Consider the following 71,346-nt stretch of genomic DNA (forward strand, 5'->3'; position numbering starts at 1 on the left):
TCTTTAATCCAAATGATATAGAACAAAAAAAGCTTTAAATTAATCTATCTTTGTTAAAAAATACGCAATGTATTTGATACAATAAAAAAATCAAAATAGAAATAATTTTCTAGTTTTAAAGCGATTCAAGGTTTGTTTGAGATCCGCTTATTTTGCTGAAACTGAAATTTTTTTGCTGAAAGTATTGTAAATAAAGGTAAAAGTTAGCTAAAATAGTACAGTGAAATCTATGAATAGTATCAAAAAGTACAGTGGGGCTCATGAATAATAGCAAAAATATGCTGGTTTTTTAAGCTGAAGCCAAACGTACACTCAATTTCATTTTTTGAATGAAGTTACACAACAAATTTTTTATTATTTATAATTGTGATTATTAATTATAATATATAATATTAGTATATAGGAATATTTGCACAACAAATAAATATACAGATTTTGAGATCAATACTGTAATTAAGCAAACGTTTCTTTCGAATATTAGTTTCCAGTTCCCAATCAACAACAGGTAGATCCATAGGGCATACACGAACACATACTTCACAAGCAATGCATTTATCAAACTCGAAGTGTATTCGACCGCGGAAACGTTCTGATGTGATTAATTTTTCATAAGGATATTGAATAGTTACAGGTAAACGATTTGCATGGGATAGGGTAATCATGAAACTTTGACCAATATATCTTGCAATTCGTACTGTTTGTTGACCATAATCCATAACCCTGGTTACCATAGGGAACATATCGTAAATATCTATGAAAATATTTATGTTTGTTTCTTTCTCTTGTTTGAGGCAAGCCATAAATATATAAAATACTCCCTTACAAAGTTACATTGAATTGAGTTGGAAACAAGTTGTTAATAATAGATTGCCGGGAAAAATAGGTAAAAGAAATTTCCATTCCATATTTAATAGTTGGTCAATTCTTAGCCTAGGTAAAGTCCATCTTGTTGTGATAGGAATGAACAAGAACAAATAAGTTTTGGCTAATGTAATAAAGATACCAATTGTCGTTCCAAAGACCTCACGTGCTTTATTTATTTCAAAAAGCTCGGCAACGAATATGTATGGAATAGAGATATTCCAACCGCCCAAGTACAAAACTGTTACAAATAATGAAGAAATTAATTATTGGGAAAAATATATATAATATAAAATAAACATAATAATCATTATATATATTTTGATAGTTTCAAGACATGTTGTATTGTGATTTAGGACAATACTGTATAGAATGTTATTTAGGAATCCAGAGACCAAGACAACTCTCTTATTAGTATTAATATTGGGTGTGGAATACCTTTTCAACACTGTTTTGTTATTTTTATATGCTTTTTAGTGCTATAAATTTTCTTCACCCTATTTTTGTATGTTTATTTATATAATAGAAATTAAATCATTTTAATTTTTTTTACATTATATATTATTTTTATTGGATTTTTCTCTAAAATACCTCCTCCTACATGAAAGATTTGAAACGATCCATTACATGCCCAATGGTTGTGGATGTTCAATTTCGTAGGCATACCGCTAGTCTCCCAATCTTTATTTGTGCAATCACTCCTTGAATTCCCAAAGTTCCATGCAGTACATAACAAATTTAAGGGACCACTACAACTTTTGCTTGAAACCACAATTAGGGAAACTAGTCGCTAAGCCGTGCGATGCACGGGAAAACTATTAGAAAATAAATTTAATCCGTCTTTTTGTTCTATTAAATTTAATCTTTCTTTTATTCTTTTAAAATAAGAGTTTAGGCCTAATGATAAAAAGCAATCATCATATAACGGACGAAATAGATTAACATGTTATTGAAACTATAAAAAAAAGGGTATAACATCAATTTGAATAGTAAATCTGTAGTTTTATAACATCTTAAACTTTTTTTTTCTTAATGGCATAATGTGTTAAGATCACAAAAGAGTTTGTGTAAAATCTAATTGTGAAAAGTTGTTCTTAGAGGGTCAGAAATGCATTAATTTTGTTAAATAAAACCATAACTTTTATCATATTTTATAATAACTTTACAAATTTATAACATTATATTTTTTAGTTAAGGTTGTATTAGAGGATTGGAGTTTTTCTTAATTGGATGTGTTTACAGTTAATATTTACACACTTTTGTTTCAATGGCCAATTAACTTTTTACAAAATTGACCAAAATGACATTTTACACCGGTCAAAGTTTGCATCAAATTTTTCAACAAATAATAATAATAATAATAATAATAATAATAATAAATAATTTAAACAATTATTCTATATGAACTTTTCATTGAAGAGCCAATTTAGATTCAACTTCCACCTAAATCGCGCAACAAACCATTTCCCAATTTTCAATTTCATTATTAGTTGTCTCAACTTCATATTGCTACTATACCAAATACATGTTTAGATGCGTACTTAGAAGCATAGCATCCCATAAAAACCTCTTGCCCAACTGACATTAAGCCAAAAAAGCAAACAGCCCCAAAAACATGCAACTACTTCACACTCTTGGCTTTAGTGTTCTTGGAACCAAATGCTTACTCAACATCAGATTTTGTATATAATATTGTTGCACACTCTAAATGCTTTTATTCATCTGTTAACAATTTCCACAATTACTACAACAGGCCATTGAAAACAAATTATATAGTAATAGTAACTAATAATGCTAGGTCTCTTTATCTTAAAGCTAAGATAGTGATGTTTGAGGGAACATTTCAAATTAATGGGGTGCAAGCAAAATGCAAATCAAACTAAACTATTAGGATAAACCACTGCTATAAAAAAAAAAATGCAGGTCCTCCCATTCCTTCTTGCAAGCCAATAGTAGCTGCAAGAGTTATCAAGATTGCTCAATTCCATGAGAGTATTCCACCTGATGGTCTTGATGCAAGCATCCTCCTTCTATATCCCATCCCCTGCAAGTTAAAATTTTTAAGACTTCTATATCCCATCCCCTGCAAGTTAAAATTTTTAAGAATGAAAATTGTCAATCGGTGGTTTCAAGCAAAAGATACATTTGTACAAAATATAAGCAGCCTAACTCATTTGCTTGAGGAAAGCAAGACCAACATCTCAATTAAAAAATTTCTGACTACAGATAGGCAATTACTTCAATTTAGCCACACAAAAAAAAAAAAAAAAGAAAAAGAAAATGCAAAGTCTACATCGCTTTCCAAACCTAAAAGAAAATAAAAAGAATGAAAGAAAATGTTCATCAAGGCATCATTCACAGTAATATATATATAAGTGCCCAAAAGAACTACAAACAACCAAATCAATTAAAAAGTAACAATATACACACAAAAAAAGAGCCTCATGTGAGGATTATGCTACTCTTTAAGTTTTTTTTTTTTTTTAAACTTTAAATCTCACTTATCAAAAGGTAGAAGTTTTTTTTTTTTAATCTCTCACCATTTTGTGAGTACCATCATCAATTGGAAACAACTGGAGCTTCAGCTTCACAGGAGTATATTGTTCTCAACAAAAATTTTTTGCAAAAAGGAAGGCAAAGGAGGGCAGAACTTTGCCAACAAAATTAGAATCCTTTTGGTCTGGAATTTAGATTGGAAACAAATCATGCCATCAAAAACTTTAGACGTCTAGAATTTAAATCGTTTTAGAAATACAGAAAGAAAAAAAATAGGCACCCTCCTAGAGCACCTAGGTCATGTTCAACCTCTTTATCCATAACTACCTTCTACAATTGCTCAGTTGCATTGCAAACCAAAGAAAACCCAACAAATGCAGCTTTTTTGCATTTATTATATATATATGATGAGATGACACCAGCTAATATCCATTTTAATGACCTTCATGAAATATTAACATTGTGAATTTGTGATGCTGCAGACAGCAAGATTAAAGATGGTTAGTCACTATGGTTCTTTTATCAATCATAGTAACAAGGTGCTAAGTAAACTTCTTAGCCCATCAGGGGTGAAAAGCCCTTAAATTAAGCATCTCTTATGAATGAAAGTATATGCAGCCAATTACAACAATTTAACCCAATAGAGCAAGCTGTTAAACAATTGTTTTTGTTGAAAATAAATAATTTTCCTTTGAAACAAATAGAAGCTCATTTAGCAAATATATGTTCTTGGGAAAATAGCAAGACGTAGATGTAATGGAAGATGTAGCCCACTTTATCAATGAAGAAAAGCCAAAAGAAATTGGTGCATAGAAACGTGATTTTATAAAAAATTTCTAGTAGCCAATAGTCACAACAGCATGTGAAATTCCAAAATGTTTCTAAAAGAAATTTCACTAAACACATGGTATGAACAATAACTAAAAATAACAAACACTGAAGAGTGTATGACTACCACAATACTATTAATGCCAACTCCCCAAAATAGAACACCAAAACCTTCTCATAGCAAACTCGTAAATAATAAATTAATAATTGAGACTTTGCAAATACTAAGTGGTATTTAAAATAAAGAAAAAAAAAACCACAGATTGAAAGAAAAGGTAAAAAATATTACATTGGTTTAAAGCAAGTATAGAGTAGTCATGAAGTCCCTCTAAAGATGCTTCTTTCACAATCATGTGAAATTTGAATATGAAATCTGAAGAATTGGCTCCTTTAGGATATGGAATTCTGGAATGTGCGAGCAACTAAAAGGTGTGTGTCTAATGTTTCTTCACCAATCTGAAAGGTAGGTTTTCTCATGCTATGACAGAGGCTAAGGTTTTTGAATTTTGACTTTCTTATTAAAGATTATAAAACTGTCCCCAGTTATTTTTAAGTCATTATAGTAGAGATCAATTGTAAATCATATGTAATGTCAATAATTTTGCATCCTTGTGAAACATGTTCAGGTACTATAGATTTAACCTTAAACGGTGGGCAAAAGTGCATAAACCCCTCTGAGATTAATACCGAAACACAATCAAATTAGTAAGTAAATATATGCATGTCTACTTATAAGAAATTCATTTCCAACAACAAAATAAAAAATCGAGGCCAATGACAATGTATCCAAATCAGAGTAGTGCTTCCAGCTTTTCTACTTATCATAACAAAAATCACTTATTTTTAAGGATTACATATTTATTAAGAGGATGAATAACAGATAATCCTCATATTTTCCTGACGAATGTTATCAAACATAGTATACAACGCACATTCAGTTGAATTAAGTAGTCAATTCAAAACCTTCTCCACTAATAGATGCTTTCATGTAAGACTGTAGTATTATTCATGAAATAGTAATATCAATTCAATTCTGACAAATAAAAGAGCATCGCCAACATTAAACATGTCGATATTACAAATTAACTTCTAGTAATTTCAGAACTCTAATAACTAAAAATCATTATCATGCAGCCATTATATATGGGTTTAAAAGCATCCTATCAATCATTCAGACCCATTGCATTATCTAATAGTAGAAAAAGTTTATAAAATTTAAGCAATAATAGATCTTGATGATCCTAAAAAACCATCTAAAACGTTAGATCTTGATTAGCTTGTAATACATACCTGATACCTACAGGAGGTCTCTATCTACACTCTTCAACAACCACTCTTGTCTGATTTTGTTTTCTAAGCTTCCATAAATTTCCGTATCAAGATTAGAAGCTGTCTGCACCAAATTCATTGCTGTCTAGCTTCACTCACCCACCTTTGGTTCCGATTGTACCATAACAGCCAGGCTATATTCAGCATGAACTCCACCTCCATGACATGCCCATTTTGCTAATAACACTATACCTATGGAAACATCATGGTTAGGGGAACGGTGGAGGAAGGTGAAGGGGTCATGTTCAGCTGCAAACATGAAAAAAAGAAAAAAGAAAAATGCAAGCACCTGCAACAAAAGTGAAATAAAATAGAATACCATAGAAAAATCTTAGTAGAAATAACATAAAGTAATTCACAATTGGCAAATTAACAAACCAAAATTCACAATTCACAAAGGTATCTAAAAGGAACCTTCACAATTGATAGTGCTTCCATTTACTTTTGCTTCACTATTGTTTTTTTCCTCAACACCCAAACAGATGCTCAATTTGGTTAAGTTTGTCTAATCGTGAAAATACTTTTGAAGCTTTATATCAAGCAGATGGTGTGCGACTATGAAAAGTGAAACTATTTTGATTCTAGCAAAGTTAACTAACCTGGGTTGGAGGAGAAAGATGAAGAAGAAGAACATGATTTATCAGCTACGAAATCAGAGAAAGAAATCAAATTAAAAAAAAAAAATTAACAAATTCTTAGGTGTAAATTAATTGAAATCAACAATAATCAAACTGAAAGCAATTCAAACATTAACGAATTAGTAAAACTAAATAAAAGTTAAAACGTTTCACAGATATCTGATGCGATTCGTACTAACGGATTTAATCGTAAAGAGAGAAAAGAGTTACCTTCTTTAGAAGAGCCGTTGAACTGCGATTTGCGGGTGGGGGAACGGCAAAGCATGGTCTGCGTTTTGGAGAAGGAGAAGGAGAAGGTAGAGCGTGTTAGGGGCTTAGGGTCCGTTTGGATAGAACTTATTACTGAAAACTGAAAACTGAAAACTGAATACACTGTAGCAAAATAATTTTAAATGTGTGAATAGTGCCGTGGGACCCATTTTTAATGAAAAAATTGCTGAAAAGTGAAATTTGTGGGTCTATGAACAGTGCACGGATGCACTGTTCATGAGGAATTAGTCAACAATTACGGCTTGAAAAAAAAAAAAAAAAATTGAAAACGCTGAAACGCACAACTTGGACGTGGACGGGCTATCCAAACGCCCTCTTAGGGCTTCTCTGATTTTGCGTTTAAGTATTTTTTTGGGTTTTAGAAAAGTTTTATTTTTTTATGATTTATTTTAATATTATGCTGACGTAGAAAAATGTGGAGCAGCTTCGGTTTTATATATATATTAGTCGTTAACTTGTGCGATGCATGGAAAACTATTAACTATGAAAAAAATCAACAATGAATAAAATATAGACAAACCCATGAAGTGGATTTGAAATATTTTCAAAAAGAAAGAAAGCTTTAAGTGAAGTTTTGTGAATATGATACATTTCGTTTTGTAAAAATGAAGATCATATTTGATATATTTCATAAGCAAATAAATATCTAACCATTTAACGAATCGGGTAAAGAAGAAGTTCGAAAATTTTAAAGTCAAACCGAGATCGAATCAAAGTTGAATTGTGATGACATTATAATTAATTTAATAATTATTTAAAATATAATAAATATATTAAATTGGTAAAAATTGAAAATTTGACTAAAATAATCCACATAAATATAAATATCTATCTTTTAAATATATTTTTAAATCACAACTTTTAGGTAAATAAAAATATTAAATTATAAGTAAGCATATATATAGATATTGAAGTTTAATAGTCTAATAATATGTTAAGTTTTAAACCCATATTATCTTGTTCTCATAGGTTTTGTTTCCTTAACCAAAGAGTCTTCAGTTAAGTGGGCGGACAATCCAAAAGAAGCTATTAAAGAAAAGTAAAAAATATTAACATAAAATGAAAAGTGCTCAAGTTTCAAGAATGTGTTGGCAGCACAATATCCACGCAAAGTGCTTCAAACTTTCATAGTTGGCTTTTTTAATTTTCATTGGATAAAAAAATTTCAAACTTTCTCTTCATTTTACCTTTGAAAGTTTCAAACTGTGTATAATCAAATTATTAGCGGCTAAAATTTGACTTTCCTCCACCGTGCTTGTGAGTTTCTGTTCTTTTTTTCCATCTTACCTCCCCTGTTTTTTTTTGTCAACAATTTCTTTCATTTTCTTTATCTCATCTCGCTATCTCTTCTCTATCATTTGAACAAAAAGACCCAAATTTTACGGAGATAGACATGAAATGGAAGATCTGAGAGTTGAAAGAGAAAGAGTGCAAAGTCTGAAAGAGAGTGAGATGAAAAGAAGGAGATTTTGTGATTTGTGGGTTTGGCTTGTATTTGTGATTTATGGGTTTGGTTTATGCTGCTTGTGTACTGTGTTTGAGGAAATTTATGGGATGAAGATGAAAATGTTGAAGAGAGAGATGAGATTATTTTGGTTTTGATGATTTATGGGTTTGGTTTGTGCTAGGTGTGTACTGTGTTTAAAGAAATTTATGGGATAAGGAGAAAGATGACGAAGTCGGAGATGGGAAATTTTTATTATTATCGAGTTCTTGTTTCTTCTCAAAAAAAAAAAAAATTCTTGTTTTAGTTTTTAGAAGAAGTATCGGGTGGAGAAATAAGGATAAATAGTTTTTTTTTTTTACTGTTGAAAACATATGACAAAACGAATTTAACTTTAAATTTGTGGAGGAGAAAAAGTCAGAGAAAGAATTACCCGTCGGAGTCAAACCAAAAAGTCATAGGGAACTCTTTTTAGTCGGCTTCATATTCCTTCTTCTTTTGCTTCTTTTTCTGGAAAAATCAAAAAGGTCGTTTTACTGAAAAGTGGTTCTCTTTTTTCTTGATCGGAATGTCTGGAAACAAAGATTGAAACAGGTCTTTAAGTTTAGAATGATACGTGATCCTTCCAACTCGTAAGAATCTAGGCTTGGATTGTCTTACGGCTTGACGCAGTTGGCGAACAGATTTTTCAGATTTCTCTCTCTCTCTCTCCAGATTTCTCAGTTTTCCTCTCTTTGCAACTCTCTTTCTCTCTCCCTATGTTTCTTAGATTCTCTCAGTTCTTCAATTTAACCGAATTTTGTTTTAAACCGTGTGGGATAAACTTTAAAGTTTAAAGCCCTCATATGGTGTAAAGAAGCCTTAATAGCAAGAAAAAGCTTTTAAATGAAAATGTGCCTATTAAATAAAAATGTGTCTATTAACCGAAAAAATGTCTATTGAAAAATGAAAAGTCACAATTGTTCAGTGTTTTAAATGTAAAGTCATTCGTGTTTTTAAATTTATACGTGGCATTAATTTATGTAACCACGTAGCACAATGAGAAGTGCTCAACAAAAAGTCAAACGTTTCGGCTATTAGTTATTATATAGATATATATAGATTAAACTAGTATTGCAAATGAAGAAACTTCAAAAGTGTTAGAAATCGCCACAAATTCCTAATTTGATTTGGTTTTTTTGGCTAAAAGGACCAAAAAAACCCACAAATTCCTTTCATAAAGGTTTGATGGCTTTTGCCTAAGGATCCTCTCACATGGGGAGAGGAGAGAACTCCTAAAAGAATATGAGTAGGTTTATTTGAATAATAGCTTGGTAGATTTGGTTGAAAGTTACTCATAGTTGTGTGTTGAAAGTTTGCTTTGGGAGAGTGAGAGAGTTATTGGGTGCATTGGTGTTCTAGGATCGTGTGTTTGCATGTGTGAGGTTTGTGAATTATTTTGGTTATAAATCATATCGTAGATAGTGAATTTTGGTTGTGTTGCTCATGGACATAGGCATGGAGTTAGGCGAACGACATTAAATATTGTTGTCTTGTGTGGATTGCTTTATTTTCTTGTTTATGTGAAATGCTTCTGCTAACCCTAAATCATAACAATAAGATTGCCTTGTACCTATGGGCACCTATGTTCTTCATAAGATCTTCTATAACTTCAAATTCTTACGAGATCAATTATATAGTCAAGATTTAGTGGTGGAAAAGCAAATGTATGTCTTGGGTTAGGAAGGCACCATGATCAAGTCAGCAACATAACCCTTGCTAACTTACATCATGTCATCTTTTGAGGTACCTTCTAAAATCTGCGACAAAATGGGTGCATTATCAAGAAGGTTTTGGTGGAAGCCAAAACATGCAAATTAGAATTTCCTGGCTTGAAAATCTTATGACAGCTTGTGTCTCTCTACGAAGGAGAGAGTTCTAGGCTTTAAGAAGAATAAAATGCACAACAGAACTCTTATAGCAAAACTCTCTTGGATGGTTGCATCCAAAAATGACAGTTTATGCTTGAGATTGTTGAGGAATAAGCAGAGAGTTTAGGAGGATTAGCTTAGGAGAAATATTTCCAAATATGCTTCACCAGTATAGAGGGCAAATGAGAAGGCTAAGAAGCTGATGGTTAAGAGGGCGGGCATGTTACCTAGTTGGTGATAATGCTTCTATTATTGTTTGGCTTGACCTTTTTGTGCCTTGACTGGATGGTTACAAGTCTAATCCAGGAGGTGAATCTATTTCAATGGATCCCTTGATGGTATCAAGCTTGATAAACACATCAACACATGTATACATAGCTGGAGGCAAGATAGGCTGCTGGAGCTTTTTAATCCTTGAGTCAGTGGGCGCAATATCTGAAATCCAAACTCCTTTAAGACATGTTCAAGGTAGGTTAATTTTAACAAAGGATCACTAAGGTAAATTCACAGTTAAATATACTCATAGAATGAGTCAAGAACCCAAATATACCCATTACACCCTGCCTAATTTTGGAAGATGAAAGCTTATGAAAGGACCAAATTAAAATACTGTTATGGAGGATAGGATCAAACATATTGCCTATAAAGGACAACATGAGCTACAAAATAAGATATCTAATACAGAATGCGTTCTGTGTGATGCAGCCTTTAGAAACATGTCCTCATTTGTTTTGCAACTGTCCCATGACATCTAGTTTTGGTGATGCTGAGGATATATAACTAATGGATTGACAATCTCTAACAATGGGGAAATTGTGAAGCTAGCTGTAGAACTGATAAAGGAGGCAATGTACTACTTCTCTTTGGAACCTAAGAAATTACTGGTATTACTGGTATCAAGAGCAAAGTGCATGAGTGTATATTGATACTAGCTGATGGCAATTAAAAAAATATGCTATAATTTATTTTTTTTGCTTTACATTGTCAATTTTTTTTTATACCTCTATAGAAATAAAAGGGTTACAAACAAGACTTAAAATTATCATTGATTTACCTAAAGTTTTCCCTACTTTTATGAGTTAGTAGTAACTCCTTAGAGGAAAATTTAAAATAATTTTTAATTGAAAAATTGAAACTTATGAAATCTAAAATTTAAGTTGAAAGTATTTTGAATGAAAAATTTTCTCCAGTTATTTTCAATTATCTTATCAATAACTTTAGAATACAACATTTTTCACAATTATTCTCAAAGTCAGTGAGACAATGTATGGTGATTATTGTATAATACTAGTGGTGTTATTGACATACTATTAGACTATGAGTGATGGATAAATAAGAAAGTGATGTTCATAAGATTTGAAAACTATTGGAAGTATTTTGCAACTTAATGACACTAATTATTGGCCTGTGCTTTGCCGAAATTTTTTTATTCAACTTATTATAATTTATAAATATTACAAGTAAACATGTTATGAAAAAAAATTATTTAATTGAGAGAAAAGATGTTAGTATTATGATCATAGGGGGCAAAACTAATGGCCTGACCCAACTTGGATGAGACTGGGTTAGGGTGGAGGCCCAATACAACTAATTTGTAGAGGTAGATGATCAATGTCAAACTTTCAAGTCCTAGTAGCCATGGTTTCGTAATTAGAGAAAGGAGATTGGCAAGGATAACAATTTTAATAAAGAACTATAACAAGGAAAGATAAATTATTATTTAAGTTCTTCCTTGAGATGACCGAGGAGTAATGGTTCCTTATATATATGCTTCTCGATTTTAAAATGATCACTTTCTCCCTCTATTTCCCTATTTCTCTCTCTCTGAACTTGTTTTCGATCCCCATCAAGGAGGATATTCCCTTCTTATATATAACTATTTGGATTGCATCCCAGCCTTCCACTTGGATGGCCGTTGATCCTTTCTTAGATACTTGTCTCATCATTGCCTTGCTGGTAGCGAAAGAGTAGGCTGCAGGTTGTGGGAACATTGTTCAGAGGTCATTCTGCCATTAATGCAACTGACTAAACTGGTATGGTGCGTTAAATGTGGAGGTGACGTATGCATTATTTAGAAACTTCCTCCTTCCCTTGCTTGCATGTCACTACTACCTTCCTCGGCCTTCAACATTATGGCCTTAGTGGTTTAACTCCGGTCTCCCAAGAATTGTCTACTCTTCAGGTAAGCTGTATTCCTCGATTTCCTTGATTGGCTATTTTAATTAGATTGGGCCTGAATTGATGAATAGTTGGGCTCAGTTACTCCTTGGGTGGACTCCACTTGATGATTCCCTCTCTTTGGACTTCCCCCTCCCACAATATAGATTATTATTATTATTATTAGAAAATACAACCCATTAAGTTGTATTTCTTTTTTATGTTTACATGTGTTATATAAAAGGTCATTGAAAAAAAGTCTACAACACAAAAGGACATGTATCTATGTTTAATTCGCATGTTGGTAGTTTTTTTTTTTTTTTTTCCACGTGAAGATAAAATGATGTAAATCACTTTATTGTATTAATTATGTATTCATCTCTTTCTCCTAAAACTTAAATGACAGAGATAATGAATTAATACTCATTTAAAGAGAATGGTAATTATTTAGTTTTTTTCCTTCCTAAAACTCAAATGAAAACAATAATAAATAGGTGTGTTGACACATGCTATTTTTTGAAAAAAATAAGTAGATATAAAAATTAATCTTAACATTTCTTTCTTTGGCTGGCCCATCATTTTAGAAAGTAGTCTTTCTTTTAATTTGTATAATAATTAGATGTTTCTTCAATACATAAAACATATATAATTAGATAATTATAAAAGGTTTATTTTTTCAAAATATATTTTTAAAGATTTTATGCAACATTTATGGGGTTTTTTTTTTTTTGGATACAAGATAGAATTCTGCTCTAACCTAATCTAAGTGTATATGTGTGTGAAACTCCTTCCTGAAAACTTGAATCCTGGCCCTTACCCCTCATACCCCACAGACACTTATACTTATGGAATGACCATCGCACCAAGGGTGTGCGGTAGTATGAGGCTTCAAATGTAAGTAATTATTTTTTAAAAATAATAATTATTCTATTTATAATTACATTGTTCATTTATCAAATGATCAAATGTGAATAGTAAATAATATATAATGTATAATAAGTAAATAATGTATACATGCACCATCACCTTTAATAGTATTAAATTCAAAATATTTATAATGTACTACTATTAATTTAGGATTAAATGTTGTCACATGTCAGATGTGATATGTTATAGACAAATTGTTAATTGACATGTGGCACTATTTGTCCAATTCATTCGAAATGGATAGAAGATTAAGCCTTATCATTGTTGTATGCATTCACTAATTACAAGATCTAACTTTTATAATGTATATCATAGATTGGTTGCACCAATTTGAATTCCCCTCCCCTGCAGTTTTTTTTTTTTTTTATAGGTCTCCTGTAATTATAATTATTGAATTATTCGTTGTTTTTTTTAAGTATGATTTGAACTTTATCTAAAGAGTTAATTGGAATAGAGTACACTCTAATTATTTATTTATTTATTTAAATATTGTTGTCCCCAAAGGCTAAAATTTATTAAGAAAACCTATCCAAAAAAAAAAAAAAAAAAAGTTATTAAGAAAACAAAATAAAAATCTAGAGAGTCTGAAAGGCTGACTTCTTAAATGAGCGTCTCGAAGGAAATGGGAACCGAAGAAGACACAACTCACAAGAGAGAGAGACAGAGAGGGAAAAACATAGAACTGAGTCATGTCCACAGTCAACACTGTTGAATCTTCACTTCCAACCCAAAGGTAACCCAACAGTTTTCCTTCATCCTTTCTTGTTTGGTTTTGTTCACAGTTTCTGACTGTAGCTTTTTTTTTTTTTTTTTTGGCTTTTAACTATCAAACTGAACGTAGGTTTCTCATCTTTCAATGGTTTAAGATCTGGGTTTTTACTACCCTTTCTCTAACATGGCAAATTTGACTGAACCCGTAGCTTTAGACCTTGAGTTTGACTCAAACTAGGCTTTGTGAAGTTTATAGTTTTATTAATTTGGAAGACTGACTGAGGTGCCAGTTACAAAATAGTGACTCTCTCCCTCTCTGTTTTATTTCTAAAATTTTTCAAATGCTTGGTTTAGACCAAATTAGGACTTTCCCAAATGCTCAATTTTGTGCCTAAATCTGTACAGGTTGAAAAAAATTTATCAAGTTCCTTTATAAATATATGTACACATGTATATTCTGTTCAGTTTACCCATGTTTTACCAAGCTTCTTCTGTTTTGGTATGTGTAAGTGTTATGTTTTTATTTTTCTTATTCAAAATTTATGTTTGTTGAGGATTCATAGTTGACACAAAATTTTCAGACTAAGGATTGGCGGTAATTGTTGTTGTTGTTGTTGTATCGCTCATTACCTTCAAATGTTATACAGTTACTGCCAAATTTGCACCCAGTTGTATACAGACGTTTCCTTGGCTTCTAATCTTGGGAGATCTTTTATGACTATTCACTAAATTTATGACCAATCTTAATGGCCCATGTCTCATTAAGATTTCTTCCAGATAAGGTTTATGATAACTCACAACCAAGTTAGCACTTAGCAGATTTGTTCTTTTGGGGAAGTGTAATTTCATCTACCCATGAATTTGGTTGAGTTTGCATTACCAACCTGGGGTTTAAAATATTAAAATTTACCTACATGAGGTTTAATTGTATTTGCATTTGATATATTATTTTATTGTAGTCAGATTATAGTAAAGTTGCTATTTTGCTTCGTGGCTTTCTTTTATTTTAACGATTTGGGCTTGGCAAATCAAACTCATCCCAAATCATAGGTAGTTAAACATAATTGCTTGGACAGATGAGAAAAGTAACAAATTTGCAAGATAAACGAAAGAAGATAAGGTGAGTCTGCCTTGACCACATAATGGTCAAGGTCATTGATCATAAATCATCTAATCTTATGAAAAGGATCCTTTTAACTCCTAGCAATTGTTTCATTCATTATTTTATTACACATTAAAGAATATGAACCTGCTCCCAAGCCCCAATTCTGTAGGATGGCTCATTAACTTAGAGATATGTGTTTTCTACAATTGATGTAGGCGGGCTAAGTATCATGGATAGGAAAAGGGTTTGGTTGGCTATGTTTTAAACTGTTGATGAGGTTCAATGGTCAAAGAAATAAGAATACTTGATTGATTTTTCTTTTAGGAAGCTGTTTATAGAGGAATTGAGGATAATTTCATTAGGTTTGAATTGAATCTTACAAGGCCTATAGGTATCTCACCTAGAAAATTTTAACAAGTCTCACCTATGGCATTCCAACATCGTGGAACCTAGTGAAACTCACACAGCAATGGACCAGAAATATAATATTTTACTTTCACAGGATTTGTAGCTTTCTAAAAGACTACAGTTTTGACCAAACTTAAGCTGCCTATGCATTTCAAATCTTGATTGCCATAGCAAGACAGTGATTAAATAAAAAAAGGTTCCCACTTTTGCGGGGTTTGGGAGAGGTGAATGCTAGGCAGCCTTACCCCCAATTTTTTCTAGAGAGGTGATCATTAGCAAGACAGTATTACTACTCTAGAATTTATCTGTCAAGAAAATGGGCAGATTCAACAATGATCATGGAAATCTTAATCTTTATCTGATGACATACTCAAAATAATTGTTTTCTTGCATATTATATCAACTCAATCCTAAATATAAGTGATATACTCATCCCAGAAAGCTCATTTCTTAAGAAAAGCCAAATTTGTTTTAGAAATGAAGTCAGTAAAGTAAAATTCTGAGTCTTTAACTCAGACCAGTAGCTTCATCAGTGCTAGTTATAGTTAACTTCCTAGATACAACCCTACTACATTAGATTTCTTATATAAGATAATACCTCCACTGTGCTTTTCCCTCCTCAGATTATTGGGAAAAGTGGCATTGGTCACAGGTGGAGCCACTGGTATTGGAGAGAGCGTTGTGCGCCTATTCCATAAACATGGTGCAAAGGTTTGTATAGTTGATGTGCAGGACAAGCTTGGCCAGGATGTCAGCGATACCCTTGGTGGTGAACCAAACACTTGTTATTTCCATTGTGATGTCTCTAAAGAAGATGATGTTTGCAGTGCAGTTGACTTCACAGTCAATAAATTTGGTACACTCGACATCATGGTCAACAATGCAGGCTTGTCGGGTTCACCATGTTCTGATATCCGCAATGCAGACATTACAGAGTTTGAGAAGATATTTGATATAAATGTGAAGGGAGTCTTTCTCGGGATGAAACATGCAGCTCGTATTATGATCCCATTAAAGAAGGGCTCAATAATTTCTCTATGCAGTGTTGCAAGTGTCATCGGGGGCCTAGGCCCTCATCCCTATACAGGGTCTAAGCATGCCGTGTTAGGACTAACCAAAAATGTTGCGGCTGAGCTGGGGCTACATGGGATACGTGTCAACTGTGTTTCTCCTTATGCAGTTGCGACAGGCTTGGCTTTAGCTCACTTGCCTGAGGATGAGAGAACTGAGGACGCCATGGCAGGTTTTCGTGATTTTGTTGGGAAGAATGGTAACTTGCAGGGGGTGGAATTGACTGTTGACGATGTGGCTAATTCTGTGCTGTTCTTAGCAAGTGATGAAGCACGGTATGTAAGTGGGGCTAATCTCATGGTTGATGGTGGCTTCACTTGCACAAATCACTTACTACGCGTCTTTAGATGATGTGTAACATTCAAGAATTTGGCTGCCCTGTTTTAGTAGCTGTTGGAAGCTTATTGAAGTGCGATAATCCTGGTGGGCAGGGTCAATAATTGGTAAAAGGTTTAATTCACTGAATCCTCCATAGAAAGTTGATTTCGATATCGTCTGTTGTACACTAAATATTGCAGATGGATTGTGACAGTGCAAATTGAAATAAAAGTACATTTCATGATGGACTTCAACAATTTTTTTTTCCTTTCAAAACAAATATATTGGTTTTCATTTTATGTTTAAAAATTGGAGCTGGATAACTTCTCACAGATTTTTTTTCATTCTAAACTAAACTAGTTGTTGTGAACAAGGTGCTTGTGCCTTTGGTAGAAGTGACTGTGAATGGTGGTTGGCACAGGAACAGAAGATGGTGATGCTGAAGATATTGGTGATTCAATTTGAGTGAGTTGTGACAATTCCTATGGTTTGTAGTTGTATAGAATTATTGGCAGTTGTGTTGGTAGGAGTAGACTGGTTTTGTGGTGCTGGTGTCATGAGGTTAGTGTTGTTAGATTGCAGTTTTCTGGTGGCTGCCATTGTGGATAAAGCTTCCCAAGCTTTTGAAAATTGTATGCTAAGATGTTAGGAAAATCACTCAATTGAATTCCTGTCGTAATTTGAGGTTTTTTGGTTAAATAGCACCAAGTATGAATAATATACGAATTTATCAATAAAATTAATGTACACTTAGAAATAAAAATATAATTAAATAATACAGTATCATCTATTAATAAATTTTTCTGATACGGTAACGGAGGATGATAAGGAGAGAATTAATGCTATAATTAATTCCAAATGCTTGGTAACGGCAGAAACAAGAACGGAGCAGGTAATGAAAAGAATTAATTCTCATAATATCAAAAATCCGGATTTTTCTCTCCCTAAAAAAACGGAATTGATATTAATTGAGAATGATGTTCTATCAACATTAATTGAAATTAATGAGGGCATTAATTCTAGCTCCATATCAAGACACCCAACAGCGTCTGATTTGAAAAAGATGGCTGAACCAAAGAAATTGGCTGAAACGGTAAGGTTAATTGAAACAGAAACTAATTATTATAATAAAAGCTCAATTTTGGATTCTACTCTTCCTAAAATACCAGGATTGAGTTTAAAGGATAATAAATCTCCGTCAAATCCAGCTGGTTTGGTAACGTGCTTGAAAGGAGATAATGAGGGGAGAAGTTACGGGTCTGATACCAATTATCCCACTTACTCTGATCACGTGCAAGGTGTTAAAGGTTTTATGGGTGATCAAGTGCAGGGTCCAACGAGTTTACTGATTGAAGATGTGAAAATGTTTGCTAAAAGTTTTGTAAGATTGTTGTATTCTAGCATTAAGAGAAACGGCAATAGGGTTGTTCATAGTCTGGCTAGAAATGTATTATGCATATCAGATTTTCAAGTATGGATGGAAGATGTCCCCTTAGATATTGTTTCAATTTTACAATTGAATGTAGTTGAATTACATTAATAAAATCCATCAGTTTCCTTCTCAAAAAAAAAAAAAAAACACCCGTGACCTTATTATATTTAATGGACATTATACATTCTTTTCTTTCTTCAAAATTCTTTTCCAAGATGGTTATACAAGTCCTGAATTTTAGATGCAAAAAAATCTCTATGATCATTTTCAACCAAAAACCAAAACAAAAGTTCCTTAAAAGGATTAAGCAAACATCCTAAATTTTAGAGACTTTAAAAATTTCTATAGTCATTACCCCAAAAAAAAAAAAAAAAAAAAAAAAAAAAAAAAAAAATATATATATATATATATATATATATATATATATATATATATAAACATATGCATAAAAAGGTGTTCAACCGATAAAAGATTTATTTTATATTCTTATTAGCTCGATTAGTAAGTTTTTAGTTGTCGAATAATAATATAAAAAAAAAAAAAAAGTAAAATTGGGTTTGAAATACTATTGGATTTGTAAAAAAATTAAAATATAAAATATAAAAAACGTACACTCAAACTTATTAGTTTTTAAACGCCAACCTATAGAGAAATTATAAGGTTCACATGGTAGACAAGTGATATAGTTCACTATTCCACTAAGAGACACACCTGTTTAAATTGCTGAGTTAAAATTTTTTTTAAACAAAAACTAATTACCGACTAAGCAATTTTAAACAAATGAGAGTTTTTTTTAGTGAAATGGTAGACAAGTGACACGATCCAACAAAGAACGGTATAATTTCTCCAACCCATGGCTTCTTTTCAACCCTCTTTGGTCGCCATCTCTCCCTCAAAACCCACTTTCTTTCCCTCCACAAACCTCAACAAATCCAATTCATTCAAACCATTCAAGCTCTCATCCTCTACAAACCCATTTCACCAAATTCACTAGAAACCACTCCAGAAGCCGGTTCCAGAACCCGAACTGGCTTCTTTGAGTCGTAAAAGAAGTGACTGCAATCAAAACCGGTTTCGAAAATTGAGTAGAACCCAGTTGAGGTTTCTGGTGAGAGTACTGTAAATGCCAATGGTGAAGGTGAAGGTGAAGGTGTTGGTGGTGGTGGCACAGTGGCACTAAGGAAGTGCCATGCCAGTTTTGGTTAAGGTTGCAATGGAAAAAGGCCAAAGAGTACAAAATGAATATAGGGGTTGTGGGTGGGTGGTTGAGAGAGTGACACAATTTCATTGTATGTAGGTTTCTTTTTTATATTAGTGTTTCATAGAAATTAGAAAGGAGTAAAAAGACATGTCAGATTGAGAAAGTAATTGAAGAATGAGTCTTTTTCATAAATATCTAACATGTTACCAATCTTTAAGCCGAAAGACGAGAGCCAACCATAAAGGCTAATTTTTTTTATTAAAAAAAATCTAGAGAATGCCTGTGTATTGAAGGAAATAGGAAAAGGACACTCACAAAGAGAGAGAGAGAGAGAAAGAGACATAGAATTGAGTCATGTCCACAGCCAACTTCGGTGAGTCTTCACTTCCAAGCCAAAGGTAACCCCACAAGTCCACAACACATCAAACCTTTCGATTGTACTTCATGCTTCAAACTTTATTGTGTTGTTTTCTCTGACTGTTCTGCTTTTGTGGTCTGAACTATGTTGTACAAAATAATAAGATGCCTTTTGTTATTCTTTCTTGCTTTGTTTTGTTCAGTTTCTGACTGTAGCTTTTTCTTTTAACTATCAAACTGAACATGGGTTTGTTAGCTTTGTTATGGTTTAAGATTTGAATTTTTACTAAATCCAATGGTGGAAATACTTATCATTTCTTTAGGTTCAGTACCCTTTCTCTAACATGACAGTTTTGATTGAATCCGTAGCTTTTTGACACTTTGACTCAAACTAGGCTTTATGAAATTTATAGCTTTAAAATGGAAGACTGAGGTGCCAGTTACAATATAGTGACACACTCTCTCTCTCCGTTAATTTTGTTTTTTTTAACCAAATGCTTGATTTTGTCCAAATTAGGACTTGTCCAAATGCTCAATTTTGTGCCTGAATCTGTACATGTTGAAAAAATCAAGTTCCTTGATAACATATATGTATGTACATATGCATACTCTGTCTGATTTACCCAAGTTTTACCGGGCTTTTTTGTTTTGTATGTGTAAGTGTCATGGTTTTCTTATACTTATTCAAGATATATGTTTGTTGAGAATTCATAACTGACCTCAAAATTTTGGGACTAAGGATTGGTTGTTGTTGCTGTATTGCTCATTGCCTTCAAATTTTATACTTACCGCCAAATTTGCACCCAATTCCAATTGTATATAGCATTTTCCTTGACATCTAATCTTGAGAGATCTTTTTACCAAATTCACTAAATTTATGACCAATGTGTTTGACTGAATTTATTGAAGACAAGGGTCGGATTGGATGGAGGGAGAGGGAGAGAGAGTAGAGGGGAGTAGAGTAGAGTAAAGGTGGCCGAAAATTGATAGGTCAATTGGCCCAAATCTCGTTAAGATTTCTTCTAGATAAGGTTTAAATAACACACAACCAAGTTAGCACTTAGCAGAAAAGTTCATTGCAAGAAGTGTAACTTCAACTACCTATGAATTAGGTTGAAAATGAATTACCAACCTCATTCAAATATTGCACTATACCCACATGTGGGTAAACATAATTACTCTTGAGTTTGTTGGACAGAAGAAAACTAACACATTTGCAAGATTAAAGAATGAAGATAAGTTGATTCTGCCTCGACCATTCAAGGTCATTGATCATAAATCATTTTCTAAAAGGGAGCCTTTAAAGTACCAGCACTTGTTTCATTTATTATTTTATCAAACATGAGAGAACATGAACCTGCTCCCAAGCCCCACTTCTGCAGGATGGTCATTAAATTAGAGATTGGGGTTGGCTAATATTGATGTAGGTGAGTGATGCAGGAGCCCAACCAGAAACTGTTTCAATATTTAATTTATTTTAATTGGATTGTATCAGATTTTAGGTTTTTTATTATTTATTAAGTTGTGATAGGGATTAAATCTCATGTTCTTATATAGGGATTAATTTAGTATTTGAGTTCAGCTAGGATTAGTCATTATCTTTATCTCTTTAATTCCAGAAGCTCTATAAAGCTCCATGATTTATTTTGTATGGAGATTATTATTATCAATCATAGATTTCCTTGTGAAAATGCTTTTACGTTTGGTGGTGATTTCAAACAACACTTAGGTGGTGAAGCCTAAGGTTTACTGTGGGACTGTTGCGGTGAAGCCTAGGCTGTCCTGCATTAGTGAGCTAAGCATCATCATGGATAGTAAAGGGTTTGGTTGGCTTAATGGTCAAAGCAAAAAGGAAACTTGATTGTTTTTTCTTTTAGACAGGTGCTTTTTAGAGGATTTGAGGGTACTTACATTAGGTTTTAATTTTTGGAAATAGTAAGAAATGTTTGAATCTTATCAAGGCCCTTATCGGTGTGTCTCACCTATGGTGTATCACAAATCTTGGAACTTATGCTATGTTTGGATGTTGGAAAATGGAGGGGGAGTAGAGTAGAGGGAGCGAGAGTAATTAAATTATCTTGTTTGGATTTTTTTTTAAGGAAGGAGGAGGAGGGATTTGGAGGGGTTTGAACTGCTTCTAACCCCTCATTTTTAATTCCCTCAAATTAGAGAGATTTGGAGGGAGAGTGGAGCATAAAAATGTTGACCAAATGAATTACCAAATTTGTACTTTCTATATTAACAAAATTACAAATGAAAAGACTAATTATTCCCTTCCTCTTTACATAATTTTAAAAACATCCAAACAAGGTGAAGGATAACCATTCCCTTCTACTCTCTTCTCCACTACTCTCCTTCCCTCTACTCTCCTCTACTTTTCTCTCTCTCTCAAAACTTTCAAACATAGCATTAGTGACACTCACACAGCAATGGACCAGAAATATAATGTTGAAGTTTAACAGGATGTGTACCTTTCCAAAAGACTAGAGTTTTGAACAAACCGAAGCTGCCTATCAGTTTGAAATCATGATTGCCATAGCAAGACAATAATAATGCTCTAGAATTTAGCTGTCAAGAAAATGGGCGGATGCCACAACGATCTTAGAAAGTTAAAATCTTTATATGATAATATCTCAAAATGAGTGTTTTCTTGCATATTAAATCAACTTAATGATATCCTAAATATGAAGGATCTACTCTTGTCAGAATTTTTTTTTTTAAAAGCCAAGTTTGTACTAATGATCAAGTCAGTGAAGTATATTCTCCAGAATTGCTTCATTTTAATAGCTATGTTTTGTTTGGCTCCTTTTTGGTTTTGAGAGAATTCTGAGTCTTTAACTCAGACCAGAAACTTCATCAGTGTTATTTATAGTTAAATTCATAGATTCTAACATATTATATTAAATTTCTTATATTATGTAATATCTTCAATGTGATTTCCCCCCTCAGATTACTGGGGAAAGTGGCATTGGTCACTGGTGGAGCCACTGGTATTGGAGAGAGTGTTGTGCGCCTATTTCGTAAACATGGTGCAAAGGTTTGTATAGTTGATGTGCAGGACAAGCTTGGCCAGGATGTCAGCGATACCCTTGGTGGTGAACCAAACACTTGTTATTTCCATTGTGATGTCTCTAAAGAAGATGATGTTTGCCGTGCAGTTGACTTCACAGTCAATAAATTTGGTACACTCGACATCATGGTCAACAATGCTGGCTTGTCGGGTTCACCATGTTCTGATATCCGCAATGCAGACATTTCAGAGTTTGAGAAGATATTTGATATAAACGTGAAGGGAGTCTTTCTCGGGATGAAACATGCAGCTCGTATTATGATCCCATTAAAGAAGGGCTCAATAATTTCTCTATGCAGTGTTGCAAGTGTCATCGGGGGCCTAGGCCCTCATCCCTATACAGGGTCTAAGCATGCCGTGTTAGGACTAACCAAGAATGTTGCGGCTGAGCTGGGGCTACATGGGATACGTGTCAACTGTGTTTCTCCTTATGCAGTTGCGACAGGCTTGGCTTTAGCTCACTTGCCTGAGGATGAGAGAACTGAGGACGCCATGGCAGGTTTTCGTGATTTTGTTGGGAAGAATGGTAACTTGCAGGGGGTGGAATTGACTGTTGACGATGTGGCTAATTCTGTGCTGTTCTTAGCAAGTGATGAAGCACGGTATGTAAGTGGGGCTAATCTCATGGTTGATGGTGGCTTCACTTGCACAAATCACTTACTACGGGTCTTTAGATGATGCGTAACATTCAAGAATTTGGCTGCCTCGTTTTAGTAGCTGTTGGAAGCTTGTTTAGTGTGATAATAATGGTGGGCAGGGTCAATAAGTAGTAACAGGTTTAAATTAGTGAATCCTTCATAGGAAGTTGATTTGGATCTCATCTGTTGTATTCTAAATATGGGGGATGAATTGTGACGGTATTAATTGAAATAAAAGGATATTTTCGTTATGGACATCAACAAATTTTTGTTTTTTTTTAAAATAAATATTTTGGTTGTCTTTTAAGTTTGGAAGTTGGAGCTGGATCACTTTTCACAGATTTTGTCGTTCTAAACTAAACTAGTTTATGTGGACAAGGTCGAAATGGCTGTCTCAATGTGGTGGTTGGCAAAGCCGCACAAAAAAAAAAAAAAGAAAAAAAAAAGATTGTGATACTGAAGATATTGGTGATACCCAATTTGAGGGAGTTGTGGCAATTCCTATGGTTTGTAGTTGTTTAGAATTATTTGCAGTTGTGGTGGTAGGGGTAACAATGGTTTTGTTGTGCTATTGTCATGAGGTTAGTGCTGTTAAATTGCAGTTTTCTGGTGGCAGCTATCGTGGCTAAAGCTTCCCAATCTTTTGGAAATTGTATGATAAGGTGTTTGGAAAACCACTCAATTAAAGTTCTTGTCATAAATTATGAATAACTAGGTCTACTTCAGAATAAATAATTTTGTAATTTTAATATGATATATAATTTTTTCTCTAAGATTTGTTCTTCCTAAAATTAAACAATTTCTATTGGCTTCAATTAGGTCTACTTCAGTACATTTCGGTATCATTATGTCCAATTTGTTCCACTCGGTCCAATTTGGTCTACTCAGTCAATTTTGGTCCACTTTAGTCCATTTTGGACTAGTTAGGCCATAAATTGATTATAAGTTGCATTTTCAAACTTAGTTTAAAAAAATTTTCCCTTAATTTTTGGGTTGAAAAGTATGGAATTTTTATATATTAAAACTCTTTAGTTTTGAGTTAAAAAATACAAACAAATTAGACATTCGAAATATGAGCTCTAAAAACAAACAATTCCACTTTGGTTCTATTTGGTCCATTCGGTTCACATTGGTTCTATTTTGTCCGCATTAGTTCTATTCAGTCCATATTGGTCCTATTTGGTTTATTCTGTCCACTTTGGTCCACTTCAATTATATTTGGGTCATTTGGTCTACTTTGGTCCTATTTAGTTCACTTTATCCACTTTGGTTCTGTTCGATCCACATTGATCTTATTCAGTACATTCTATCCACTTCGGTCGTATTTAATTTAAATTGGTCCTATTCGGTCCTATTCCGTCCATTACATCCACTTTGGCCCTAATCTGTCCATTCATTCTTATTTGCTTCTATTCAGTCCATTTCGGTCCTAGTCGGTCTTATTCTATCTATTCGGTCCACTTTATTTCAATTGGTCCAATTCAGTTCAATTGTGTCCACTTTAATCCAATTTAATTCATTTTGATTTATTTCAATCTATTTTTGCCAAGGAAAAAGTCCATACTTTTAAAAATCGAACTAGACCGGCCAGTTTGACCGGTTTAACCGAAAATCGGACAGTAATTCAGTCTGATTATGCTTAAAAACCGAAAATATAAGAAAAATTGGATTTAACCGGTAACCGTCGGTTTAACCGGAAAAACCGAAAACCGAAATGGTTGAACGGGTTTTGCAAAATTGATGAAAGACAGAGAGAGATTTGAAACGGAGCTTTATTTTGCAGAAAAATCATCTTTTTTCTCAGATTTGCTGGCCTAAGCAGGTAAGGATAGATTTTTTGCTATAAAAATCTTTTTTTTTTCTCAGATCTGCTAGGCTTTGAGACAGGGGCGGAGCCGGGGGGGGGTCGAGGGGGGGCAAGTGCCCCCCCTGACCTCCCCAAAAACTCCTTTAATGTAGGAGTCTAACGTCTAGCTTGCCCCCTTAACATCTTTTTGCATAAGTTTGCCCTCCTTTTGTAAGAGACAAGTTGAGAAGAACTAGCAGATAATAACGGACTCATTAGAGTGTTTTCTTTTTTGATAAAATATTATGACTCACGGAACTTTGATCTTTACCAATAATTAATAATTAGAATTCAATTATATAAGGAACTCTTGTTGACTAATCCATTGGTTCCTGAGACTTTGCTATTGCTGCATAGTTTTAGAAGTTGACAAACACTCTGTTTCAAAGCCGTGTAACAGGGGTGCTCTCAAGTTGGCATCCCTAGTTATTCAAAGCATTGAATGTAAAGTGAAGTTAGAGGATACCCTGTTAGCCTACAAGATATGCTCTAACCTTCTAAATCTTATGCATTAGCTTCATATTCAAAGGTAATTCCCTTGGCTTTAGCCAAAGTCATCTATGGCCAAGATTCCATCAGTTGAGAGCTTAGTCGGTTGAAGATGTTATTAGCGTTATATCCAAGTTTTATAAAACTAGCAATGTTTTTATTTTTTATTTTCATTACATAAAGTCTTAATATTTTTATGAACAAAAAAAAAAAAAACAAAAAAAAAATGCTCAGTGGGTCCTATTTATAAACTATTGTTTGGTATAATTCATAATTTACAATGAGAATAGTGGTATTTGAACTTGAGATATCTTTGATAAATTTTGTTTTTAATCTTATGTTTTTAATCTTGCCCCCCGAACTCAAATTCTGACTCCGCCACTGCTTTGAGAGAGTGAGAAAATTACTGAATACTCATGATTGGTGTTGAAACCAGCCTCTTGAACTGGTATGAGATATCCACAGCTCTTCGGTGAGACAGAAAATGAGAGGAGCTGATGGAGATCTAAGTCTAACTTCCAGAGTGTAACTACCCAAAATTGTTTGGTATTTTGGCTAATGCCGGCTTCTTCTTGGCTTTCTTCTCTCAAAACCCACTTTCTTTCCATCCACAAACCTCAACAAATCCAATTCATTCAAACCATTCAAGCTCTCGCTAATCTTCTACAAACCAATCCAATGCTGAATCTTCAGAACCCATATCACCAAATTCACCAGAAACAACTCCAGAACCAGAACCAGCTTCTATTGACCCTGTGAAGCTCGCTTCCGAAAAGGCCAAGTCGTATAAGAAGTCACTGCAATCCAAACCAGTTACGAAAGTTGAGCAGAACCCAGTTGAGGTTTCTGGTGGAACTGTGGAAGTACTATAAATGGGAATGGTGAAGGTATTGGTGTTACTGGTGGCACTAAGGGAAATGCCAGTTTCGGTTAAGGTTGCAATGGAAATGGCCAAAGAGAACAAAATGAATAAAGGGGTTGTCAGTGCTTGAGAGAGTGATAAAATTTCAGGTTCTGTTTTTTAAAGCTGAGGTTTTGAGATAGAGAGAAAATGCATGATTCTTTTTTTTTTGTTTAGATTGACTGTGCCACAGTTAATTGTATCATTTCTTTTTTATATGAGAAAAAAAACTAGGCTCTTTATATTATAACTAGGCTCCTGCCACTACATCTTTGTTTCTTCTTTTGTATTTTGTCTCTTCCTTCCCACACATTTTTTGCCGATGCTGCTTGGCCTTGTCCCGTTCCTTTTTCTTATATTTTTGTTGAGTTTGGAGCTTTCTTATCCGTGCTCATCTTGTATAGAAATGATGTGGGCTTCTTTGGACTTGTTGCTATACTTCACCTGGGTTGAGTCCGTTGGCTCTTGATGTTCTCCTTTCGTACCTGCCACAAGTTTTTGTTGGGCGGGCCTATTGGATCTTTACCTTATTCTTTCCTTTTTGGGCCTTTTCAAGTGCCATTCTTATTCCTTAAGGAGGGTAAGAGGGTAATCTCACTGTGGCTGTCTCCCATACACTGCCCATACCCTAAGGTGGGCCAATGGGCTCTATCTTTTGTCCCTCATGGGTATTTCTTTCTCTTTGGGCCATGTTTGCTTACTTTCTGGGCTTTTGGAGCACAGCCCAATTGACTTAGATTAGTGATTCTTCAAAAAAAAAAAAGAGTAGAAGGAATTGTCTAAACCCGGGAGAATAGTCACGTTTTTTTAGTGAGCACAACAAGATATCCTCATCCTAAATAAAATAAAATAAAGAAGAACCTACTAGATTGGTAGCTCTATTACAATTCTGTTACTGGAATATATGAATGATATCAAATTGATGTCTTTACTTACAACAAGCTTAACCGACCGCTATTCAACTAGCTATTCAACTAATTTCAAATTAATAATGAAATTATGTAAGCAAAAAACGATTGCTTAATGACCTTATTTCTATCTTAAAACAAAATATACAGCTTTTTAAAGCATGGAATTTTTTAAGGTACATACAACTTTATGTTTGCTTGATAAACAAAATAAGCTTATTAAAATAAACCCATCCAAATGCAAGCGCTGCATCTTTCATTTGATTAATGGTCAACAACTTGTAATGTTAATATAAACATTTTCATATGGAAGGTCAACATTTTTGATAGATTACAATCATTGCTTGAATGCTGAATCCATGGTGCAGGCAGGCTTATAAAACTGCAAGCGCTCCAATACTAGAGGGAATCCAAACGATGACCAACCATGCAGTAGCAATTGAGAGCTGTAAAAGTGTAAAGTACTCCCTTTTCTTCTTTTTTTGTCAGTTGGTAAGTTACAAACGCATTCTCAATGTGTCTTGAACCCACAACCTCACCTCCACCTAACACTTATAAAAGGAGGTGCCAATTGAGCTAAAACTCATTTGCAGAGCTGTAAAGTAACCTTAGGGCCAGCATATTTTCCGTAATGATTGCACCGATAGATACACAAAGCCATTCAATTGTATAAATGATTCAGAGCCATGTAACATCAATTGGAGTGGAGTGGATCACCAAGTTTAAAGCATATGACAAAGAAATTAGCTATAAATCAAAGGCAACCGTGTTACTCATAGAAACGTGGTGTTCAAGCGGATAGTAGCTGCAATAAGATCAACAATTAACCTACAATAGGTCTTATCAGAGCTCTTTGAATTAATTGTGTAGTGACAAAAAATATCTTACAGTTGAAATTTGTAAATGTAGATTGTAGACACAAACGACGTTTTTGCAAGAAGAAAGCAGATGACCAGAAGTGTCTACAATATAAAGAACAAAAGTGCACTATTTACAGAAGATCAAAAAAGTAATCCAGACCTTGTCCAATTTCCCAAATCGATATGCCACATCCCCATGAACGAGCTTCCTCAAGTCGCATGGAAATTGACAATAATGATGGATAGAAAACTGCATGCTTGATATTGTCATCATTGGAATAAAAGAACAAATGCTCCCCACTCTTCTTTTCCCACTGCAACAAAGGCCTGTGCTTCTCCAACAATGAGAGGTAATCCCTGCCAGTAATAGCTCCACCACCCGACCCTGCAGTTCTTATAACATGTCAATTTGAATGAGGACACTCTTATTTTGTAAGATGAGAAACTAATAAAGAATTTTATCTATAAAAGGGTGTGTGGTTGGGGGGGGGGGGGGGGGGGGGGGGGTGAGGAATTCAAACACATGGAGCTTCAATTTGAACTTTTATTCTAGAAAGCACTGACGTGGCTGGGAGGGTGCCGAGTCGGAGTCCGACGCGGCTCGATGCGGGGTGCGGCCACTAACGCCACTGCCGCATTTGATTTTCTTTTTATTTCTCGGATTTGCGCTGACTTGGTTTGATTCGCGCCAATTTGCGTCGAACCGTGCCAATTCGGCCAGAATTGGGTCGTATTGGCCAAATCAAATCATTTCGACCTTGAATCATGCCGGAACAGCCGAAATCGGCTTTGAATGAGGCCCAAACATCCTAAATCTGTCCTTCCTCAATTTTATTCCGAATATTTGTTGCTTCTTTTTTGTTTTGTTTTGTGTTTCTTGCCTTCTTCTTTCTTTGTTTTGTGAACTAAGGCCATTGTAATGTGTTTTTTAAGAATATTTTAATAGTAAAAATATATAGAAAATATAAATAAAAATATTTTTAATAATTTTTTAATTGTTGCATCTCGCCGCATCCGCACCATATTTTTTCAAAAATTGCTCAGTCCCGCATCCGCACCCACACCCGAGTCCTGAAACACACTCGTGCTTCTTAGCTTTTACTCCTTAAAGAAATTGCTCCTTCCATCCCATTTTTGTTAATTAAGAGGATTGAGAGTGGTCATGTGAACAACTTGTGTCTCAGAAATCTGGATAGAAAAGTGATCTAATGCACAAAATGACTCAATTTTGGATCGAAGATTTTTGAGTGTGGGATGGCTGGCAAGGAAGATTTTTTATTCTTTTATGTGTATTCCAATGGACTCTAACTCAAATAGCAGTTCCTCCTGTATAAACAAGGTCATGAGTTTACGACCCACAGTGTGTAACTTACCAATCAAATTGATTGGACAATTTGGAGAGAAAAGTAGAACTTTGACGGTGTTAAATGTCCTCATCACGCCATCCTTTTTTTTTTTTTTTTGGTTTTAGTTGAGATCTTTGTATGACTCCATGGCTACCTTGGAAAGAATTCCCCTTTTTTTTTTTCAAAAGGTCGTTCAATTTTTATATTGTAGTTCTTTAAGAGTGATTTGAACTATTTTCTCCCATGAATAATATTATTTTGACTTACAAAAAACTAAAAAGTGATAAAGAAGCAAGTGTAACAGAAAATATGAAGCTCCTTTAAAACTATCAAGTAAAAAAAAAAAGGAAAAGAATCAAGAACAAAAGAAATACCTCCTGCTAGGACAAAATCATTTCCATAGAAATTGATGCCAAGAAATATCTTGTGGGCAGGGCCCTGAGCACTATTGCCAGTGGGTCGAAGGATTAGCTGTAGTGTGGAATGAATCCACTTCAGAGGTGCATTAGGACCTGGATTTTGAGGACTTGAAAAGTCATAGGTCATTAGTGAGAATCCATCTACAGCATTGCTCAAGCTCTGAAGATCTTCTGGGCCAAAATCATGCTTTTGGAGCTTGTCTGAATGTGGTGGACTTATAACAAAGACCAACTGCAACTGTTGTTTATCATTCCTTGCTGAGCTGAAAGAATGTAGTGCATGTCCAAGCTGTTTTATGAACTGTAGTGCCTAGGCTTGCAAAATAAGAAGGATCCCTCAGTACAGAGCAAAAAGTGAAACAAAATGATTTCATGTCCAGCAAACAACACTACTGATTCACTGCAAATTGAGAGAGGTAATTTGAGAACAGATACATGCTCAAAGATCCATACAACAAAAAGACTTCAAATCTATCTGTGAAGCAAGTGTATTCGTATCTTTAAGTTACAGAGAAATCCCAATACTTCGACCCAAAAAACAAAACAAAAAACTTTAAATCTCATATACTTGAAATGGTGAAAGGTTTGAATGCTGGGTCCAAGGCAAAAGGAGAACCTCTCCCCAAAAACCATTTTCTCTTCCTGCATGGGCTGGGGGTGGGGAAGGGGAAGGTGGGGGGGGGGGAGATGAGAGGAATTAACAGGCAATGCAACACAATGACAGAAATTTTTAGAGTAATATTTTATTGTTTATTTCTTTCAATTGTCTACTGAAAATAGAGATTAAAAACAACTTGAATAATTATTTCAATAATTAATTATTGAAACAATTGAGGAGTCCATAAAACTATTTTGAAGATTAGTACCAAAAATTTTAGTAATTGAAACCGAAGAAGCACAAAAATATGTTACCTTAAGGACAAAGTATTACGTAAGGAGCAGAAAGTTTGAAATGTACCGAATTACGCATTTCTGGATCATGCAAGATACCATAAGCTGCCCACCTTGACCAAGCTTCTAGCACAATACCATCATATCCCATATCCCTAAATATAAGAAAATCCACCAAAAAAAAAAAAATTAACAAAGTTCTTTTTATTTTATTTTAAAAAAAGAAAAAGAAAATCCTTGACCTAATCACAGGAACAAACTACAGAAATTATTGAACAATAAACACCCTGCCCTAGGTATGAACAAGTTAATCACATTCTCCACAAATATACATGAATCCTATAAAAAGAATGGGAGTAAGACGTAGTCTCTCTCTCTCTCTGCACACATGCACTCGTGCATGGGGATTTGAATGTGGACTGCCATGGGCCTCCTAAATCATCGAAACTGCACAATGGATCTCCCTTTCTTTACATAAATTATTCATTATAAGGATGTAGCCTAACTGAAGGTATATTTACAAAGAAAGAGAAAAAATAACAAAACAGAAGCAAAGGCAGATAAAAATAAAGAAAAAGATTCCAAATTAACACATATACAGTGTTTGGTAAAAATTAAAAAGTCAGTTTATTTTACTATTCAACTTATTTTTGCTACTATTGATGGGCCTCACTGCACTTTTTGGTACTATTCATGGGTCCTACTGTACTATTTCAGCTAACTTTTACTTTTATTTATAGTACTTTTAGCAAAAAGTTTTCAGTGTCAACAAAATAAGCGGATTCCAAACAGACCCATAGAATATCAATGAAGTCCAGAAAGTGATCAACTATAGAGGGATATGGCTTTGTCATCCAAGCATACAATTTGAGTAGAAAAGAGTTCTTAATGTCACTAAAAGAATGCTCTTTAACAACAAAAGATGCAACCATTCTATTCTGTTTATAGACATGAAAGTAAGCATGAGGAAGAAACTCTCCAAAATGACCATATTTTTCAGCTTCAAAAATGACCTCTCCAGATACATGAAACCGATATAGAGGTAATTGTCTAGCTTTTGTTTTATCAAGTTCAGCCATGGCTGATTCAAAATACCCATATATAGTTTTTTGTATGCTTACTTTCAGGTAAGGCTTTAATAGATATTAACCCCAATTCAACCACCCTGTTTGCAGTGCCCTCACCCTTTTTTAATTTTTGTCACTTGGGATGAATTTAGCTAAAATGAGAATGTTGAGATGGAAAATTGGAAATACAAGGAAATATAGGATATGAAATTAAGAGAGTGTGATTTTAGATAAGATAGAAAGGTAGAGAAGAATGCATATGGCTGATCCCAATTAGTTGTTAAAGATCCATAGCCAAACCTAAAATTTTGGGACAAAAGCTTTATTGTTATTGTTGAAGTATTTATAGACTTATGATTCATTTCGTTAAATGCATGCATTGATTGAGTCATGCCAAAAAAGGAACGACGCAAAACACATGCACAGATTGGTATTGGGTTCAATTGAATACTTCCAAACCCAACTCTATGCCATGCTAGTTTTGATGCATATGTTTGCAATAGCACAAAATTCTTCTCGTCCTCGAGGACCCAAGTACCCTGTCCTCACATCTGATAAGCATTAAGCTGAAAATGAGAACTAAAACTGAATTTTTTTTTTTAATTTTATTTATAAGAAGGAAGCCAGAGCTAACACTTAAAAAATGAGTGAATCAAACTTAAGATGAATCAAAACGAACCGAAGCATTCCTTTCTGACATGCAGAAAATGAATCACTTTTCATTAGAACATGGGCTAATATGCTTAAAAGTATCCAGAAATGTATGGCTTACTTGCACTCTGTCACAATAAGTTTAATAGCTTTATCCCTTTGCTTCTTCCTTGTAAGCAATTCTGCAGGTAATGCTTCCAGAACAACTCTGGGTAAAACCTATATCCAAAGGATATATCATTAATAATGATTAGACAATTAATCTAAGTTTTTAGAAGATTATCAACAAGTGTGGCTCATTTTTTTTAATAAGTGTGTGTGGGTCAATTTTTTTAAAAGAAAATATTCCTCCAAATCAGTTTGGAGCAATCTTCACGAACCCATTATAAGACAATTAAACCAAGAGTTATTTTATTCATGTGATTTATTTGATAGCCTCATATAGATAAGTTAATGACTTCTGTGATCATGGTACATGTGTATGGTCATTTAAATAATCAAGTACTAGGTTGGTAGAATTTACCTCTGAAATAGTTTGGAGGAAAATTCTATCAATTTTTTATATATGTATGATGGACTGTTATTTAAAACTGATCAACAATTCCGTTTTTGCATGGTTAACAATCTCTCAAAGAGGACTCTCCCTTTTTTTATATAAGTAAAGGAGCCTCTCTCATTTTATAACACGCTTCACCAAATTCATTTGAATAACCTCTCAACTGAATTATATAGCAAATAAATTGGACAAAAGGCACATGCAGACTTCTTTCTTGGATTGTTGAGCTATTAAGTCCAATGGATGCTAACCCAAAACCTGACCCTTCACCCCATTCACATAGGGGGTGATGCCATTTGATATAGAGCTCATTGTCAAGACGTGCAATGTGTTGTCATCAAATTATCAAAACCTATTTAGTTGTCAATTTCCTGTAGGAAGAAAGGGCCTAAACTAAAAATAAAATAAAATAAAAAATAATTTCTTTGCCATACCCAAGCATCTCCTGACCTTCTAAGCTCTGAGATCCATCCTACATCAGCATTATGTCTCCCCTCAAGTATTAAGCCGGTCCCTTGGCTGGCAACAAAAAGAATGAAAAGAAACTCATACAACAATGTGGTAGAATATGCAGTTCTTAAGTTTAATAATGCATGGACATCTTAAACAACCACGAGGATTTAGAAGATACTGCTCCACCTACATTTGTGATTCTTTTTCCCCTTTTAGGATAAGTTTACCTACAATAATAATGTCAGGGACAATCAAACCCAAAGCAACCACCCCCCACCCAGAAAACAAAAAATAATCACACACACAAGTTGGTTCATTTTTAATTGTATTTAGCCAACAATTCTATCATGACCAACAGAGTGGCTCTAACAAGATTGTCAAATAGAGGATGATAGTGGAACAAGGTCCTCAACCACTCACTTTCATCACTTGGCCAAAAATTTAAAATTTGGGAGCTTACCTCTTCAAATCATACCAGACAGGTGATAAATGTGTAAACTTGGAATTAAACCTTTTTGCTATTTCATAGCCCTTAGAGTTCCTGCACAGCTCCACAACACTAAGTTTCAATATCAAAAAAATAAACAGACAAACAACAACAACATTCAACCCAAAAAAAAAAAAAAGAATCCTCAACAAGATTAGTCAGGTCAAGCCACATGTATTCTTTTCCTCCATTCAATTCCCTCCGAAATCATAGTATCCGTTACTTTTACTTCCTTAATTGACATGTTCTTTTTAACTACTTCTACTAACGTTATTTTTCGTCCTCATCTACCTCTTTTTTGTTCCCCCCAACTCAAATCCACTCACCATTTCTTACGGATGCATTAGAAACAAAGCCACACACTATATATAAAACTAAAACTATAATCTCCTTTTTTTTTTTTTTTTTTGGAAAAATTACAACTTACCTTGTGGTTTGGTTGAAATTTAAGTTGTCTACATGTGATTTGAATTTGACACTTTACCCACCTAAAGATAGCTCAATTAGAGTTCCATAACCCACCTTTGTTAAAAATGTAGATAAAAAATATGTAATTTTGTTCCACTTTTAAGTCTCTTTCCTCCAAAAACACAAAAAACATAAAAATACAAAATCAAATAAGATTAAAAAAAAAAAATCAAGCGGAACACTTGTATACAAGATTTCAAACCACGAGTAGACAATTTAAATTTCGGACAAACCTCAGAGGGTAAAGTGTCAAATTTCAAACTAATAGACAACTTAAATTTCAACCACAAGTGGGTAAGTTGTAATTTGCCATTTTTTTCTTTCTTTTCCCTAAATCCAAAAAAGTGAAGTGTCCTAAATCAAGCTCTAGAACACTCACACTTGGCTCCTAGTTTCTACTATGAATGACACCATAGAAAAATGAAAACAAAGGCACAATTACAGGAAATTTCACACATCAGTTTCATCCCAAATTTTAAAAATAACAAAACAGAGCAATGAGTAATACCATGGAGTAATGTAAGCCAGTACAGGATACGTATAATGCCGGTGCGACGTGTTCTCTGAGACCTTTGAATTCTCCTGAATTTCATATATAACATTAAAAAAATAGATACATACTTTTTATGAACAAGAATCTAAAAAAAAAAATTTCTCTCTTTCACAACAAAAATTGAAGCAGACTCTGTTTGGTTGCTGAGAAAAAAAAAATCCGGGAAATGAAGAGCTCAAAAACCTAAATCACTAAAATCCAGGAAAAAAAGAGTTTGCTTTCTCAAATTTTCTGAGGAACCAAACATTACTTAGTAGAGTAGTACTCACAGCGAGGATTTCTTGGAAATCGACGTTGGCTTTAACGAGGCCTCGTTGGAATACGTAGGAGTCCGTAGGGTTAGTGGTCGTGGCGTATTTTATACGGTATACGAGTACGGAAATGGCAGGAGATACGACGAAGAAGAGGACGAAGATAATGGCGAGCCTGCGATTCGATGAGGCCGAGTCGCCGAGTTCGACTCGCTGCTCTCCTCCTTTATTCGAACTCGGTGTGACTCGGCGGTCTCGCTTCTTACCCATTTGCGTCGCCACACTTGAGGCAGCAAACGTCTTTATTATTATTCAATTAAGGTTTTTTTTTTTTTTTTGGTTAACTTTTGTTAAAATTAAAAAAAAAATCTAGAAAATATTTTTTAATTAAAACAATTTTGAAGAAAAATTTTAAAAATTAAAAAATTAACCACAACATATAATAAAAGTTAATGAAAAAACCTTTATTAAATAAACTTGAAAATTAGAAAATTTAAATAAATGAAAACAAAGTTAGAGTATTAGTTTTATATTTTAGCCTTAAGTAAATATTAAAACTATTTAGTTTTTTTTAATGAGATTAAAAGTATTTAGTTTACTTAAAGGTAGTGTGACTTGAGAATGATAACAAACAACTTAGGTTACATGAATGTGTTACTATAAAAGTTCTTTAATTATTTGCTCGGATAAGTACTTATAATTCTAGAAGACAAAAGAATTACTACACAGTATAAACATATAACTGCTCTACTATAGTGATAAAATTAAGTCTATGACATCTATTAACCAATTGTGACTCCAAAAGTTTTTACATGTAGGCACTTTGAACAATCCTTTTTACATGAGATTAGCGAAAAATGTTCAAATCATTGTTATTATGTGCAAGGATACAGTGGTAATGATACAGAAGATGAATGAAAAACTTCTTCAAATTAGTTAATGAATATAAACCTAATAGGGCGAATCTAGAAGATATTATGTCCCCGTACTGCAATAGTCAATAAGCAAACTAAGATTATGATAATTGGTGAATGGAAAATGAATGTGGTGGCACTCGGGAAACTAATTTATAGGTTGAGAGTATCAACTCTCATATCTTCAAATAAAAGACCATATTAAATTTGAAAATTGCATAAGAAAGTTTAAAACAAACCTTAATTTGGGTTCTTGCATATGTTGGACCTGATTCTCAAAGTTTTCATTTCCTACCTAAGATTGCAAGTTTGATTCTAGAGAAAAATACCTGTAATGCCATTTAAGATAGAAAATCGTAAGTTTAAATAAGGCAAAGGAAATAACAAAGTGAAGCTTAATCCTATTTATAGAAAAGATGATATAATAACCACCACTTGCTGGGACTAGAAAAAAAAAAAAACCACTGCTTAAAGCTTTTTAAAGTTCCAAAAGTGATTTTTTCCCAATAGCCCAACACAATCATGACATCCCACAAACTGTTAATCATCTACTATTACAATACTCCATCCTAGCCAAACTTCCTCGTCGCCTACTAAATGCGCTTTCAAGAGGAGAAACACATCATATTCCCATCATTCAAATTTCAAATGGCTATCTGCATTTAGAACCCGAACCCAATGCAATATCTTTAGCCAATCAATAAATTATCCATAAAATTCAACTCAAACATTTCGTCAAGAAAAGAAATGATCTTCTCAGCTAATGGCACAACAATGAGAAAGATCACAGTATCATACTCATGAAAAACAAAAGAGAGGCACGCCCAAAGAACTAATATTTCCTGCATAGTAGCAGTAATCAAGAAAAAAATAAACATGCATGTTGGAGAAAACCCAAATATGAAAAAAGATTCTTTAAAAACCCAAAAAGCTTTGTCCTTTCATGTGATACCAAAAGCAGCAAAACGGAGGTATACACATACCCTTTTGTCAGAATGTTGATTGCAGATTTTCTAACCACCTAAATTTTATCGGTTCTATTGATGCAACATTCATTATTATCAGCTATTACAAAAAAACACAGATTAAAAACGTACCAAGCTTTAGAGGCCAAGACTTGAGGCGGCAGAGACTATGAACAGAGAGAGAAAAGAGAGAACAGGTGATGTGTTTGGCTAAGATGAGATGAGATGGGGGCAGCGTTTAAGCCATGAGCAAAACAGCATGAACAAACAAAAAGTCAGATCAAAGGGCAGTTAAAACGAATATTGAAACAATGGGGTGAAATTTATTTTCCTGGTTTGTGTTTAGTTCCAACCAACTTTGTCTCTTTCTCTACGTGGCAGAATAGCTTTAATTGTAGAGCACAGTTTCTGCTTTTATATATAATAGTATTAGATTAGATTAGATTAGATGTGTTTTTTTCTCAAAAAGAGAAAGAAAGATTAGATGTGTTTGAGAGAGTCATAAAGGTATGTCTTTTAATTATTAAGACAAGAGCTAACCATAAATGGCTAGAGAATGCCTGTGTATTGAAGAAAATAGGAAAAAGACACTGAGAGAGATAGAGAGAGACATAGAATTGAGTCATGTCCAAAGCCAACACGGGTGAGTCTTCACTTCCAAGCCAAAGGTAACCCCACAAGTCCACAACACATCAAACCTTTATATTGTACTTCATGCTTCAAACTTTTTTTTTTTTTTTTGAGGAACCATGCTTCAAACTTTATTGTGCTGTTCTCTCTGACTTTTCTGCTTTTGTTGGTCTGAGCTATATTGTACAAATTAATAAAGATGCCATTTCTTATTCTTTATTGTTTTGTTTTGTTCAGTTTCTGACTGTATCTTTTGCTTTTAACTATCAAACTGAACATGGGCTTGTTGTCTTTGTTATGGTTTAAGATCTGAGTTTTTACTAAATCCAATGGTGGAATTTGTAGTTTAACTCAAACTAGGCTTTAGGAAATTTGTAGTTTTAAATGGAAGACTGAGAATATAATGACATACTCTGTGTGTGTTTATTTCTGAATTTTTTTCCAAATGCTTGATTTAGGCCAAAGTAGGACTTGTACAAATGCTCAATTTTGTGCCTGAATCTGCACAGGTTGAAAAAAAAATCAAGTTCCTTTATAATATATATGTATGTACATATGCATACTCTGTCCAATTGACCCAAGTTTTACCAAATTTTTTTGTTTTGGTTTGTGTAAGTGTTATGGTATTCTTATTCTTATTCAAAATTCATGTTCGTTGAGGATTCATAGTTGAACTCAAAATTTTGGGAGTAAGGCTTGCTTTTTGTTGTAGTTGTATTGTTCATTGCCTTCAAATGTTACAGTTACTGCCAAATTTGCATCCAATTGTATACAGAAATTTCCTTGGCATCTAATCTTGGAAGATCTTTTACTACAATTCACTAAATTTATGACCAGTGTGTTTTACTGAATTTGTTGAAGACTAAATAGGGCACGTGGCCCATATCTCATTAAGATTTCTTCTAGATAAGGTTTAAATAACACACAACCAAGTTAGCACTTCGCAGAATAATTATTTGAAAGTAGTGTAAGTTCATCCACCTATGAATTAGGTTGAGTTTGAATTACCAACCTAAGGATTAACATATTGCACTTCACCCACATGAGGTTTATTTGTATATGCATTTGATATATAAATTTATTGTTTCAGATTATAATAAAGTTGCTATTTTGTTTCATGACATTCTTTTATTTAAACAATTTGGGATGCAAATTTTTTGAGGTGGGTAAAGTGTAACCTTTCAAACCACAATTTGGCAAATCAAACTCATCCCAAACCATATGTGGGTAAGCATAATTAATCTTGTGCTTGTTGGACAGAAGAAAACTTACACATTTGCAAGATAAAAGAACAAAGATAAGGTGATTCTGTCTTGACCACATAATACTCAAGGTCATTGATCAAAAATCATTTTATAAAAGGTAGCCAACTACCAGCACTTGTTTCATTTATTATTTTATCAAACATGAGAGATTATGAGCCTGCTCCCAAGTCCACTTCTGCAGGATGGCTCATTAAATTGGAGATTAGGGTTTGCTACGGTTGATGTAGGTGAGCTAAGCATCATGGATAGGTTTGATTGGCTATGCTTTCTTTTAATGAGGTTTGATGGTCAAAGGAAAAAGGAAATTTGATGGATTTTTCTTTTGGGAAGATGCTTTTTAGAGGAATTAAGGATACTTATATTAGGTTTAATTGTGGGAAATAGTAGGAAATGTTTGAATCTCATCAAGGGCTTCTAGGTGTCTCACCTATGGTGTATCACACATCTTGGAACCTAGTGAAACTCACACAGTAATGGACTAGAAATATGATGTTGAAGTAAAAAAGGACGTGTACCTTTTTAAAAGACGAAAGTTTCAAACAAACCTAAGCTGCCTATCAATTTAAAATCAAGATTGTCATAGCAAGACAATAATAATGCTTTAGAATTTAGCTGTCAAGAAAATGGGTAGCTGCCACAAGGATCATGGAGAGTTAGATCTTTATTTAATGAAGTTCTCAAAATGTGTGTTTTTTGCATATTAAATCAACTTAGTGATATCCTAAATATGAAGGATCTACTCATCTCAGAATACTCATTTTTTTAGATAATCCAAGTTTTTTTTCAAGAAATCGAGTCAGTGAAGTACATTCCCTAGAATTGCTTCCCTTTTATAGCTATGTTTTGTTTTATACCTTTTTAGTTTTGAGAGAATGCTGAGCCTTTAACTCAGACCAGAAGCTTGATCAGTGCTATTTATAGTTAAATGCATAGATTCTAACATATTATATTAGATTAAGATATATAATATAATATCTTCATTGTGCCTTTTCCCCTCCTCAGATTACTGGGGAAAGTGGCATTGGTCACGGGTGGAGCCACTGGTATTGGAGAGAGCATTGTGCGCCTATTCCATAAACATGGTGCAAAGGTTTGTATAGTTGATGTGCAGGACAAGCTTGGCCATACTGTCAGTGATACCCTGGGTGGTGAACCAAACACTTGTTATTTCCATTGTGATGTCTCTAAAGAAGATGATGTTTGCCAGGCAGTTGACTTCACAGTCAGTAAATTTGGTACACTTGACATCATGGTCAACAATGCTGGGTTATCGGGCTCGCCATGTCCTGATATCCGTAATGTAGACATATCAGAGTTTGAGAAGATATTTGATGTAAATGTGAAGGGAATCTTTCTTGGAATAAAACATGCAGCTCGGATTATGATCCCACTAAAGAAGGGCTCAATAATTTCTATATGCAGTGTTGCTGGTGTCATTGGGGGCATAGGTCCCCATCCTTATATAGGGTCTAAGCATGCTGTGTCAGGCTAACAAAGAATGTTGCAGCTGAGCTGGGGCTACACGGGATACGTGTCAACTGTGTTTCTCCTTATGGTGTTGCTACAGGCTTGGCTATAGCTCACTTTCCTGAGGAGGAGAGAACTGAGGATGCCATGGCGGGTTTTCGTGCTTTTATTGGGAAGATTGCTAACTTGCAGGGGGTGGAATTGACTGTTGATGATGTTGCTAATTCTATGCTCTTCTTAGCAAGTGATGAAGCAAGGTATGTCAGTGGGGCTAATCGCATGGTTGATGGTGGCTTCACTTGCTCAAATCACTTCTTACGGGTCTTTAGATGATGCATAACATTCAAGAACTTGGCCGCCTTGTTTTAGTAGCTGTTGGAAACTTGTTAAATGTGATAATCTTGGTGGCAGGTCAATAAGTAGTAAAAGGTTTGATTTGAATCTCATCTGCTGTAGACTAAATATTCGAGATGGATTGTGACAGTGCAAATTGAAATAAAAGGATATTCCATGATGGGCTTCAATAAATTTTTATTTTTTGAAATATTTTGGTTGTCATTTTATGTTTAGAGATAGGAGCTAACTAAACAAGTTCTTGTGAACAAGTTGATTGTGTCTTTGGTAGAAGTGACTTTGAAAGCAGTGGTTGGCATAGGAACAGAAGATGGTGATGCCGAAGATATTGGTGATCAATTTTTGTGAATTGTGGCAATTCCTGTGGTTTGTAATTGTTTAGAATTATTGGCAGTTGTAGTGGAGGGGTAACAATGGTTTTCTGGTGGCAACTAAGGTGGCTAAAATTGTAGGAAAATCACTAAATTAAGTTCCTGCCATAATTTAAGAATTTTAAGTTAACTAGCACTATGTATGAATAATACATGAATTTATTAATGAAATCAATTTTAACCTAAAAAAGAATCTTCTAAAAAAAAAAGCTTAAAAAAGAATAAATAATATCATGTACAAATGATTTTTTCGGAATATGAATGTTTATTGATTTAAATAACACTTCTGATGGGAATAGAGAATATTAATTGTACTCATTGTAAAATTTGGTAACAATGTTTCAACTGGAACAAATAATATTGCTATTTTGTTTAGTACTTTTGGCAATGAAATCCAAGTTGGAGCAATTTTTTTTTATTCAAAAATTTTTAAATGATTAATTATGAAATCTATAAACAAAAGAAAAGGCAGTAGTAAACTACCAGATAAAAACTCAGCATGTACGTTCTACATTGAGCCACCTATATTATCCTATGAAATACTATAAACTGCAACAGTGCCCGCATCTACCACAGAGAATGAAATTTCTCTTATGGTTGGTTTTGCTTTTGTGGAATCATCTTTTTGGTTTTTTTTTTTTTATGAGATAATTTCAACTTATTTCTTAATTGATCTTTATTAATAGGCCAATATACCAAATTTTTGGTGCAAATACAAATTGAATTCTAAGTATCTTATTCAATGATAAGATATTTCTAAATGAAAGTTTCTGTCCCTAGTCAGTGAAACACTCTTATTAAAACTTTGTATTCAGACAATTCCTAAGAAAGTGTTCAATTCTGAATTTTGCTCTAGTAAACCTTTTATTTAATTTTTATTTATTTCCTCTTCTTCTTTTATTCTTTTTGGGTTGAGAAACAATGCCCTTTTAAGCTTTTTTGAGTATTTAAGTATTTCCTCCTATGTGTGTAGTCTCTCATCTCATACACACTAAGTTATTATATGAATGAGTTATTTAGAATCACGCTAAATATTGACTTAGAGGTTTTGATATATTTAATTTTGAAATTAAACATCATTTTTCTTTTTTCAAAATAATAATCCAAATACAAATCCCACACTTTGTTATTATTACGTATTGAAAATTTTCATCTGTTTTGTTTTTATTAAAAAGAAAACGTCTTTTTTCTTTTTTCTTTTTTCTTTTTCTGAGAAGAATAAAAAGAAAACATCCTAAATTTTAGCAAGGCCCTAAAAAGTAAAAACTAGTAGCATTAAAAAAAAAAAAAAAAAAAACCGCCCAATGCAGAAAAATGTGTTAGACCAAAAAAACAAGGACCTTATCCGACAGTAAAAAACCAGACCCGTTCAGTTCCAACACTCAACTCTTCTCTCTCTGTCTCTCTCTCTCTCTCACACACACACACACAAACACACACACACACACACACACAAAACTCATTAGTTTCTAAACTCCAACCTATGGCTTCTCTTCAACCTTCTTGGTTTTCTTCCCTCAACACCATCTCTCCTTCAAAACCCACTTTCTTTCCATCCACAAACCTCAACAAATCCAATTCATTCAAACCATTCAAGCTCTCATCCTCTACAAACCAATCCAATGCTGAATCTTCAGAACCCACATCACCAAATTCGACAGAAACAACTCCAGAACCAGAACCAGCTTCTGTTGACCCTGTGAAGCTCGCATTCGAAAAGGCCAAGTCGTATAAGAAGTCATTGCAATCCAAACCAGTTTCGAAAATTGAGCAGAACCCAGTTGAGGTTTCTGGTGGAAGTACCGTAAATGAGAACGGTGAAGGTGAAGGTGTTGGTGGTGGCACTAAGGAAGTGCCAGTTTCGGTTAAGGTTGCAATGGAAAAGGCCAAAGAGTACAAAATGAATAAAGGGATTGTGAGTGGTGGCAAGAGTGGTGGAGAGGGTGACACAATTTCAGGTATTGTTTAGGAAAGTTGAAGTTTTGACATAGAAATAGAATGCAAGAATTTTTTTTCTTAATTGATTGGCTGTGCTACATTTAGTTGTATGTAGGTTTTGTTTTTATCATATAATGTGTTTGATAAAGGACATGTCAATTAAGGAAGTAACAAAAGAGTATGACTTTGGATAGAATAAAGCTGACTCTGAGGATCCATAGTAGAATCCGAATGTTTGATATTTTATTCATTACCTTAGTAAACATATGGAGTTGCAATCAAAAAAGAAAAAGAAAAACGTATGGAGTGTTAATGATCTGTATGATTGATGGCTGATTAAAAGTTTGAATTGTTGTTTGATGACAAATGACATATTTGGTTGAGTGATTTGAGCTAAACTAGCTCTGTGCATTTATTTTTAGGACTGAAGAGAGGAAATGGGGGTAATCTGGGAAATGAGGTTGCGGAGAAAACAGTTAATAAGAAGGGGGAGCTGTCTATTTCGAACATTGATTTTATGGGACTTGAATTTGCGGATAAGAAGAGGAGCAGGGGATTGCCACCTGGGCTGGCTCCTGTTGTAGACCCTTTCCCAGAAGGGGACTTGCCTGAGGTGGAGATTATTGTTGGGGATACCAGAAATTTTGAAGACACAACCTCATTTAAGCCTGAGCTGACTCATGAAGATGATTCTAATCTTTACAAGCCAAAGGTTTCTTCATGGGGAGTCTTTCCTAGACCCAACAATATCTCAAAAACGGTAGGGTAATTGCTATGAGAACTGATGATAGAGTAGTGATTTGATATGTTTTTGTCAATTGTTTTGGTTTACATGCTTTTCGTTGATGTTCTGAATTTGTGGGCTTGGAGGATGTTAGTCTCTTATGTTTAGTAATTTGTTAAAGTGATGATATTATGTTGGAAAACGTGTTATATACTCTGAAGGTTTGCTATAGACAGTAAATTATCTTAGTTTAGAATCTCTTATTCCAGTTTCTGACATGTATAATCAAGATGGAAATTATAGAAAGCAAGTGAAAGAAAGAAAGAAAGAAAATGACAACATGGAGAACCAGCTAGGGCGCTGAACTATTTTGAAGCTTCAAACTTGTCAATGTTGATCAAATATTTGATTTTTGAATTTAACACATGTTATAATTACTCATTAATCTCAATGTTGGCTTCTGAGTTCTGATACCAGCTAGGGCTCTGAAGTTATAAATTACATTCCTTATGTTAACTACTTGTGCTACATAGATGATGTGCATTCATTCTTCAAGCATTGAAGAAATCAATTAACTGAGTCAATGCCTGCACAAATCCTTGATTGATATAGATGAAAATATTTATCAGAATGCCTGCACAAATCCTTGTGCCTATATTCATGTCAAATTGTCCATGGACAGACTACACCCATAAAAAGCAATCAGATGGGTTGCTGTAAATGATTTTATAACTATTGAAATGCCCACAAAATATTTGACCTTTGTTAAAGAACTTGTCTTCCCCTGATGTTGTGTATGTGTATGTGTATGTGTGTCTATATACATATCAAGGAATCCAGGAACAAGGTAAACACACAAAAGAGTGAAAGATGGATTCTCCTGCATGCATATATATCAATCAAATTCCTGGCATAAATTTGAAGGGGTTGGAGCTCTTTGGTTCCACCTTTTTTAATTAAAATATTGAAATAATTGAAGAAATGCGAGCTTCAGTTCACCCTTTAAGCATCATTTTATGACACTAGTCATATGCTTATATCTTACAATGGAGGATAGAATGGTCTCTTGGTTATTTATAGAAAAGGTGTATCATATATATTTGTTGCTTCATGTTCTCTATTTTCTTTTAAAATTCCTTCCTAAGTAACTTTCAAATTTTTACGAGCACATAACATTGAAGACCCCATCTCTTATATCTTATTTGACCATGGCATTGAATAGCAGAGTACAGAAACATTTGGAAGATGTTTTTCTACATTGTCATCAAATGAGTCACTCCATCTTGTACTTATTTTGTTGGTTTGTTAGTACAATTATAAATATATTTGTTAAGTAATCATCAATTATCTTTTCCCCTAAAGTAACGTGTATTTTCATTATAGAGGATTGTTATTTGTTTCATAGTGGATGCCGCTTTTAGTGTAAGTCACAAAAGCACCAAAAGGTGTTTTTCTTAGAGATTTCTTTCTGTTCTTGGTCAGTTTGGTGGTGGAAGAGTTATACGCCCTGGGGAGGTGCTTGAAACAGCGGAAGAGAAAACTGCTAAAGAAACACGTACAAGACAGTTACTTGCTGCCTACAGGAGTGAAATGGGCTTAGACATTGATCCAAAGTTAAAATCTGAATGTGAAGAGGTATGTTTCTATCAAAATATCATCTTCTTAACTTGTTTTTATGAGCTTGTACATATGTTCTTGAATAAATGCTATAAGTGCATTTGTATCAAGCAATTCAAATTTGGTCTTAGACTTTATCATGTTTTTGTCATGATTTAAGATCTTAGTCCAAGAAAATCATTCCATTTATAGTTTTTCACAGTATTTGAATTGAATTTAAAATTATGTTTGTTGTTTAAACTAAAATTTTAGTGATGGCCTTGGTGGTTTGGATGGGGTGTTGAGACTTGAGAGCGATGACTTGTTAGTGTCAATGGTTTTTGTGGTTGTTACAACTTGCTAAAGCTGGTTAGTGGTGGTTTTCGTGAGACGAGTTAACAACTTGGTGTTGATATTTAACAGTGGCAATGCCGCTGCCAAGTAGTAAGTTCTGTAGTTTAGCTGGTGCAAAAACGTTATTGGCTATGAAGGGCTGTCAAAGGGTATCCGCGGGTGGTGGTCTCAGTGGTAGTGGAGACAGCATTTATAGTAGTTTTGTAGTCTTAGTCTTGGTGCTTGAATTTGTAACCCAAATAATTCTTACCAAATGCTCTGTTCATTTCTTATTTGGGTGTAATTTCCAATGATCTGAATTGGCTCCAAAATCCCCCCCCCCCCCCCCCCCCCCTCTCTTTTTTTTCTTTGGGGGTGGGTTGAGGAGTTGAAGATTTAAATTTTAAGCTTGAATTTCAGCCAAACAATCAAAAGTCAAGTCCGAATATTTTATATGGAAAAGGCTTAACTAATAAGGAGAGAATTTGGATAGGATAATCTACAATTTTCAATAAAGTTTGGCTTTATGATATGGTTGGATAATAGCAACTTTCAGTTAAGAGAGAAGTTGCTGTCACTGGGTCTGGAAACTAGTTTTTCAGTTTGACCCTTGTGTTTCTGTTATTATTTTTCTTTAACAGCCAGTAAATTCATATTCTATTGCATTTTTCATTTTTGAGAGTCATAATGCATTATCATGTTTATAGGCATTGAAGGATGGGGACTCATTAATGAATATTGGAAAGCTTAAGGAAGCATTGCCCTATTATGAAAAGGTTATGGATAAGTTAACATTCAAGGTAATTTATTGTTTGAACTGTTTGAGCTGCTTGTGTACTTGAAAAGAGATCTCACTTTATATATCTTTGTCTCTCTCTTTCCCCTCCCAATCCCAAATGGAAACTCTAAATATGAAGGGGCATTTTTATAGATTTTCTATTTGAGTGATATTGTGATTATGTGTTTATTTATTTATAAAAAGGGTGTATTATCTGATGTTAAGTTGTTAACTTTGATATTTACTGTGAAATTAGGATAGTTGAGGCATTTATGGGTAGGATGAGTTAGGATTTGTTGTGCATATGGTCGTTGAAGATTAATGAAAATTATACACTACCTGGCTTCATGATTTAGAGTGGAGAACAGGATTGGCAGTATACATACCCAATTTTGCAATTTTGAAGATATTATAGATAGGGAAATGTTCGTAAAAAAAAAAATCATACTGAATTTTTGTGCTAAATAATTTGGGAGCTCTATCTTCAAGATATATGTATGTGTAACACATGATCCACCTCCTGCACTTTTGGTGAGTGAAGCATGCTGTCACATCATTTTGCATGAACTTTTTGTATGATTGGTTAGTATATATACCATCAATCTAGAAAAATATACTATCCATAATTGAACATGCTTAAAATATAAATTGAGATAGGATATCAGGAAATTGATTCTCATAATTAAATTAAATTTGAATCTATTTCATTTGTAAAATAGGTGATGTGATTGGCAGACATCCTTGTTGTGGGAAAATTAGAGGAAACTCAAAGCTAGGTGGTTTCACAGGATCTTTGTAAAAGGATTTTTGTAATGTGTTGTTTTAGGGAAGTTGAGCAGAAAGCCAATGGCTTCACATGAAAATAATCTGACATTATTAGGGGACATGAATGATTTCTCTTGAGAAAGGATTATATGCTTCACTGATGAGTTTAATAGTGATAATGAAGAGGTGGACTTAGGAGTCGTGTTGGTGATAGAACGTTGAAAATGTCTGTGGCTAAGTTCTATATTTGTAGCTATTGCTTTTGTTTGCTCTTCCTTTTGTGTCTTTTTTCTTCGCTAGTTCCTAGGGGTGTCTCCTCCTTTTTTATTCCTATATCTTTATACATTTTTATATCAAACTAGAAAAAGGAAAGAAAAGAAGTGTTCCTGGGAATCAGGAACTTCCAGTTACAATTTACTAGCTCTAGTTGTATCCTCCCTTCTGCATCCAGGGGGAAGGTTTCTTTACTCATCTCTAATATATGTGAACTATTTTTGCCTAGAGGTTTGGAAGATTCATTAATTAATTTTTTGTCAACTTAAAAATCAAATATAGCTTTTTTTGCAAGTACACTAATTTAAGTGAGGTTATTGTACAACCTTTATCTATCTGGTTTTTTTCCCCCTCTTTTTGAAATGGTTTCTTTAGGAATGGCAGTATCTGAATATTTTGTGCTTTGTTCATGTGTATTATTCTTGCAGAGTGACCTTCATGGGTTAGCTGCGATACAATGGTCTATTTGTCAAGACTCGCTCAGTAGGTATATATGTCTTTTGAGATTTTACTAGATGCCCCTTATGACATCCCTTAACATGCCATAAAACTGGATTTGTTCATTGTGCTTTATGTGGAATATGGAATGAGTCTGTTGTTCCTTTGATGCATAATAAAGATATGTTTGTCATCATTTTGTCTTTAAGGCAACTTCTATCGAACTTATAAGCTTGTTTCCATCTTTGGGATTACTGTGGTGTCTTCATCCCACACTGTGATGTGCATTTAATGCCATCTTACGCATGTCATGCACTGATTAAAATTTCTTTGTTACGTGTACATCACAAAATTTTGTAGGTTTATTTATAAATGATTTTTAAAAAATAATTAGGTTGATCTTTGACTGGGCAAACATCATCACATGTTAATTTTTGAATACATAAGTATTGTCATTTGTCACATATAAGTTGTGGTTCAGGTTTCAGCTAGTGTGTTATACTCTATTGTCATTGAATCATTTGCAAGCTTACAAACATTGTAATAAATTCTGAGTTATTGAGATATATAACAATATTTAAACTATATTTGCTTGGTGTGAAGGTTGTCATGATGCATCCAAAAATAAAAAATAAAAGTTTTAATGGACAAGGCTTTGCTCTAGTCGTTGTAAACCTTTTTTGTGAATAAGGTATTTGAAATTGCAATGTTGAATAGGATGGCTTGGGGCTTATTTTTGTATCTTTGTTAAAAAGGAATTGCTAGTTTTGAAAATCAGCTGCTGCACTTTTGGAGGTTCAGTTATGACAGTAGAAAAGGTAGCATCATATGGTGATTTATATTAATTAGTTCTGTGAATATTTTTTACTAAGATTGAATAGCGAAGAAAGAAAAAAAAAAGACAACAAAACTTTTAAAAGCAAATATAGATGAGAGAAGTGTAGTAGATGGGAGGACTTAATTTATATGGCCTAATATAAAAGGATAAGATGAATTGTTAAGAGTCCTAGTCAAACTTTGATCACTTTGGTCCTTCCCAAGTCAGGGTAGATGGGATTATACTTCTTGAGTTCATATGGAGTTAAATTACAATGACAGAAACAGGATTGCGAATTGTGGAAGTTAAATTTAATTTGCAAGCCTGACAACTATCACTACAACATAGTTTTTCCTGAAAGCTACATACCATTGATTGCAATACCTGAATGGATATATCAAAGTTTTCTGTGCATGAGTTGAAAAAATTTCAGGTAATGATGTATGTTAGATTGTATTTGTAGCCTCTTGACTAGCAAAGGAAAGTGCTGAGTGATGTTAACAGTTGTAATAATTGTTGACAGGTCGAATGAGGCCCGATTAATGTATGAAAAGCTTCAGTCCCACCCAAATGCTCAAGTAAACAAGAAAGCAAGACAATTCGTGTTCAGCTTTCAGGTAATCACCAATTCGTTGTGTGAATAATATAGTGTCTATGTTTATGGGTGAAAGCTAACAGGGAAGCCTCAACAAACATGAACAGTGACAGCATTTCAATGCCTAAATAGCTATTTGCTATGCGGGTATAATCTTTTCCTAATCATGACAAATTAATGGTTTTCAAAATTTATTTTCCCAGCACCAGTTCCTCATGTGTTACGGGTTCTTTAGAATTGATCTTTCACATTACAAGACAAAATCACATTTTTTTCCTCCTTTTCTTGTGTACCTTTTTTTTTTTCAACTGAAAATTACAACTCTAACAGGCCATGGAGATGATGAAGGTCACAACGAGCAGTCCTTTTTATCTAAAGAACACAGGTTACCAGAATTTTTTTGAAGCGTTTGTTGAAAATAAATCCAACTACCCACTTAAAGAAGCTGAGATTGAAGAGGGTTCTCTGAATCAAGTTCTCCCATATATTATTTTTCTGCTTTCTCCCATTATTGCCATATTGCTCATTGCCATACAAAAGAGGATATAAATTCAAAGATAGAGTTTACAACTACAACTAAGAAATGATTAAAAATCATTGTTCTGGGAACTGTATATATCTTAACCACCCCCCACCTTACCCGAAAAAAAGAAGGAAAAAGAATGGTATATATGTCTAGCTATTCTGTTAGTTCATAGTATTACTAGTCATGTGGTTGGTTCAGTAAAAAGAAGCTTTTCCAAGAATTCTATCTACATGTAAGCAAGAGGCACGTATAGTTAGATCATACAAGGATGAGAAATTTGTGTGTGCGTGGTGTTATGTAAATTAATATGCAAGCTGAATAAAAGGGTCAAGAATCATTAACATGACATTCACCATTTGAACACAATTGGGCCGTTAGCTATCTAATGCCATTTTTAGAATCAGAGAAAATGCTAATGGGTCGTGAAAACTGAAAAGCTCCTCTTTATCAATATCTTTGGGGGTCTTCTTTTTGTGAAAATATGAACTAGTGTCTACACAAAGAGCAGCACAATTTGACTGATCCAACTTTCAAGTTTTATTCTGTCCTATGTTTAGTTGCAATTACGTGTGAATTATTTTCCCCCACTACTTAATCTATGCTACAATTTTTAAATTACCTCTATAAATGTCATTTAAAACAATTAGTGATTCACCTACTTTATCATTACTTAACTGAGCGAAGAATAATGCTAGTACTATAACAAAGCTCACAATTTTTATTACAATTTGTCCACGTGGCAAGTTGTGAGTGGTAGAGTTGTGAACTCACAACTTGACATGTGAGCACATAGCAATGAAGTTGTGGGTTTTGTTAAGGTACTAACAATATTCTAACCAAGCTTATATTATGATACATGCATGCGCATGTGTTGACATGAATAGGAGCTCACTGCTCACCAATTAGTTCACACCTGTAGAAACTAGAATATATGCCACTAAACAAATATTTCAAATGATTTAAGAAAAAAAAATGCTCTCAAGTTAAATTAGAGTGAACAGACAAAATTAGTAGTGATTGTCAAGGAATTTGACTAATCTGTTTTTTTAAGGTGTTATTTAAAAATACAAATTAGTCAAATTTGCAAAACGTATTGATGATTTTCTAGTTTGGTTGGAGGAAATTCCTAGCCTCATTGAGTATGTGTGTTCTCAAGATGTAATCCTTTTTTCTTCTGAATAAGAGTGAGAACCAAAGTCTTTCCATTAAAAAAAAAAAAAAAATCATGATGTTAATTTGGGTGCCGGTCATAGTGTTTTAGCAACATCAGAACCTTGTACCTTTTTTTTTTTTAAATTATATTCTTTGGTAATTAGTTAAAAACAAGGAGTAGATGAATGAGTTAGGAAAATTATGTCAATCATTTGGACGTTGATAAGCACTTGTACTTACTCTCTTAATCATGATATAAAATAATGAATCAATGGAGTAAATACTTTTTTGGGAATGCTGGATAAAAATGGAAGCCATCTAATCTCACCAACTGTACTAATCTGCCTTGAAAGATGGTAACAATTGATCGAACAGATCTTGCACATCCCCAAGATTTTTTACATTACAGCGCAATCAGTGCCATGCTTTTCATCACACTCAACCCCACCATAATCTTTTGTCTAGTGTGCAAATAAATCGAAATAAGTTAAGAGAGAAGATGCACTTGAATAATATTAAGCCCCTCCACCAGTCACTTAACAGTATATATCAATTGCTTACTTTTTTCCACTGATTATATGGGTTCACTAAGCCAGTATAGGATATGAAATTTGTCCTAAGGAATGCAGGAACTGATACAATATATTAGTGTTCATCCTAGAAAGAGAGCATATCCATAATTTCTGGGATTTGGGGTACAAATGCAAGAAAAAAAAAATGACAATACCTACTACACAAAACACTCACCAAAAAAAATTATTTAAAAAATGATGCTAATGGGTTGTGAAAAGCTCCACTTTATCAATATTTTTGGGGTCTTCTTTTTGTGAATATATGAACTAGTGTCTACACAAAGAGCAGCACAATTTGACTGACCCAACTTTCATGTTTTATTCTGTTCTATGTTTAGTTGCAATCATGTGTGAATTATTTTTCCCCACTTTTTAATCAATGCTACAATTTTTAAATTACCTATTCTTTCCTTGGTTAGGTGATACCTGACACTTTTTAACCTTAAAAATCTTTTGTGTATAATTAAATGCATTGCTACTGTTCTTAATCTTTTTGTGTATGTCATTTATCCCATACAAAAAAAAAAAAAAAAAAAAAACTTTAAATACCATTCAAAACTATCAGTAATGCATCTATTGTTATTGTCTGAACTGAGCCAATAATACTAGTACCACAACAAAACTCACAATTTTTTCACAGTGCAAGTTGTGAGTGGTGGATCTAGTTGTGGATCCACAACTCACAACTCAACATGTGAGTATATTGTGGCAAAGTTGTAAGTTTTGTTGAGGTGCAAGCAATAGTCTAATTAACTGAGCTTATATTATGCTACATGCATGCACAATTCTTGATGACATGAATAGGAGCTCACTGCTTACAGATTAGTACATACCTATAGAAACTACAATATATGCCTCTAAACAAATGTTTCAAATTATTTATAAAAAAAAATGCACTTAGGTCAAATTAGAGTGAAAAGACAAAATTAGTGGTGGTTGTCAAGGAATTTGACTAATTTGTATTTTTATGGTGTTATTTAAAGATGCACACAATTTCTATAAGAGCATTCACATTTGCAAATTGTAATCAAATTTTAAAGTAAAAGTTAAATTTAAAAAAAAATTATCTACCAACTTCTCAAATATACCATTTATGATATATTCCATTGTTTATATTCTATATATATCTAATTAAAATATTCATTATAAATTATTTTATTTATAGAAAAAAAAAAGAGAAGAAAAGTTTTACAAAATACTACTGTGTGCTCTCCAAATTTGTTGAGCTCCGTAGCATTTTGCAAAAAATTAAATTGAATAATGATGGAAAATTGAACGTGAGACCATTTATTTGGTGTATCTTGACCACAATGCTCTTCAATGTGACTTAAAAAATGTTTTGAAGAGTTGGAAGCCTATGCGTAATGTAACTTTATAAAGGCCATACATTTCCATCTTTTAAGAAACTGTCTAGGAACCTAGTGGTATTTTTTCGCCTTTAAAAAAAATTATAATTTGGAATTCCATTCATAATGAGATTGAGATTTTTAGGATAAAGAATGCTTCTATTGCTTGTCCAAAAACAAAGTTCTAACGAAGTATCGCTCTTCACCTCAACTTTTGTTATCTAATTCTGGCCTAATAGGCAATAGAGAGAGAAGAAGAAAAGAAGAAAAACTTTAAACTAAAATTTTGGTAGTCTGTTAGACTTTAGTTTAGGTATTAGTTTGCAAAATCAGGGATTTTTTTTTTTTTTTCAACCATGTCTTTGTTTTGTTGCAATGTAGAATCGTGAAGATTCATATAGTGTTTATTACTGTCCTTTTACCCCACCAAAAAAATTGGAGGATTTAGAATGGCCTTATGGGTTTGTGTAAATTGTAACAAAACCTATCATTCATTTGGTGATTCAGTGCTAATTAATTCTCTAAAAGAAAGACACCAACTCATTATGTTGGTTTAGAAAAGATTCTTGGTTATTTTTAGATGCCTTAATGTACCAAAAGGAAAAGCAGATTCCCAATAATATCCTTTTGTCTTTAATTTACCCAAGTTGATTACTTTCTAAAAATATATCACCTAAGTAAAGAGATGCTACTAAATCATGTAAAGGTACACTTATTATCTATCTCTTCTTTTTCTTTTGATAAAGTAGGTACGATGCCTTATTTCTTTTTACGCTAGAGAGAGTATAACTGTTGGTTGAGGCCCATATATCATTATTAATTAGTTCAGTTTTATGCTTTCATTAGTCAATAATTAGGTTAACTATCATCGCAAATGATGAATATAATGCCATCTTAATTAGTACTTACCAAAAACACCACAGACCCATTGCCAATTTTAGATTGCCAATTTGGCATGGCCTAACATTTTTTTTTTCAAGGATAATAATTAAAATTAATACATGGATTATCATTAGACTATAATAGACTTCCTTGTGTGTGTGTATATATATATATATTATAATTTTTTTCCAACCATTCCTGCCAGCAATCATTGTTACAATGGCTCTTGGGGAGTACTGAACTATTATATCTTAATTATGCAAACGAAATTTCTAAGCAAATACTTAATACTAACATTGAAACAATAGGTCTATAAGCACCACTGTTATATAATTCTCGCAAGAAATTTTGGATTGAATTTGAATGGTACACTTGGCTTCACGACAATTTCGTAGAAACTTCATCAGTTTACCATTTCTTGATTTGAGTCTTGGCTATTTGAGTACGAAATTGGAATTTTGGAAAAGAACAACAAAAGTTACGAAACATAGCGTAAATGTTTAATTTCTGAAGCCACTAAGAAGCTTGCTAGTATGAGATGTGTTGCATCATGTGTATCCACCTTTTTCTTAATAAATTTTTTAGACTTCATTGAAATTTCAATTGCACCCCTTTGTTACGATATCCATTATATTTAGTCTTACTAAATCAAAAGTTTAAGATGTTCATAAATTAATACATCCAACTGAAAATTCGATCAGTAAAGATCTATCATATATATATATGCATAGCATGTACTCAATGTGTCCTAGCCTGCCCTAGCTATGAGGTTTATAACTTGTACGTCTTTTTTTTTTTTTTTTATAAGAAAACTATAATTAGGAAAAAAAATATTATCTTACACTCTTTATATTTACTATTTTACATCAATACCTACAATTAAAATATCCACATTTTTAAACATGAAAATGGATGTAAAAAAAATGTAAAAGTATCATTGCCTTATAAATAAAGGAAACATAAGATAAATATACTCTTAGGCCTTTTGTTCTTTTTATTATTTGATTCAAACTATTTGAAACTACCTTTTAATATAGTAATGGTGCCAAAATTGGTATAAGGTAATAAAGTATTGGAAGCATGTATTGACTGTCTATGATATTTAGATTAAACGGCACCTTTTGATGTTGTCAACAAACATATTCAGGATTTAAATTATTTTTCTCTCACTTTATATATATATATATATAGAGAGAGAGAGAATATTGAGATTTTTTTAGCCAATTTTGACAATAGTGAATGTATTTGTTATTAGGTAATTTTTTTTAATCAATAAAGATGTTAAAATTCTTTAATATTTTTAACTTTGAAAGGAGATCAAATGACCCTATTATTTCTATATAACAAGTCACTATGATTTTGTATTTATAAATATATAAATTATATATATTTGAAAAAGTATTTTCAAATGCATGAAATATTCTACTCCGATAAGCAAATCACCGGAATGGTCATCATATTCTTGTATAATGTTCTTCGATATTAAGGGTCCGTTTGGATAGAACTTATTGCTGAAAATTGAAAACTGAAAACTGAAAACACTGTAGCAAAATAATTTTAAAATGTGTAAATAGTACCGCGGGACCCATTTTTAATGAAAAAGTGGCTGAAAAGTGAAATTTGTGGGTCCGTGAACAGTGCACAGATGCACTGTTCACGGAAGACTGGTCAACATCTGCGGCTTGAAAAAAAAAAAAAAAAAAAAAAAACTTGAAACGCAAAACGCAAAACGCAGCCTTGAATCCAAACACATTCTAAATGTTCATTTTATCTTAACCAACTTTCAATAAAAGCCAAATAAATTGAAAGTTGGTTAAGATATAATGATTGCATCTTGTATCTAAGTTAAAGAGTTCAAAAGCTGTACTAAAAAAAGTTGACAGCAAGCATAGTCTTACTATACCCTAGAGATTTGCAGATTTGACCATGAAAATTTCACAGGTCATATCTCTTCGCACGATTGGAACTTTTACTCTTTTTGCATAAAAGAAAGAAACATATATTATTTTATTACAAAAAAGAAAACAATCAAAGAGTAATATCTTCCTTCAAGCCAAAAAAATGACATTTTGTCAGTGATATTGTTGTAAAAAGCACCATCTTTCGCTTTTGGTTTTCTTCTTTGTAAGCTAAGCTTTGTTCAAAGATAAGATACCTTGTTCTTAAACTTAGTTATATCACTATGTCATGCAAATCAATTATATTATGGTAGTTTCTTGATAATTTTAGATGTATGATCAATGGCATAAGATGCAGGGGCGGAGATACACTTAGCATCCCCCCCCCCCCCCCCAAATTTTCTAAATACTTTATAATGTATATATATTTTACAATCTTTTTAGTTTCTAGACATTAAAATTGACAGTTGGCCCCTACAAAAAATAAGAGCTGACCCCTGCAAAAAAGTATTGAACAACTAATTAAACATTGGGTTCTAAAAAATAATCGTTAAGAGCAACAAACTATCTGCCTTGTAACAAAAAAAAAAAATCTTTTTAGTTTTTTCTCTCTCTCTTAATTGGTAAGTTTTGGTTGTTAATTTCAAATAGTACGTTTTTAGTAAAATAAATTTCCTCGTAGAGTTATTTTATTTTATTTGGGACTAAGTCTTTCATTGTTGTTAATTTTCAAATTGTTTGTCAATACTTGATTTTTTTGCAAAATGTTAAATGAAAAAAAGTACATATGGTGAGGATATATAAGTGACAATACTCAAAAAAAAAAATTCTTTTGGACATAAATATATTATTTTTATTTCCTTTTCAATTTGAGACCAAGTCTTTTGTTGTTATTGCTATTGTTGTTAAGTAACCATTGTTTATCAATGCTTCATTTAGTGTCCGTTTTACAAAGATTATTTTTGCCAACTTATTTTATTATTCAGTTTATTTTTGCTATAATTCATGGGTTTCACTACACTTTTTAGTACTATTCATGGGTCTCATTATATTATTTTAGTTAACTTTTACCTTTATCTATAATTTCAGCAAAAAGTTTTTAGTTTCAGTAAAATAAGTAGATCCCAAATGGATCCTTAGACTAAAAATGTAGAATGAAAAAAATAGAGGATATTTAATGTTAGGATTTGATAACTCCAAAAATAAAATATTTAAAAAATTATAATTAAATAATGGTAACACGTTTTGTACATATTAGTTGCAAAGTAGACAATTTGTATATACACATTAAAGTTTATATAAAATGTATGTATGTATCAATATATGTAGTTGTGTAAATGTATGTATTTATGAATATGTAACTCGACCCCTTTAAAACAAAATTTTTGGGGCCGCTCCTGATAGGATGTGTTAAGAGCAAGACAATGAAAAATGGGATTGTTTTGGGAGAATTTGGAAGGTATAGGATTTGGGTCCGAGACATGAGGAATGTGAGAGCTGTATTTCCATTTGCACCTCACGTGTTATGCCATGATAGCTTCCACTTTGTGCTATGTTATAGTGTTAGCCTCATAGGTTCAAAAGAAACCAAATTCAATTCACATCTACATTTTTCTTTCTTAACCATATATAGATATATATATATATATCGCTGGATTCAAAGTGTTCAATCCCTTATCATTGCACAGAGAGAATTTCTGACTCTCTCTCTCTCTCTCTCTCTCTCTCTCTCTCTCTCTCTCTAAATATATTTATATATGATATTAGGGCTTGAAAAGTACTTTTAACGTGGAAAGTGCATGGCTATGCAATGTGTACTGTTTTCCTGGTCTGGTCTGCCAACTCCTATAGTGGTGTCCACACCACGCTTCATCAATGAAGCTGCAGAATTTACGCTTTAGGTTATAATGATTAAGTTCGATCTCCAATTGTGGTTTGACATGCATTAACTTTATCTCTTTTTTTTTTTTTTTTCTTTTCTTTTTTTAATTATATAAAATAAAACAAGAAATTTAGAGAGTAAAACATGGAGTAATTTTTTAGGAATCAAATAGGTAGGATATTGTTAGCTTTCTTCAAAGTTAATGACAAATACTTGCATGCATGGATAAATAAAATTTTGAGTTTGTAATTTAAGGAAATTGTTTTTTAATTTTAACATATATTTCAAGAAAATTTTCCCTACAAAAAAGAAGAGATTATTTGGAATTTGTTCTCGTTAGATTTTGTTGTTATTTTTCCATTTGCTTGATAGTTGATGTATCATATTAAAATAAGTATTCTTGTAATCTTTACATATAATTATAAGCTTATAATATAGATATAATTTGTGCTGAGATGATAGACTAAGGTTATGTTTGACAACAGTTTTTGTTTTCTATTTTCAAAAATTTGTTTTTGGGAATATAAAGAAAAAACAATTTTCTTATATTTTTGAAATAAAAAACATGTTTGATTAATTGAAATTAAAAAAAAGTTTTTTGAAAAAAAAAATACTAAAATATGTTGTTACTAGGATTTGAACTCTAATACTAACTCATTATATGAGATAGATATATTAAATTAAATACATGTTTTTATTGACTTTTAAAAATTAGAAATTGAAAACAGCATTTTGTATGTTTTCAGTTTCCTTTACAAATTAAGTTTTGACAACAGTTTTTGTTTTCCATTCATTTTGAGTTGCCAAATAAGTTTTTAGTCTTAAAAATAGAAATTTGTTTTTGTGAATAGAAAAGAAGGAGAAAAAACAGTTTCCAAACATAGTCTAGCTGCTTTAACTCTATTTTTTTTTTCTTGTCTTTTTCTTCTTCTCTTTCTCATTCTTATCTCTTAACCCTAAATTTTTCAAATTTTACAACTCAAATATTCTTATTACAAAGTCAATGAGGCTCTAATTATGTGAGCATTTTACTAAGTTTGACAAAAAAAATTATGTAGTGGGAGTGGGAGCCAGAAATCCATGACAAGGAAGTCAATAACTTAAAAAATGAAAAGAAAAAAAAAAAAAAAGCCAAGAACTTGTTGGTCAAATATTTGGGGACGTTTATGTAAAGATATTGGAAATTATGAACTATTCATGAGCAGATTGTAAAATAAGGAAATCAAAACTATTTTCTTATAAAGCCTACTGTACATATAATTCTTTAATATTTTGTCCACCTATATGAAATTTTCATCAAGCTAGACTTTGTAACCAAGAAATGCAATAAATTAAGTGGTTGGGATTTAAAAAAAAGAAAAAAGAAAAAAAAAGGTTACCCTTTGACCAGGATAGATTTGGTGGTCATGATTCATTCCTTTGCCTTTGGGCATAAGGACACTTCCACTCACTATGGTGGGTAGCCCAAATAACAAACATGTGCAAAAAAAAAAAAAAACATATTCATTATCCATAGGGTTTTTTGTCAAATAATAATAATAATTTGGCTGAATATTTTGAAGCCCAGGTCCCCCTGAGTTTTGAAAGTTATCAATATTCTGAGGTGCTATACACTCCTTTACCATGATATGTATAGCTAGTTTATATAGCCTTTAATCATTTCTCAGCTTCTAATTGAATTTTTATTTTTATTTTTATTTTTTGAGGTGCAAAACAGTTAACAAGGCCACCCTTTAAACTAGTGTTAAGGTCATTTGGTATTGTATTATGCACATGAAATTGAATTTTCCTCACACCATCAATGAGGAATAGACTACTATTGTGTGTCCCAAACATTAGAAATAAATAGTTGTTGCACTTGTGATGTGTGGCAATGATTTGTGTGGCTCTTCACAAGTAGTAAGGTGACAAGATTCACTTAAATGGCCAATCTCTTTTCATAATGGGTCATTTCTACTTTCTAACGCTGAACCAAGAACCACAAATATTTTAAATTTTTTTGCTACAGCAAAGGCTAAAGACAAGTAGCTAGAACCTAATTTCAATTCAATTGGTTGATTTACTTGATTGTGATTTATAACAATCCTAATATACACAAGCTTGGATATGATCAGCAATCCTTTCGGTTCTTGCTGATGGGACCAGATGGTTAATGATCACCGACGAAATGGAAGAGTTACTTGGTCATTAAGACAAGCAATATGTGTATATATTAAGTGTCTATTACCCTCACCTAAGTACAAAAAACGTTTGCAAAAAAAGGGTATTCATTAGAATCTTGATAAAACGTGTGTCACACCGAAAGAGAAGTTGGTAATCAGTGTCGGCAGGAGTTTGGAAAAGATATTAAAAGAGAATCGGCAACAATTGTGTGACATATTTTGCTGCGTCTTCTTGTTGGAGTTACCATTGTTCTATGTCAATCAAATCTATATGCAACTCACGAAAATGTTGTTCACAAATATGTAGTTTCTTGGAGGCAAATACAAGCTCAATATAGTAGGAGTTAATTAAACAAGCGCCAATTTCCAAATTCAATCATATTTCTCTGTTGTCTATATTTAGATTGATATATATCACAAACTTATTATTGTATATAATCGTACACATTATTCTTTTCACGTTTTAAATTTGGACATTCTTAAAAGAAATATGAACATCATTTATAAAATTGTGGGGAAATTATACTTTATTATCCTAAATTATACCTCATATTACAGTTTACACTCTAAACTTTTCAAATTTACTTTTTTATCGTAAACTGTGACCATTGTTATACTTGACACCTTGATGTTAAGTTTGCTGTTAACTTGAATGAAAAATATGACACCACGAAAAAAAGAACTAATTGCCCCTCCTCTCAATGCTTTAAAAACAAACGATAAATTATATTTTACTATCATAAACTATACTCTTTATTACACTTTGCACTCTAAACTTTGCATTTTCATCCAAGTTAATAGCAAACTTAACGGCAAGGGTAAAGTGTAACCGGAGTCATAATTTAGGGTGCAAAACGTGCATTCAAAAAGTTTAGGGTGCAAAGTGTAACATGAGATATAATTTAGAGTAGTAAAATGTAATTTCCCCTAAAATTGTGGATGTAATATGGATGAAGTGTATATTAATGATTGTGAGAGAACATTTACTTTGGAGAGAGAGAGAGAGAGAGAGAGAGAGAGAGAGAGGTTTTAAATTTTAGAGTTGCCAATTATATTGAGTTTCAGAATAAAAAAAAATTGATCAGGTTGTAAATTATTATTTAATCATTTGTGGGCATAATAGTAATAATTAATCAGTCAGTGTGTGTGCATACTATTATAAATTAGTTGATCGTGTGGCTTCAAAACCTGTATTTTGATTAGAAATGGCAGGTATATCATTTGATAATAAACTAGATTAATAGATGTTAACTACCCTACTTAAAGAAACACTTATAGCTGCCACGTACGTAGGAGTAGTTGAATACCAAATCTTCGTTAATGAATGTTGAGATTTTAAAAAGGATGATATGGATTTTTTCCCCATTAAAATATGAAATGGAGTTAAGTTAGGTCAAAGATTGACCTTAAAGAATGGTTAATTTAAACCTATTCTTCAATTATAAAATTGTAGCATTATTACATTGTACTTCTATGATTTTTCTTAGTGCACAAAAGGCCCGATTAAATAAATAGAAAAGTTATTTTAATTCATTGATATCTTGGTTTAATGATAAAAAATAATCATTATAAGTGAACATTTTATACTCCAATCATATTGTATTTATATAGTTAATTAATAAAAAGGTAAGAGTAACTTAATTTGTTATATTTGCTGGTAACTTACCTTAAATCAAGTGGTTAACTAAACAACTTTTTTCAGTTTTATTTATTTATATTTTCTATTTCATGTTGGACTATAACATTACAAATCAAGTAATAACTCCACCATTTTTTTCGTATCTATATTTTAAATTAGACCATGACATGGTTACATAGTGGTTAGGTTTGCCACTTTGCATGGTAAAAAGCTAGATTTCTTATTCTTTTATTTCATTTTTGTCACTTTGAACAAAAATTAACAAGGTTATACTGACTTATACATGACAAGAATTATATCACATCAATTAATAATTCATGTCACATTGAACAGTAACTCCACAAGTATTTGATAATTTTTTTTTTCAAACTATAAATTATATATCACAAGAGTCAAATTCGATGGAAGGTTTCACTATATCACATAATAATAACCCATATTTATTTTCATTTTCATCTTTTGGTCATTTTAGGCATATAATAATAAGATCACACATAAACATCCATGAGTAAACTCATAATGACTAGATATGCTTAAATTGAATTCGTAATATGTTGAGTGATTTAAATGAATCACATTTCTTGTCACTCTTTATTAGTCTTCAGGGACAAATATCTTCTTTCCTTTGTATGGTGTTCTAAAATGACCTAAGCGTAACATTGCTTCTTCTCTTAATAATTTACCTATATTTGAATATAAATTTGAAGAAAGCAGTGACCCAATTCTGAATTTACTTTTATAGTTGTTTCTGGATTCTTTTCATTGTACGGTTCAATAAGTAATAATTAATAAGTTTGATCAATTTTCTTCTTTATTTTATGACTTTTTTTTTCCCTTCCTTCTAAGCAAATTCAATTCCTTTATGTTCCCACTCTAACTAGTTAAATCTATTTACTTATTGCTCTTTTCTAGTATCTTTGTCTTTCCCTTTCTCCCTTTTTTATTTTTTATTTTTTTTAAATAAAAAATTTATCAATAAATTCTATTAGATAATGGGTCCTTCCCTTTCTCTTTTTAAAAAAATAATAATAATAATAATAATAAAAATTTCGAATCCAAATTTTATCAATAAATTAAATGCTATTAGATAATGGGTCCATTTCATAATTCATTATCGTTCTCCTTCATATTTTGACATACCTGTTGTTCCTTCGTTCCCTAATCAAAAGTATTCATGAGTTATCTAATTTTGCAAGAAAATAAAATAAAATTGAAGCACCATTTATCTTAATCAATATTTTACTCAAGTGTTTGAATGCTCCTTATAAGTTGCAACTTCCAAGTCGTTTTCTGAAAATAGATTTTTTTTAAGTTATAAAAAAAAAATACATTTATTTTTTTGAGTAAATAGTAGAAGTTTTTTATTTTTATTTTACATTAAATACTACAAATTTTATAATAAAATTACTCTTTTAATTCCTAAATATTTTCTCTGCTAAAAGTATTAAAATATAAAATAATCCCTAAATTACAATGTGATTTTCAACAATTTTTTTATGAAATAGGTTTTCAGCATTAATACCATACTTTAAAATACTAGTAATTCATAAACTCCATGCTTCTTAAATTAATATCTATTAATTTGTGTCTTTCATCTATATTTGAATCTTTAAATTAATACTAGTTTATCAAAGAAAGTCATGAAAAATGCCAATTTTAGTAGCTTTTTTTTTTTTCTTTTCTTTTAAAAAAATAAGCATGGGCAATGGATGGTGGGAAAGTTCAAAAAAGCTAGTGGCCCCAATTATATTGATTTTATCTGTAACAAGAAGGTTTTGATTGGCATTGGAGAATGGGGACAAAGAAGAGGAGCGTCTGCGATAATTGGACCTTAGGCCCGGAGTAGGCCCCACTCACAGCCCATTATCGCCGACCACTCCTCTTGTCTTTTCTAAAGTGCTGCCGCCCAAGCCTTCTTTTCTGGGTTTCCCATTCAACTTTGGATACATTTTTAAAAAGGAAAAAAAAAATCCACTATCATGGTATCTCTTTCTAAAATCGCACGAACAAAATATATTATATATACTAGCCTCATCACACACGCTTCGCGCGTGCGATGAGGCCTTTTTGAGGCTTTTTTTTTTTGTTAGTGGTCCTATTTTGTAGAAGAAAAAAATTGTGTTTTTTATTTTATTTTTGTTAGTGGTCTTATTTTGTAGAAAAAAAAAACTGTGTTTTTTAATTTATTTTATGTTCTCTATATATTGAAAGGATTTAAAAAGTTAGTTATTGTGTTTTTAACTTACAAAAATACTTCTAATTTAATTAACTTATTTTTATTCCTAAAAAATAAAAAATAAGGTTAAAATTGTAAATCATCAAAAACTAATAACAAAAAAGTGAAAAAATAAATTTTTTTTGTTAGTGGTTCTTTTGTAGAAAAAAAAACTGTGTTTTTTATTTTATTTTATCTTCTCTATATATTGAGAGGATTCAAAAAGTTAGTTATTATGTTTTCAACTTACAAAAATACTCATAATTTAATTAACTTATTCTTATTCCTAAAAAATAAAAAATAAGGTTAAAACGGTAAATCAATAAAAACTAATAACAAAAAAGTGAAAAAATAAAAATTGTCCACAATCCCCACTTTCTCCTAAAAAAAACCATCCCACCTTCTAAAAAAAATTACCCTACGATTTTCTATTAAAAAACGCCTATCCCAAGTTCTAAAAAAAAAAAAAAAAAAAAAAAAAAAAAAACTACTCCACCTTCTTTAAAAAAACTCACCCACGGTTTCCTTAAAAAATTAAAAAAAAAAAAAACTGCCACATATCACATAAAAAAATAAATAAAATAAATAAAAACTAATATTTATCATTTTTATTTTGAAAAAGTAATTTAAAAGTAGACAAAGTAATTTAAAACTTTACAGGAGAGTGGTCATGTTTTTTAGGCAATGTTTTAGTAGGAGTTAGAATTGTAGTTTTACCGGATTGTGCTTTAGTTTTGTCTCTACTTAAACCTAGAGGTGTAGGGGCATTTTTGAACTAAAAAATGTGGAATCCAAGCAGGGAAGCCCCTTAAATAATAGTATAGATAATAGATATATATATATATATATATATATATATATATATATTGTATGTTAATCAGATGGACAAATTACAATTTACCCATATGTGGTTTGATTGAAATTTAAGTTACCTACCTGTGATTTGAAATTTAATACTTTACCCATATGAGATTAGCTTAGTAAGAGTTTTATAACTCACTTTTGTTAAAAATAGAACTAAATATATAATTTTGTTTCACTTTTATGTCTTTCTCCTCCAAAAACATGAAAAACATAAAAATACAAGATCAAATAAAATAAAAAATAACCCAACAAAACACTTATATAATAAGATTTTAAATCACATATAAGCAACTTTAAATTTGGTCAAACCTTAGTTGGGTAAAATGTCAAATATCAAATCATAGATAAGCAACTTAAATTTTGGTCAAATCACAGGTGGGTAAATTATAATTTGCTCTAATCAAATTATGATCCTTGGGAGTTTCTAGAAAAACTCCAATGTAAAATTTCTAAAATCCTAATTATCTATTTTAAAATAAGTGGAGTGGATTTTACCCTATCATGAATGATTCAAATAAATATCAAAATGGTACCGTCACCCACATTGAGCGAGGTGGTACTTCCCCAAGCCTTAAAGGCTTGTGGGGTTTGAGGACCCAAGTTCGAGTGATCCTAGGGTGGGGAAGGGTGGGTAGTATATTAGGTTCATTAGATTGGGATTTCTAGTTAAGTAAAAAAAAAAAAAAAATGGTGATAGTTAACCATTGTTTAAATGTTGATGACGTGTTAACATTCAACTCACTCATTTCAAAATAAATGGACTGAATTTTAAGACCTTCACGGTAGAATTATCCTAGAAACTAGAGGGTATTCTAATCTTATCTAGGGGAGTTAAAAGCTTTCTTCTAAATTGATTTGAAAAAAAAAAAAAAACCTTCAAACCATTACATGTATTTTTAATCACGTAACAAATTTAATCTTCACATAACTTATTTATACAATTATACAACTTAATGAGATCGTTCATACACGTGGATTATTATTATTATTACTTGAAATGACATGGATTGTTAAATGAATGATCACCATGGAGAAAATTACTTTTAAACCAGTTTGAAGGAATTTCTTACCATTTTTTTTTTTGGGTGCCTATTAAAGTATTGAACCTTTTAAATCATTAAATAGAGACTTCAAAGCTAAATCAATTTTATGATCAAAAGTTTGTTGAGAAGCTCAACTCCATAACATTTTACGTGCAAAATATAAAATTCTCTCTTTTTTACAGAAGCTTCTTGTTTAAGTCACACAAACAATGATCAATGTGTGTTACCATTCAAAAAGTTTTAACTTTTTGAGTAGAATTTTAATTTTTCACCATAGAATTGTCTAAGTTTTCATATGCATAACTTCTCAGTTTGACAAGATTGAAGTTGAACCTGCTCCTAGACAATATTGTGACATTACTATCTGATGAGTGTTTCATGTGCAACACTAAATGAAAATTAAATGTGTTAGTTTGCAGCTTATAGTTGGATGTTTGTGCAATTTATGAAAGAAAATTAAAATTCTCTATCAAGAATCAAACTCGGCTCATCAAAGCTATCAGCATTAAAACATTTAACATCTAACTACTGACAATGGAATAGAAGCATTTGTAGCATTTAACATCATTATACAAACAAGAAGCAATTTAAGTATATAGAAACTACAAAACAGTGCTTATAATATAGTATAGTTTTACTAATTCTTATAATATATGCATCACCCAATTGATGTTCCTTATCCAAAAAATTGAAGGGCTAATTCTGTAAATTTATTAAATAGGGGGTTAGCATATCCAATCACCATTGATTTTATGCCTTAAAAAATAAGAAATAAGGTGAGTGCCAAATGTATAATTCCCATGTCACAAAGGAAATAATTCAATTCAGAAAATGCCTAAACAAAGGGCCCCAAACACGCCTGTTAATGTATGTCAGCATCGAACACTTATCTCAGCCTTATTCAAATTTTAATCTGCCAAACCAAGGTTGAAAATCAACTAACAAAAAGACTACCCACTACTTACCAAAGAAAACCATACTAAACCAAACCAAAACTAGAAGAAGAATCTTTTTTTCTTCTTGTTTGGGTTTCAAGAATTCCTTTTTCTTTCCCATGCAACTTTCATACCTTAAAAATCCACAAGAAACCTACCTTACTTCCTAAACTTGAATATCCTATCCCAAAGGGAAGAAAACCCAACTTCAAATTCATCTCCATCTATGTTTATGAAGCTGTTTTTCCTTTGAAAATGGTCCAAAGAAAGGTACCCAACAAGCTTGGTATCCAAGCTGATCATGTTAAATCAGACAAGCTGTTGGGAAACCTCAAAGCATCTTCTTCTCAAAACCAGGATGGGAGAAACAGAGGAACTGATTTGAAGAAGAAGATGAAGAAGTCAAGATCCATCAAACTATCAGATATTGATAACTTGAGGTCAACACCTTTCAAAAGGAACTTCTCACAGCCTGGAAAGCCTCCGCCGCTCAATGTTTGCGCCACTGCAGCAACTCCACAGAAGCAGCAGCCTGTGATCAAAGGGACTGATGTTTCACCAAATTATATGAAGTCCACCACCTGTTTTGATGCAAGGAAGGAACAATCTCAGGTCAGTCTTCGGAATACGCAAACTGGTTCTGAAATTAAGAATCCGAGTAGGAGAAACTCTAGCATTTCAAAACTTAGCTCTGCTTCTGGTAATAAACCAGCAAGAGCTTTAACAAGAACATCTAGTTTAAAGCTGATGAGGACTTTAACAAAGACTCCTAGTTTCAAGCCGGCAAGAGCTTCGGCGAAGAAGTCTTCCAGAGTTGTTCTTTGTGCTGATTTGAAAGCACAGAGATCAACCTGTTCTTCAACTTTGAAGGACTCAACGTTTCCATCATACCTTATGCTTAATCCTGGGGGTACTGAATCTGAAGGAACTTCAGTCATGAAGGTTTGCCCCTATTCATACTGTTCTCTTAACGGTCATCATCATGCTCCTTTGCCTCCATTGAAGTGCTTCTTGTCGGCAAGGAGACGTTTACTGAAGACCCAGAAGAGTATGAAAATGGAAGCTCTAAGCCCCCGTAGAGCAAAGCCGACTAGTGAAGGAACGGAAAAATTTGGAACTGCAAAGGTGGTCTTTGATGACAAGCCTGCATACCAAGAAGCTGATATTGTTAGCTTGACCCCGCCTCCTTTGCTGCAAGATACAGGCATGGATTTTTTCATTGAAATCTTTGCTAAAGGTAAGAATGATGAATCAGAAGCAATTGAAAAAGGATCACATGGAGATAAAGAGGAAATAATTGATGCAGCTGGCAAAGTTGAGGATCAGAATGATAGGGGTGATGAAGCAGTGGGAGAACACGGTGACAAGCAAGAAGTTGCAGAGATCTTTTCTGATGGATCAGAACAATCTGAGGTTGATTTTGAGGAAAAACTTGAACAGTACGAGGATGCTACTGCAACAGAAATGGATATCACAAAGAGCTTTCCTGAAGAACAAGCAGAAAATGCAGATGAAAACTACCTACCTATCTTGGCTCAAGAAAAGAAAACTCCAGTAAGTTTCTGCAATCGCAGCGACTTGGAAGGGGAATGTGTTGCAAGCAGTGAAGTAGATGAAGGTGGTTCTGAAGCTACCGATATGGAGTGGGAGGAGGGGCATCTTTCTGACTCAGAGCTTGATAGTGAATCTCATGTAAATGTTGGGTGTTTCTTAGACATCAAGAATCCTGATTCCCAAAATGAATATCTGATCAGTTCAGATGACATTGCTAGCAGCTGCAGTGAAGAGATTATGGCTGATGAAATACTTCTGGAACCCTCTGCAGAAGAAAGTGCATGCTCTGAAGAACAATCTGATGATGGAGATTCTGAACGAGATTACATGCATCAGGACACCGAAATTCATGAATCTAGCCAAGTGTCTGAGAGCCTCAGTTACAACCAACTTTCTTTGACTGAAGATGCATTTCAGGATTTAAAAGCTGAAGAAGAAGAAGAAGAAAGTAGAGAAACTGATACAAAGTCAATCAGCACTGAGAGACCTTCAGCTTCAATGGAAGAGCCAAACATGGAACCAATAGCAAATGGCGAGGACAGTCAAGAGAAGAACAGAGATATGGAAGCAGAGAATGTAAACCGTGAAATTGATCATCAACTTGGAGATGAAGAAACCAATTGTGCCGGAAAAGAGACAGATGAAGCTTCAAATGATGAGCAGAAGCATCAAACTCTCCAAGATGACTTAGATGGAATGGAAGAGAAAGAGCAGGCAGATGCTGACAAAATAATGGGCCACAAAATGACTGAACCTTGCCAGCCTGATGACACAGCTGGAGACTGTAATTCAAGTGAAGAGATTGATGACAAAAGCTTTTCTGATGAGGCTCAAAATAATCTGTCTGATGGGCACTCCAAGAGCTCTGTTGTTGTCGAGGAGGAGAACTTGGAAAAAGATGAAGGTGAAGCTAAGAAGTTAAGCATTTCAAGTTCCATGTATGCCGAGGAACAAAGTGATCCAAGGATATATAAAATCAGTACAGTTGAAAATAGTATAGAGGAAGTTGACAACATGGAAATGGAAGACAAAAATTCAGATGCAGCAAGTTTATCAACAACAGTCAATGGTATAACCAGTCCACAAATGGAGAGCACATTCTTCCATGCTGGGACCAATTCTACCAAAGAACTGCCAGACAATTGCAGCAATCGGAAGTGGACAATCAGAAGCAAGAGACCAATTAAGGAAGAGGAAGAACTAAGGCAATTCAACCCACGAGATCCAAACTATCTGCCTTTGGTTCCAGATCCAGAAGCAGAAAAGGTTGATCTGAGGCATCAAATGATGGATGACAGGAAAAATGCAGAGGAATGGATGATTGATCACGCCCTTCAACGGACTGTTAACAAACTTGCTCCCGCTAGGAAGAGGAAGGTGGCCCTACTTGTTGAAGCTTTTGAAACTGTCATGCCAACATCTAAATGGGAAACCCATTTGAGACCAATGCAAGCATGTAGCTGATAGCAGTTAATGAGGTAAGTATAGAAACTATAATTTCTGTAACTCTTTATTTTTTAATAACTTATTATTCTCCAGTTGTAAATTTAAACCATTATAACAAAAATATATTTGCAATCTCTGCAGGTGATATGAAGAGGAATCAATTTAAACATTCCTATAATCAGTCAAGTAGAATGTATCAATACTTTGCCAAGCCCTGAATTCTATACGAGTAAACTACAGGTTCTGCAGAGCAACTACTGGTTCAGTCTATTCAGAATTACAGAGAGAGAGGATTCTGATAGTGTTAGACTGATGGCTGAACGGAGACTGAGCTGTGGACAGTGTTGTAGTTTCTCCTAAACTCTCTGGGTGAAATTCCAGTTTCGGCTTCAATAAATAACATGTAATGACAGTATAAATTATGGTGTTTATTTTCTCTGCGTGGTATAGAGTTTAAACGGATCCTTTGTTGTTAAGGGGGCACTTGTTCCTCCAAACTTTGTACTTTATTCTAGTTGCTTGTCTACTAGTTTGTATAATTATTATATCAGCCAAGTTTATGCTGACTAATTGCTTTACTCGTCACCATGCCATCTGATATGCATTCCTCAGAGCAAACAGCTTCATGAGGCTTGGTTGTCCCCAGCCAATTGGGCTACCTGGGGGTATTCTTATATTTATTTTACAGCCATAAAAGTAGTAGCTGATCATGTTAAAACTCCAATAGCCCAGAGTAAAACAAACTCACTTTTAAGCACCTAATTCAAGAGAACATCAATGTTGAGTCTCCCCTGAAGTCCACAGGCCCAAATTAAACACATAATAATAAAGCAAAAACATGAATATTGATGATAGCGATAGAAATTTCAATTTTGACAGTCTTTAGGCGGAGCATATGATAGCATCTCAATTTCAAAGTTCATGTAACAACTCCCCCAAGCATCAGGGTACAGGAGGAATCAAGAGATAAGTTCACTAAAACAAACTACTGACACTTATAAGCTTGTTGATTTAGAATGTATAGCCTGTTTCTTTGAACAGTTGTTTTTCTTACTCTTCTTAAAAATTAGACACACACACACACACACACAAACACACATAATACATATATGTTTTGCTATAAGTAAATTGCAGAATACATATATGTTTTTCTACAAGTCAATTACAGTTACAAATGGATAATATCTAACTTGAACAAGTATCTCTCTCTCTCTCTCCCTCAAGCAGGTACATGATTTTTTCTTTTCTGCTAGGTACAAAGAAAGGGGTGCAACACAAGCACTTCCCAAGAGATCACCAATCCTAGCACTATTCAAGCTCAAACACATGATTGATGATTCTTTGTTAAAAAGTTATTAAGCTAACAACTAGAATCTCTACAAACTTATGGATTACTGACAGCCATTGTACATAATGAACCAAAGTGACTAAATTTTCTTCAATAGAACTAGAATAAATTCTAAAACAAATGCCACCAAAATTGTGAAGACCCTTTTTTCTTTTTCTTTTTTGCAGTACAGGCCATTTTCTCCAAATCTAAATTGGAGTAACTACTTGTACAAAAGTTACAACACCATCTACTTGTCTACAAGAAAATGTCCTTTGAGTACAGGAGAGTCTGAAAGAAGTGATTGGAGCTCTTTGAAGTAATTTTCTAGACGACTACAGTCTGATCTTTGCTCTTGCAAAC

General features: G+C 33.0%; 6 protein-coding genes, 1 long non-coding RNA gene and 1 pseudogene across 11 annotated transcripts in view; 5 read left to right on the plus strand and 3 right to left on the minus strand.

The window, feature by feature from the left end:
* Positions 1-2,539: 2,539 nt before the first annotated feature.
* Positions 2,540-6,472, minus strand: LOC142617725 (uncharacterized). 3 transcript variants are annotated; one of them, XR_012841032.1, is made up of 4 exons: positions 6,363-6,472; positions 6,114-6,158; positions 5,476-5,803; positions 2,540-2,944 (listed from the first exon to the last, which is right to left on the minus strand). It is a non-coding gene; the product is annotated as an uncharacterized LOC142617725 (long non-coding RNA). The 3 variants fall into 3 exon arrangements; XR_012841031.1 differs by having other exon boundaries at positions 2,540-2,905; positions 5,476-6,158; XR_012841030.1 differs by having other exon boundaries at positions 5,476-6,158.
* A 6,978-nt stretch (positions 6,473-13,450) lies between these two features.
* Positions 13,451-17,038, plus strand: LOC142617721 (xanthoxin dehydrogenase-like). 2 transcript variants are annotated; one of them, XR_012841029.1, is made up of 3 exons: positions 13,451-13,593; positions 15,708-16,598; positions 16,848-17,038. XR_012841029.1 is itself a non-coding variant. In XM_075790673.1 (2 exons), the coding sequence occupies exons 1-2, from the start codon at positions 13,550-13,552 to the stop codon at positions 16,504-16,506; spliced, it is 843 nt and encodes a 280-aa protein (XP_075646788.1). In that variant the 5' UTR covers positions 13,451-13,549; the 3' UTR covers positions 16,507-16,730. The 2 variants fall into 2 exon arrangements, 1 of the variants encoding a protein (XP_075646788.1); XM_075790673.1 differs by lacking the exon at positions 16,848-17,038 and having other exon boundaries at positions 15,708-16,730.
* A 2,332-nt stretch (positions 17,039-19,370) lies between these two features.
* Positions 19,371-23,436, plus strand: LOC142617722 ((+)-borneol dehydrogenase 2-like). Its single transcript, XM_075790674.1, has 2 exons — positions 19,371-19,504; positions 22,413-23,436. The coding sequence occupies exons 1-2, from the start codon at positions 19,461-19,463 to the stop codon at positions 23,209-23,211; spliced, it is 843 nt and encodes a 280-aa protein (XP_075646789.1). The 5' UTR covers positions 19,371-19,460; the 3' UTR covers positions 23,212-23,436.
* A 4,702-nt stretch (positions 23,437-28,138) lies between these two features.
* LOC142617720 (uncharacterized) lies at positions 28,139-35,623 on the minus strand. The gene is made up of 8 exons (XM_075790672.1): positions 35,336-35,623; positions 35,022-35,095; positions 34,019-34,099; positions 33,540-33,624; positions 32,671-32,768; positions 30,899-30,986; positions 29,896-30,250; positions 28,139-28,560 (listed from the first exon to the last, which is right to left on the minus strand). The coding sequence occupies exons 1-8, from the start codon at positions 35,585-35,587 to the stop codon at positions 28,307-28,309; spliced, it is 1,287 nt and encodes a 428-aa protein (XP_075646787.1). The 5' UTR covers positions 35,588-35,623; the 3' UTR covers positions 28,139-28,306.
* A 2,134-nt stretch (positions 35,624-37,757) lies between these two features.
* On the plus strand, positions 37,758-41,054 carry LOC142617723 (xanthoxin dehydrogenase-like; annotated as a pseudogene).
* Positions 41,055-42,662: 1,608 nt separating this feature from the next.
* LOC142617719 (uncharacterized) lies at positions 42,663-50,222 on the plus strand. The gene is made up of 7 exons (XM_075790670.1): positions 42,663-43,241; positions 43,644-43,981; positions 45,428-45,580; positions 46,582-46,674; positions 48,119-48,177; positions 49,469-49,562; positions 49,871-50,222. The coding sequence occupies exons 1-7, from the start codon at positions 42,767-42,769 to the stop codon at positions 50,087-50,089; spliced, it is 1,431 nt and encodes a 476-aa protein (XP_075646785.1). The 5' UTR covers positions 42,663-42,766; the 3' UTR covers positions 50,090-50,222.
* A 16,373-nt stretch (positions 50,223-66,595) lies between these two features.
* On the plus strand, positions 66,596-70,226 carry LOC142617718 (uncharacterized). Its single transcript, XM_075790669.1, has 2 exons — positions 66,596-69,688; positions 69,798-70,226. The coding sequence occupies exon 1, from the start codon at positions 66,912-66,914 to the stop codon at positions 69,672-69,674; it is 2,763 nt and encodes a 920-aa protein (XP_075646784.1). The 5' UTR covers positions 66,596-66,911; the 3' UTR covers positions 69,675-69,688; positions 69,798-70,226.
* A 523-nt stretch (positions 70,227-70,749) lies between these two features.
* The window catches only part of LOC142617724 (uncharacterized), a 3,924-nt gene continuing 3,327 nt past the window's right edge, over positions 70,750-71,346 (minus strand). For both annotated transcript variants that reach the window (XM_075790675.1, XM_075790676.1), the window contains exon 5: positions 70,750-71,346. This exon is cut by the window's right edge and continues 197 nt beyond it. In XM_075790675.1, coding sequence (XP_075646790.1) covers positions 71,234-71,346 — 113 coding nt within the window. In that variant the 3' untranslated portion in view covers positions 70,750-71,233.

This window comes from Castanea sativa, chromosome 11, assembly GCF_040712315.1.
Source record: "Castanea sativa cultivar Marrone di Chiusa Pesio chromosome 11, ASM4071231v1".
Classification (NCBI taxonomy): domain Eukaryota; kingdom Viridiplantae; phylum Streptophyta; class Magnoliopsida; order Fagales; family Fagaceae; genus Castanea; species Castanea sativa.

What these genes read in the sequence shown, in the direction of transcription:
- LOC142617721 (XM_075790673.1), top strand. Translation starts at nt 13,550, where the DNA reads ATGTCCACAGTCAACACTGTTGAATCTTCACTTCCAACCCAAAG. An exon ending in TCTTCACTTCCAACCCAAAG is followed by an intron (nt 13,594 to 15,707) that starts GTAACCCAACAG and finishes TTCCCTCCTCAG; the next exon opens with ATTATTGGGAAAAGTGGCAT.
- LOC142617722 (XM_075790674.1), top strand. Translation starts at nt 19,461, where the DNA reads ATGTCCACAGCCAACTTCGGTGAGTCTTCACTTCCAAGCCAAAG. An exon ending in TCTTCACTTCCAAGCCAAAG is followed by an intron (nt 19,505 to 22,412) that starts GTAACCCCACAA and finishes TTCCCCCCTCAG; the next exon opens with ATTACTGGGGAAAGTGGCAT.
- LOC142617720 (XM_075790672.1), bottom strand. Translation starts at nt 35,587, where the DNA reads ATGGGTAAGAAGCGAGACCGCCGAGTCACACCGAGTTCGAATAAAGGA. An exon ending in ATTTCCAAGAAATCCTCGCT is followed by an intron (nt 35,096 to 35,335) that starts GTGAGTACTACT and finishes TATGAAATTCAG; the next exon opens with GAGAATTCAAAGGTCTCAGA. An exon ending in CTTATTGTGACAGAGTGCAA is followed by an intron (nt 30,987 to 32,670) that starts GTAAGCCATACA and finishes TCTTATATTTAG; the next exon opens with GGATATGGGATATGATGGTA.
- LOC142617719 (XM_075790670.1), top strand. Translation starts at nt 42,767, where the DNA reads ATGGCTTCTCTTCAACCTTCTTGGTTTTCTTCCCTCAACACCATCTCT. An exon ending in AGAGGGTGACACAATTTCAG is followed by an intron (nt 43,242 to 43,643) that starts GTATTGTTTAGG and finishes ATTTATTTTTAG; the next exon opens with GACTGAAGAGAGGAAATGGG. An exon ending in TAAAATCTGAATGTGAAGAG is followed by an intron (nt 45,581 to 46,581) that starts GTATGTTTCTAT and finishes TCATGTTTATAG; the next exon opens with GCATTGAAGGATGGGGACTC.
- LOC142617718 (XM_075790669.1), top strand. Translation starts at nt 66,912, where the DNA reads ATGGTCCAAAGAAAGGTACCCAACAAGCTTGGTATCCAAGCTGATCAT.